Source organism: Centrocercus urophasianus, unplaced genomic scaffold (assembly GCF_019232065.1).
Source record: "Centrocercus urophasianus isolate 14NV4802_14NV808 unplaced genomic scaffold, USGS_Curo_1.0 seq_24, whole genome shotgun sequence".
NCBI classification, from domain to species: domain Eukaryota; kingdom Metazoa; phylum Chordata; class Aves; order Galliformes; family Phasianidae; genus Centrocercus; species Centrocercus urophasianus.
In genome coordinates, this window is record NW_024884800.1 from 2,958,887 (window position 1) to 3,029,526 (window position 70,640).

General features: G+C 44.7%; 2 protein-coding genes across 3 annotated transcripts; both read left to right on the forward strand.

Moving 5' to 3' along the window:
* Nucleotides 1–20,164: 20,164 nt before the first annotated feature.
* SLC6A14 (solute carrier family 6 member 14) lies at nt 20,165–34,854 on the forward strand. Its single transcript, XM_042825117.1, has 14 exons — nt 20,165–20,240; nt 20,863–21,031; nt 22,674–22,805; nt 24,323–24,484; nt 25,345–25,480; nt 26,160–26,292; nt 28,043–28,183; nt 29,193–29,421; nt 29,503–29,628; nt 29,723–29,841; nt 31,048–31,147; nt 31,391–31,500; nt 32,677–32,844; nt 33,468–34,854. Exons 1-14 carry the CDS (start codon nt 20,193–20,195, stop codon nt 33,615–33,617), a joined length of 1,923 nt encoding a protein of 640 aa, XP_042681051.1. The 5' UTR covers nt 20,165–20,192; the 3' UTR covers nt 33,618–34,854.
* An 11,569-nt stretch (nt 34,855–46,423) lies between these two features.
* LOC122163798 (protein FAM162B-like) lies at nt 46,424–51,543 on the forward strand. 2 transcript variants are annotated; one of them, XM_042825294.1, is made up of 6 exons: nt 46,425–46,661; nt 47,172–47,243; nt 48,643–48,739; nt 49,646–49,754; nt 50,434–50,551; nt 51,431–51,543. In XM_042825294.1, the coding sequence occupies exons 1-5, from the start codon at nt 46,496–46,498 to the stop codon at nt 50,539–50,541; spliced, it is 552 nt and encodes a 183-aa protein (XP_042681228.1). In that variant the 5' UTR covers nt 46,425–46,495; the 3' UTR covers nt 50,542–50,551; nt 51,431–51,543. The 2 variants fall into 2 exon arrangements, with proteins under 2 accessions (XP_042681229.1, XP_042681228.1); XM_042825295.1 differs by lacking the exon at nt 51,431–51,543 and having other exon boundaries at nt 46,424–46,661; nt 50,434–50,762.
* Nucleotides 51,544–70,640: the final 19,097 nt, after the last annotated feature.

Consider the following 70,640-nt stretch of genomic DNA (forward strand, 5'->3'; position numbering starts at 1 on the left):
GGAGGGAGGGAAAGGGACTGCTCAGTATTTGTTTTTGATCTGGCAGCTAACAGGTTTCTGGTATGATTCCAGATCTTTGGAAGTGTTGTCTCATGCAGTTGGACTCTCCCTGTTGGGCAACAGTTTTGTTGCTCCTCGGGAGCTTAACTGTCTTGGAATGGTGCAGCTGAAGCACAGAGTAACAACAGGGCAGGGGACTACAGAGCTGGCTCCTGTCTTGGGCCATTGAGTGGCAAGGTCTAATTGGAGCAGCTGGGAAGGGTTGGCACTGAGCTGGCCGTGCCTTGCTGCTGCAGCGTGCTAAGAGGTCTCCAGCTAACCAGAGCTGTGCTCAGCAGCTTCAGTGCTGTGAAAGCCTGTTCTGCTCTGCCTGGGCGTGACAGCTGGACCAGAGCCAGCTGAGTGGGAATGTTCTCCCCAACTACAGAGATGTGCAAGTCAACTAAAGGTCCCAGCAGTGCTTATCAGCTGAGGAGTGTGAGGGGCAGAAGCCTTTTAGGAGAGGTCTTTCCTATGCAGGAGGAAAGTTGTCCATGTTCTCTTTGCTGTTGCACTGTGGTGGGTAGGTTGCTGTGCCAGTCTCAGTGCACACGGTGCCCAAGTTTCCCACAGTCAGACACAGTGATGCCAGATGCAGAGCACGTGGGTTCCTGCTGGTGGAGGCAGACTGTGGGCATTGAGCGTTCCTGAAGTGCAGTCCCAAGAGAGGATGGATGTGGTAGTGACAGGGAACTGGGAGGAAGGAGGAGATCTCAGTGACACCTTTACTTTCTGCTTCAGCAGAAACGCCTTTATCTTGAAGTGAAATCCTCCTTCCTCCACCCTTCCAGTGAGGTCATTCAGTGAGGAATGTGCTTATGAGTTTTGGGAGAGAGAAAAACACCCCCTCCCACAACTTCAGAGCCTACGCTGCCCTAAGACTTAATAGCATGTTACCTGCTGGTATCATGGTAATTTCATGAGAGGTTAAACAGTATCATCTGTTACCAGCTGCCCTCCCCACACCAGTCTGGGTCTGCTATCAGCTCCTGAGAAGACCAGCTTCAGGGTCTGGAAGGACTGCAGAGATGGACATTCCCCTTGTACATGGTCCTGCCCATTCAACCTCTGGTACAATCCTTGAGCAAGTATTGGGGAGCAAGCTGGCATACAATCAAGCTTTGCCTTCTGATAACATTTTGCTAAAACGTCCCACATCTGATCAGGTCTAGAACTCCCAGTCTGAGGCTGGAAATACCAATTTTCAGGCAGATTTGCTGGTGGGTGAGGAGAAGAAGGAGGCTGAGACATGCATTTTGGTTGAACAGCGGAGAAGCATCTGCTTCTTCACCCCACTGAATTCAGATGGAGCACGGGCTCTGGGCTCTGCTTGCATTTAGGCTCACCAGTTACTGGGACTGAAGACTACATATACTTGTATATGCAGCTTTTTGGAATAATCACACGTAACTTTTAACACTGTACCTGTCCTACTGAAGAATCAGACAGGTGCAAGGTCTGGAGTTGTTCTGCACTGCAGAATGCTATGCAGTGATAACCTTAAGTGAGATACGTAACACATATTGTCCTCCCTGTTTTATATAAGAGGAAACAGAAAGATGAAATTGCCCTCTCAAGCTGAGTGTCTACATTCCTGGTATGTCCCAGCCTCCTACGTCCTCACTGGCAGCTGTGGGTGCAGAATGAAGGCAGAAATTGGGCAGCAGTGTCAGACTCAAATGGATGTTCTTAGTCTCAAGCTTGTCGCTTTGTCAAGCAAGCCATATGTTTTCAGTTTAAAAATTTGTAAGAACTGTATAAGCCATGAGAAATATGAAACCATGCCAGTAATTCCATTTATCTCACCTGATTTTGCAGTAACAGTAACAATAAAATTGTCTGTTTAGAAATTTTGAGATGTTGTGAGTTCTTTTCTTTGGAATCACGAAGAGCTGAAAGTTTCTTTCAGAAACAACTTCCTGGTAGGCTTCACTTCTAAACATCAGAACAACCTTATCATTATTATTATTTACTGGATCAAGCATTTCCTGGCTTTTTAAATGTAATTTTTATAGGAACGTAGAACTTGGGACACGTTTTAAAGAGCAGAGTCACTGCTTTTCTTAGCAATGTGGTGGATAGGAAGATAAAATTACAAAGCAAGTAAGACATCTCGTTCAGATGAATTTCATTTGGCAACTACCAAATGAGTTTATTGTTTGAGTTTCTGAACTCAGCCTTGAAACTGCTGTGGGTAGAGCACTGCGAAGATGCCTGCACCCCTCACCATCAGGGTGGGTGATGGATCCAGTTCACTCTCTACAGCATTTGTCTTTGTCAATTGCCTTGGATTCAGCCATATGCCTCGAGGGCAAGAGCAACTGTTCCAGTATTCCCTGTGGGAATGCTCAGTCTTTTCTGGAGTGATGAAATCCTGATCCTGCAGTGCCAGTTCTGTTGGCAATGCCTTGATGTATACTTTGTTTGCTGTTCCCTGGCCCTTAAGTGATTTCCGCTCATTCAGGTCAGACTGTTGCTACACTGGGGGATTCCAGTTTGCAACAGAATGAATAGCTTTGACCTGACTATTTTTATTCTGGTCTTTTCCCCATTTCTTTCCTGGAAATGGTCACCTTGCTCTCTCCCTGCGTTTGGTAATCGTTCTGTAATCATACATGACCTTTAGAAGTGTTTCCTTGCCAAAAGCCTAATCAGAAATCTCCATACTGTAACAATTTATTTTGTCATTGCAGTATTTTAGACAGCCTGTGATGACTGCCTGCTGTTTGGTTTTAACACATCAGTGTGCATTGCTTCATGCAAAATTAGTAATTACAAATTACTAATCAAATGTGATTCTTTACCAGAAGGAGTATCGATCACTACAGATGGAAGAAAAGCTAAGATTATGATTATGATCAATCACAGAATGGCTTGGGTTGGAAGGGACCTCAAAGGCCATCCAGTTCCAACCTCATGCCATGGGTAGGTTTCAACCACTACATTAGGGCTCAGGCTGCCCAGGGTCCCATCCAACCTGGCCTTGGGCACCTGCAGGGACAGAACATCCACAGTTCCTCTGGCTAACCTCTTCCAGGGCCTCACCACCCTCTAAGTAAAGAATTTCCTCCTTACCTCCAATCTAAACCTCCCCTCTTTCAGCTTTAAGCAGTTCCCTCTTGTTCTACATTATCAGACCATGTAAAAGTTGGTCTCCTTCCCATTTATAAGCCCCCTTTAAGTACTGGAACGCTGCAATGAGGTCTCCCTGGAGCCTTCTCTTCTCCAAGCTGGACACCCCATCTCCCCCAGCCTTTCTTGAGCATAATGACTAACTAAACTTGACAGCAATGAAAGCTTCCTGATGAAGAATACTGTAGCAGCTGTCTAAGACACTTCTTTTTGTTTACACAGTCTGATCTCAACAATGTGTGTGATATCATATCATTTTTATGGTACAACAGATAAACTCTCTGATTACGCTGCATTGGCTTACGCTCACTTAAGGTTCATTTCATGTTTTCACTGCTATGTACCTACAGAAGAAAATCAACATCAGAAACAGAAACATAACTAAAAGAGCAAATAATTAAAGTGTAATTGATGGTGATACATTTAAGAAGACAAGATTGAAACTCATGCCAACCTTGACCTGGATGCCACAGTGATGTGATGAAATAGAGCACAAGAATGGGCACCACTCCCACGTAGGCTGACACCAAACACTGCTAGGTGTTCCTACAGCCTCTTTATATGTCTGTGCTGAATTTACTCCTGCTGTCCACATTTTTTTTGGAGCACAAACATGAAAAGATATTTTTTTTTCCTTACAAGAATGCATTCTGTTTCACAAACTGGAGCGGTGTCAGACAAGGGAGGCATCTTTAAAATGTTACACAGTGAGCATCCCTTAAAATGTATGCCCAAGTCTTCATATCTTTAGATTATTACTGGGTTGTAATTCTTGTGAAACCAAGATTTCTTCTGAGAAGTCCAGGGTACCATTCTTGTTGGAATGGAAAGTACAACTTTCCCCCATCCTTGGGCACCAGGACTGTGTCTACACATCTGATGTACAATGCCAATCAAATAACAATAAAAAAAAAGATTGTGAAACCTTAAAAAAACCCAGCAGGCATAAAACTGAGGATGGTCTGGAGATACCTGAGGTGTTTGTGGAATTAGAGATGTTTGGCTTGCAGAGAGAGGTTTGGGATGTACAAAACACACGGCTTCACAGCTGGAGTTACCTACATAGATGTAAGTCTTGTAATAAACCACAGAAATTAGAGGCAAGCACAGGGTCAGGGAATAGCACATGATCAGGATGGGGGAAGATGATGGCCCAGGGAAGAGGGTATTGCAAAGGAGGGTTCAGTGTATACTATTCCCCAGGTATTGCATGTTTGATGCATCTGAAAGTGTAATAAATGAGCCTTCCAAGCAAGGGGAGTGCAGCTTGGATCTCTCTTCTCAGCACAGAAATCTGACACCTAACTTTACTCTGATTTGGATAGTTTGAGAGATGATGATTCAGAGGTTCTTGTTCCTGGGTTAAGCATCAACCTGCCAACTCTTTTCCTTCCAAGGATCTTAGTCATGGCTGTGTGCTCTGCCTGGTGGAGCAGTGACTCAACGCTCCTTCACTCCAGTTGTGACCGTGCTGTTGTTGGGCTTTTTAAGCCAGCGTGCTGAGTGCTTTCCATATACATGTTTCTGTTATCAATGCTAATAAGGTGTCTGCGGGGATCAGTGGTGACTGCTCCATAGCCAAGATACGAAGAATGTCATGCTGAACATTACATTTCCTCTATCAGGTGCCAACTTCTCAGTGCTCTGGAAGCAGCTGCTGTCCAGTTCAGCTCCTCAACACTTGCTGCCAAGCAGCAAAGTCCTGGGAGATTGTAAATGAGAAATGACAGCTTTGGTTATATCTGTATTCCAGTCTCACAGTGTGCCTCCCAGGGTCCCTTGTGCTCTGTGGTGTTTGGCCCTTGACCCTTTGATACACAGCAATAGTTAAGCTAAATTGTAGGTCAACGACTTATAGAAAGAAACAAATTTTAATTATGTTAAATATTGGGAACAAACCAGGCCACAGCAAGGACAGTGAGAGAAGGAGAAGAAAATGACAATGAGAAATGGTCGAACCCTTCAAGGAAGAACACTGCAGGTTTGAAGGCACTGCTGGGCAGGATGAGGGACAGAAGGAGAGAGTGCAAGAAATTGTTTATTTGCAGCTCTGGGACAGATTTCTTGTGTAAATCAACACATTATCTTCCTCTCATCTGGAGAGAAGGAGGCTGCAAGGAGGAAGGACCTAAACAATAGGTGAAGTCACCTGAATATCAAACTATGGGTGTGTGGTTTCCATAATCCTTTTATAATCTGGGGGAAAGTGAAGGAATTGGATAATTAATCAAATGATATCTTGAATCTTCATAAAGTACCATCTGGAATAAAAAACAACTGCTGTTTCTCCTGGATCTTGTCAGCATGTGTCAGTTGTCTCTGGAGGTATTTTACTTCAGGCAATTGGGAGTTATTACAGGGATATACTGCAGTGGGAAGTTGGAAGGGGGGAGCTGTGAGAAGATAATCTGGTTGTTAAAAGTACCTATAATGTTGTTGAATTTTTATTTCTATTACTGCAATAACTTCCAGATTCTCCTGAGGAGCATCTAAACAGAAAAATGATTGGATTTGAGTTACACTTCCAGACCAGGAACGCTGGTACGTATTTCCTGTTACACAGTGTTGAATCTAATTCCCGGCACTGTAGTCTCTATTTGATCCAATTTTAGCTTTTGTTTTATTTTATTTTTTTTTATTTTGCCTTTCTTTGAAGAAAAAATGCAGCAAACACTGAATATAACTGAACTGTAGAGAATTAGGCTGTAGACATGAGTTCTAGTGATAAATAGACACAGAAAATTCTGTAAGTGTTGGACACGTCCACCTTTGTCACTAGAGCTGTGGCCCAGCCCTGGTGGAGGCAGACAGGGGCTAGCAGTGATAAATCCAAAGTCACTGTGAAAGAGTGGGCATTTAGGGTTTATCTTATAGCTGGGGCTGGAGAATCCCTTGGAGGATTCTTCTATGAAGACGGACACATTCCTAGCCTGGCTTTGACTCCTTCTGTGTGCAGAATGGGGAGAAATCCAACATTTTAAGTGTTTTGGAGGGGACTGTCAGGCAAGCTGACATTTGTCCCCATGTAGGTACAGCTCTGGAGCTGCCATTCGTGCCCAAAACTGGGATGGAGCCAGTCCTGCTGTGGTTTTACTGGAACATGTTGGCCCCCAGGAGCGGAGTCATGCACTAAGAACTCACAACCAGCAGCAGCACACTTCTCATGGCACAGTGTGGGGATTTCCTCTCATTGCAGTGTCAAACTCAATCCTATTCTCATTTGCTTCAAAGGCTGTGTCAGTTCTCGTGCTGAGTGGGTGTTTTACAAGGCTCTGTTGACATGATAGCCAGAACAGCTGTGGTGTGATTATTTACTGACTTTTTTGAGCTTTTCATGAGTTGGCCTTTACTTTGTGACCTCTGCAGGTGGAACTACATGCTAATCCACTTACATGGTCTTCTTGCTCTCAAGTGTGTGGGAAGAGAGGCTCTGATAAGTTCTTGAATAAACTCTCTTTGGTTAAAACAGAGAAGGAAGGGTTATCTTGGGTTATATTTGTGTCTCAACTCAAGCCTCTTGTATGTAAATAAATCGACTTCAGTGGAAGTAACTTGAAGGAAAGTTTTTCGTTTTCTTTTAAACTCTTACACCTTTGAAAGAAATCAACCAGGAAACAAAAACATGGCCCAACAATGGGGAGTATCTGGGAGTTGCCTCTTTACACAGCTCAATGTCAGCTTCAGATCCTCCCACATTTCCACCTATCTTGGCCCCATGGCTGGCCTGAGAGCAGGGAAAAACAACGTGGGGATGCAGTGGGAAGATGCTGGCAGTGCAGTTTGACAAAGATTTAAAAGGAGCAATATTTCTCGTTTCCTCTAAGCCACAGAAAGCATACAGGTACAAAAATGTTAAAGTTCTAGAGCTTTTTAAAAGGAAAAGCAAAGAAATAGGACTGACAGAGGTGCCAAAATGGCAGAAAATAAAATGCTAAGAATAGGAAATCTGTGGTGTTTTCTCATTTTGAACAAAGACAAGAACTAAGCCAACATATTGTCTGACAAAATCTGAGTATGTCTTAGCTTAGGTCAGAACTGCTATCTGGCTTCTGTCTTCCTTCACAAAAGTGAGAGGGAAAATAATTATTTTCAAAAAAGATTTCCTTTGTTGAATGAGAATTAATCCCTGGTTTTATCCAAGTGTTTTGTCATAGAAAGAACCAAAAGGGTACAGGAATAACAAAAGATAGAGAAAGAAGCATTTTGCTGTGGTTTGCTCCCAATGATTTTTAGGCTGTAATGGCATTTTATCCAGACACTGATTTTCATTTGCAGACACATTTGAATGTATACATGAGACTTCTAATATCAGAGGGCTGCTGTTTAATAACCAGCCTACTTCTCAAAGAAAGAAGAGCAAACAGCCACCAGTTCCAGCAGTCTCCATGCACCCATGTGTTGTCCCTCCCCGGGGAGGGCACTCTTGGACCCCCTTGGGGATGCCCAGTAAAGAGAGCTCCAGTCATCACTGAAGTCTGAAAACTTGGCTTGGGAGGAAGGCCCCAATGCCAGGACAACCGGCCCTATTTCAGTGCTGTTCAAGCAGCTTCATTTCTTCAGCAACTGCAAAGACAAGTAATTCCTCTACAGAAAATAAATCTCAGAGGGCAGGCAGTGGCAGGGCACCAAGGAGGTCACCCTGCAGCTCCTGGCAGCCATAGCACACCCTGAGAACATTTCTCTCACCCAACCACAGGCATCCAGCTGCTCCTCTTGCCTGGGGGTGACCAGAGCAGCACACGCAGATGTAAGGCTTGTGCCAGCCCTGGCTGGGAGGGACTGATCCAGAATCAGAGGCTATCATTGTGTAAGCACTGAGTTTCCTTGGGTGCAGGCTGGCAGAACATCTGCCCTGATGCATTGTGAGGAGGGAGCCTGCTAAATCTGGAGAGAGGAGAGGAGAGGAGAGGAGAGGAGAGGAGAGGAGAGGAGAGGGTACATCTACAAATGCTTTGGAGGTCATCTGAGCATGACCTGTGTGACTGACATAGGTTCCAAGGCTCGTGCTCATCTCAGCTTCGCATGTACACAAGCTAAGCTTGGCATCTCATTAGAGGGGTGGGGAATTGAGGTAGTGTTTGTCAGACAATTACACTTGTTATCTTTCTTCCACAAGTAAGCTTGAACTTTGGCTCCTTCTCACCATCCTGCTCTGAAACTGGAATTTCTGTTGTGATTGTCTATGGTTTAGATGTTGTGTGTATTGATTAAATGGTGTCTGGGTACATATCAGTCAATCCAAACTGGAAGAAGCAGGAATAGATAGATGCACAAGGAATGGGCTGAAGGGAGAAAAGGAAATAGCTAAGATAAACACAAACACATCTTATCTACCACATCTGTAAATTCTTCCTCACTCAGAATAAGTGTGGTCAACAAACTTAGAGGCTGGAAGATTCCAACAACAATGAGAAATTTCATCCTGCAATCTCACAGGAGAGCTTTTCAATGATTTTAAATCCAGTGAGGATACAGGGGACTGGCTTATAGACACTTGCAGAGGGACAGCTGCAGGGTTGGATGATCACAGAGCTTTATTGTTTCATTATTGCAGGGTTTCATATCATCGCGACCAGACTGTGGTTTCTTGGGCAGACCTGCCATATTGCCCTGCCATGGGATACAGGCAGACGTGGACCTGGAGGTGGTTATTAGTTGCTGTGATTATTTATTTTTCATGGTTCTGTTAAGTCTTCTTTCCAATGTCATCTCAAAAGCAGTCTCAATGTAAGAAATGAGAAAAAATATTATATTTTTATATTAAAAAAATCTTACATTGTCTTGGCATTAGTCTGACAAGAATTAGTGTTTCACAGGCAGGAAGAGATGAGCTATATGCTGCTTTCCACCAGCAGGGAATTTGAAGTGCCATATTCAAGCTTCATCTCAGGCTTCAGAAATATTAACACCTTTTATCTGCCTCTTCCAGGATAATTGCTTCTCTGCAGATGTCAAACCCTCGCTTTATTATTTTTTCTGTAGCCTTAAATGTTTTCCAGGTTTTAGAACCTCTGTATTTTATATTACACTACTGCTGGCTTTTCTCATCTCCAACAGTATTTCGATTTGGTGTTTCTTTTTTTTCTTAAAGCATGGATCAATTTTCTGAATCTCTCTTTTTAGGAACCTTACTCGTATTACCACTGATATTCATTAAATTTGATCTCAGGACTTCCAATAGAAATACTTAGTGCAACAGTGTTAAAAAAGGACAAGTCTGACTGCCTTGGTTCAGTTGGAGACCAAGATGAGTTATTTCTCTTGGCTAGCTCTCAAAGGAAAAATCAGTTTCAGGAAAGTGGGTAGATACAGCAAGACCCAAGCCCTTATTTCAGCCTGGATCTTTGTTCTCTCCAATGGCACAGTGATATTGCAGATGTTCACATACTTCACCCACAGTCGACCACTTTTCCTTTGGATCAGTCTATGTGATCCTACAGTTAGAGAATTTGAAACAACAGGAATTCTGGCAAAACCTAGAGATGTTTTTCAGGTTGTGAATGGGGTCATCTGGAAAAGAGACCCATGCTTGCTTCCTAGAAATGGAAAGATCTAATAGCTGTATCTGATAAACATTAGGTATAGTTTTACAGCAGATGAGACTGTTATTGGTGAGGAAGGGTCGATGGGATGACCAGCACTCGCCAAAAATGATTGCCCTTTTTCTGTAACCAACTTGCTATCTCCAGTGTCCAGCTTCATAAAGCTGAAATCTGACTGGATTTCTCCTTCACATCCCATCTTAAAAATGCTGAAAGCCAAGAATTTAAATAACATCTTGTGCAAAATTATCTCAATATTATTTTATCCTATTTTGTTTCCTGTGGGAGGAAAAAATGGCCATTCTTCCCATAGGCAGGAGACTGGATTAGAGGTACCTTCCAGACTAAGTCACACAGAAATCCTCAACAGTGCATTTCTCAGTTCTGTAATATAAATACAACAGAAAAATATCAATTGTTCCAAAAAGGTTTATATGTTCCAGCGTATTTCTTTTCTTTCTTTTCTTTTTGTAATGTTCAAGACTGAGGCTTCCTTTATATAAGAAAAGACATTTTTCTTACTATAGAACTGACTAATATGACCTAATCTCCTGCAAATATAGTTTAGATTGTTTGGTCTCCTCTGGGAAACTGCCTTCAAATGTTAACCAAAGAATCGCCTTAATCAGTAAGTGTATCAAGGTGGTAAAAACTTTAGACTTTCTGGCTCTGCTTTATCACCATGCTGAGATCAACAGCTTTTCAAATGGCTAGAGGATGTGCTCACCTGTTTGGGCTCTCATGTAAACACAGTGTTTAGATTGTCTTCAAAGGCTGCATCCTTATCCTCTCCTCTCTCTGCCTGGATTTACCCATGTTCAAAGGAGCCAAATTCAGGCTGGAAGAGGTGCAGAGAAGGAATATCAGAATGACCAGAGGCACCGAGATGTGACCTGAAGCATTTTCTTTATTTACCTTAGGAATACCAAAGACTGGGAGGAGATAATATAGACCTCAACAGATAGAGGGCAAAAGGAAAGATGGAAGGAAAAATACGAGGTGGGGGTAGCAAAGAAGGAAAAGGAAGCTAATTAAGTTCAAGAAGGGTTGTTAAAAAAGTACCTTTGATCCTCAGAAACGTCAGATTGCAGAATGCTGCTCTGCCTGGAGAAGAAGGGAAAATACCTTAATGAGCACTGATCATTTTAAGAGGGGAATAGAATGGCACTTCTGTACACCTAGATCTGTCCTCTCCAAGAATCCTGCTTTGGGTCTTCTGGCTCTACAGTAACCCTTTTTGCTAAGGAAGCTGATTAGGATAAACTCTTTCAGATCATCCATTCTAAAAAGCCTACTCTTCTTTCTTTCTTTTTCCTTCCAAGGCCATCATAATAATGCTTGATGCTGTCTTTTGCTCAGGGAGAATTATTCAAGTGCCGAGCAGGTAAATATCCACAAGTCCAGGAGCAAAGGTACTGAGTGAGCTATTTGCAGTCCATTTTTATCATCTGTGACCTCAGTGTGCCTGGGAAACCCCTGACCTTGCTCAGAGTGCCACGTGGTCATAGCATTTTTGAGTTTGCAATCTTTATCTTTCTAAGTGAAAGGACTAAAGCGGGTGTCCATGTCCTTAAACATTTTGCTTGAAATATTCAAACTCTTGGACACGTTATCTGGCCTTGGTTTAAGCAGATAAGGAAGGACTGGATCTAAGTATTCATATACACACCTATTTCTATGGCAGTAAATCTGTATGCCAGTGTTGCAGATCAAACTCTCCTGTAAGGTTTAGTTCCCTCTCAGCAATCCAGATCCATTCTGTCAGCCAATGCATGCTTGTGGTGGAAGTGCATTCTTAGCTAAGTGAGCCAACAATGCTTAAAAAGCCTTATTTATTAGGAAACATAGATGATTAGGAAACAAGATAGACGTATCAGAATTTCTAATTGAACGTGCATCGTCAATAGCCTTTTAGTCTTCAGTGAAAAAATGTTTCATAACACCACCAACTTCCCTGTAATGTTCCTGAGGTTAATAAATGCAAATAACTCATCTCATGGCCCAGCCAGTTACTGACTCACGACAGGACTAAGCCCTGAGTGTATGTCATTGAATGTAAACGAAAACACGACAGTCTTCCCATCAGTTAAGCATGTGGGTGAATGCAACTCCCACTGTCTCACACTATTTTCTACCAATGGTTTTTCCTCTTCTCTCCTGCCCTCCCCATTCTTCAACATTCACTTAGCAAGGAAGAATACTAGTTAAACAAGTTTGGACACAAAAGTGTTATTTGGACACAAAAGTGTTATTTGGACTGTGAAGAAATATTATATATGAGCAAAGAGCCAAGAAACAAGAAGCACTGACACTCATGAAAGAGAAAGGCAGCCAGTATTAATCCCCTTGTTAGAAGGATTCATGTGTTGACTCTTCTGATACAGCTGTCTTCTTTAGTATGAGTTTCATTTTAAGATGTGCACATTCCTTGGTGCTCTGGTAAGCACCACTGTTTCTTACCCTAGGAAGATCCAGGCACTGTCTTGCTCTAGCTCCATGCATCAGACTATAAGTGACCAAGTTATATACAGAACAATTCATTCCAACATCCAGGTTCATTTTCCAGAAAAACAGCACCAGAAAGAAAGAAACACACAAAGAGAAAAAGAAAACCAAAACAGACAAAAAATAACAAAGAAACCCAACCTCATCCCAAAGCAGAAAGCAAATTTTCATATAACCTACAATGTTACATGAAATATGGGTGTTTCATATGTCAAAACATATCAACTATGATGGTCCCATATGCCTTATGGGACTGTCTCCTCTGCACAAAATAATCATATTGGTTCAAAGCTGGATGTTTGCTGACAGCAGAACAAGCATATCTGGGAAGGGTGCAGGTAATGTTATGGTTTGGGTGATATCTAGACCCAGATGTTAAGTCCTAGAATGTCTTAAAATGCTGTTTTGAAACATCTGTAGAACAGAGTGGCGTGGAATTAGCTAGCTTAATTCTTTAAGCTACAACATCTAAACATAAAATCATTCTGGACATGAATCACAAATTTTTAATTGAAAATTGACACTCAAGCATTACTGTTTTGAATGAATCTAATTTCTCCACTCTGCAGCAGTTCCTTTGTGAGGCGCTTCTGCCCAGCTGGCTTTTCAGATGGGTGTGTTGTTACATAATCATCCTCTGCTGAAAGACAACAGGATTCCAGGTATTATGTCTCAGGACATTGGAAATCCCATGCATGATTGCAATATCCTTTCTTGATGGGCACAAAAAGTACTCAGCACAGTTCTGCTTTCTTTCAGCTCACAGATGCTCATAAGCTATTTAAAAAATGCTGCTGCTGCTCAATTTTTGGAGTATTAGATAAATCTGCTTGGAAGCAGATGGAATAAAGGAAAGAAATTGCCTTGGATATTTCCCTGTCCTCTTGGCACTGTACTGAGCTATTGGGAAAATGATCCTGATTGTCAATAAGAGAAACTTGGATAAAAATTAAGGCATGTAGCAATCAGATTCCTCTATCCTCTCCTGTTCATAGCTTAAAAACACGGCGTATTTTAACTATTCCATACCTCAGGCTGATACAGTGTGAAAAATACACCTACTTATGCTGGTGTGAGAGGCCAGTGTGCAAAGTTTATATCAGAATATGAGAACAGATGCATCTCTGTATCCATTTCTTGTTTTTGAAGTAGATATTTCATACACTTTGGGGCTTGATACTGCTTTTAACTTCTTACTGCCTACCAGGACTCAGCAACAAATCTGTACAACCTATTTACAAGGTCCTAAAAGCAGTTTAATTTGCTCAGAGCTGCATGGAGCAGTCCTGGAGGTTTCCTCATCGCAAACCTGATTCTGGCATTCAATTTGTACAACTGTTTGTTTTAAAAAAGTGCAGAGACAAGAGAAATGCAAGTAAGTTCCTGGATGAGTGCCATTAGGAGATGTGACCCTGAGGGATGTGGTGATGGGCATGGTGGGGATGGGTTGACGATGGGACTTGGTGATCTTAGCGGTCTTTTCCCACCTTGATGATTCTGTGACTGTATTCAAACTTCTTAAAGTCTGAAAGCTGTAGTGCTTCCTGAAAATAAATTACTGGCCCAGAAGAGCGATGAGGTGGAATTGCAATCCAAAATTGTAATCTGAAAGCCTTGCGCTTGCTTGATTGTTGCCTAACCCCATCGTGTTTAATCACTGCAGGCTTTCATTTAGATAGGAGAAATCAGGAACCTGGGAGACTCCAACGATCCTCAGTGTTGGCTGATCAGAGTGGTTTGATTAAAATCAGTTTGTCATTAGAAAACAGCATCCCCCTGGCTGTGGGAGTGCCTGCTCAGGGAGCATATTGAAGGAATGCAGGTGTTTCTGCTGCTGCTGTGCTAATGGCATGGCTTTGTGGAGTAGGGAGTTGCCTTCATGCCCATTTCACTCAGCTGGGGTTCTTGGTCCTCCCACTGGGCTACTGGGGCTGGATGTTCCTGGAGGGAGAGCTGTTGGACTGAGAGGATGGGTTGGAGATGCTCAGAAAAACCTGAGCCAGAGGGAAAGAGCCTCTGGGCTGGAAAGGTTTGATTGTGGAAGGGAAGAAAGCCAAGGGAGTGGCGAGGTTTGTGGCAACTGTGGGTATTAATATGGCTGATGGAATTCCTGGTTAAAGGACTTTCTAACCAATTATAGATTATTCGGGGTAGGGGAGGTGCCTGCTTTCTTCTCTGCTTAAGGGGAATCTGAAGGCACTTACTGGCTTTATAAAGAAGGAGATGTTGTGGAGATAAAAGAAATAATGGGGTTGGGGATTCGTGGAGTTCAACTACAGTTCACATCTTTTCTATTCAACAAGCAAGCACTAAAATACTTGATCAACCTCTTTATAAAAGCAGGGTAAAATCACTCATTTCTACTCTAAGGAATTTCAATCTAGTGATGAGAAGAGCTATAGAAGGCCTGTTGGTTTGTAATAATGGTGTCTATGTAATCCATATCCTTTTGAATGGCTTTTTTTTTTTTTTTTTTTTTCCCTTTTACAATCTGAATGTACTTGGCTACATTATTATTGGTTTAGTGTCTCTATGTTTGTTTGGTGACACAGAGAAGTACTACTACACACTGTATATTGCACTGGATCTTTAATGTATGGGTTTTTTTTTCCTTTTTTAATTGTGTCATTTAACAAGTGATTTTATGGTGTTATTACTTAATGTGAGGTTGCTTTTGCCCATGTGAGGAGTCTCACTGGCTTGAATAAGCCATTTCTGAGAGTATCTGTAACCTACAGGAATAGATACTATAAAAAGGAAAGCATTGATGGAGGCATTTGCCTTCCTAATTTATTAGGCATGGCGAACAGCCTGGCTTTTGTCCTGTTGTGAAGGAAGATAAACCCAAGGATAATTCCATTAAAGATCACATAACAGCAAGGTATGTTAGCATGCAAAGTTACCTGAGTGAAAGTTAGACTGAGCTGACAGCTTTCCTTTCTGCTTTATGGTAGTCAAAGCCTGTATTTCAAAAGCTGCTGATGAGAGTGAGGGACTCAGTTCAGCATATTTGAAAATAGTATTGTACTCATCTGTAGGCTTTGTCTTACTCAATTAAAAATGACTCCTTAGTGCCTTTGGAATGTTTCCCAAGAGGAAAGTCATTATATTCTGACACCTCCCAGATTTTAGTTATTTCATCCCTTTCCTGAGTTGTATCTGTTGTTATGACTTTAGGATGCTCACCTAAGGTTTTGCATTTACACACTGTTTCTGTTGCTTGAAGACAAGCTGAAGGTATTTGGTCAGGGAGGAGGCAGCTGGGGGTGAGGCTGGCCTGATGTCTCACAGCCTTGGGTGCTAATTTGGCAGCAGGCTCATCTGTCCATGGAAAGCTGAATTGCTCTGGGCCATATTTAGCAGCAGAACTGCAGGAATTAAGTTTTCTGGGGCTGCTAATGCAGTTGTTCACCTCATTGTAGTGATTCCAAAGCAAGTCAGTATTTCAGCTGAGAGTTTTCACGGGTTGACATGTCTGATAGAGACATCTAGCCTCTATTTGATCTGACTTTGGATTCCTTAATCTTTTTTTTTTCTTTGTTTTGATCTTTACTCTAGATGGAGCTCTATGTTTGAGAAGCATCATATTCACATGTGGCAAACCAACAGATTCTCAGCGACTGGAACTTGCAGTGTGTAGATCGATTACAGTAGATAAAAAGCTGACAGTCTTGCAAATAGTCTTGAAAACACCTTTATTAATTTGATGGATGGGGACTTGTGCATTTTGCATTTATGTTGCTTTTCCAGCTGCTTGGTTTGGAGGAGATCAGTGAGTTAATTAGCAGCCTCCTACTTTGGGGTATGATAGCCTAGAGGCAAACAGCTCAGCAGAAGTGATGTTGCTGCACTTATCACCTCAGACAACCACACAGCTGAACTCAGAAATGCTAAGGTTGAGAAGAAAATGGGATCAGGTACCATTACTTGCAGTTGGGTTAATACGGACATTTAATGTGATGACATAATGCATAAGGAGTTCCTTTAAAAATATGGTGGAGCATTTCCTTCAGAGAATGCCACCCCTGCAAAATAAAAACATTTTATGGGAATATTTTTGGTAAAAACCTTGATGGAATATTTCTCAAACGATTCAAAATGAAGATAGACTAATTTGTTTCCACTTTCCATTTTATTTCCTCTTGCTTTAAATTCTCTTTTGTACCAACAGTTAATATTCGAATAGTGAGCAAAGCTCTTCAAGTATTAGAGAAATTAAAGAATACACTTATTCTGATACTACTTTTCTAAGGTAATTAATCCAAAATTCTTAGAACTCCCAATCCATGAACTCTTTTTTTTTTTTAAAAAAAATGTGCTCTTGGCTCTGAGATCCCAACTCAGCAGATGTGAGTTTCTTCATGGCCTCCTGAATGGCAGCAACAAACCTCCCAGCTATGTAGAAAAGGCACAGAACTGATAAAGAACAACAACACAACCAGGAATAAGGATGTATAAAAGATTATCTCCTCTTCCCATAGGCTAAATCTCACCCTTGCCCTGAAGGGATCAGTAGGGTTGGAAGCAGAGTACGCTTCTTGTCTCTGTTGGCTGATTCACACCAACTGTTGGATGGAAGCCATTAGGATGAGGCAAGGGAGACAATTGGTTTCGTCTCTGCAATTTGCATAGCTTGTGCCTTCATTAACACTATCACTGTTTTCTGAGCAGCTCTGGATATCCCTCCCTTTTAGATGTTCTCCCACCTTGCACACAGAGCAATAGTACATTTCTCACAGGTGGAGAATCCTGTCTTGTTTTCATGGACTGCTTGACCAATCAGTGGTTTAAGTTAATGGTAAAGGTTGTTCGAGATCACCTGCAGGTCAGTTAACCACAAAGGAAACAGTCTTACTCATTATCACTTTGTCCTTTAATCAAGGCTGAAACTTTGCTAAGCCCTACCATTTATATTTAAATTAATGCTTTGTGTTTAATTTTGTTGTTCACCTGTGCAGGAGAAGGTAATTCCACCTCCTGCAGGAGCCAGCTGTCTGCTTTGCCTTGCTTGGTCTGTTGGCTTGTAACAGTCATAGGATCAGAATAGGATCAGTCATGGAATGGACTGGTTTGAGAAGGACCACAATGATCATCTAGTTTTAAACCCCCCTTCTACATGCAGGGTCACCAACCACAAGACATCCCTTCTGCCTTTCTGATTCTGCTCACCAAGAAGAGTACGATGTGGCCATGGAGCTACATGGGTCACAGTAATTATGTGTTGTTGGTGGATGGTTGGGTGCTTGAGGTCATCTTCTTCAGACCCTGAAGACCAACTTTTTTCCTTTTTTCTCTGGTTGCATGCGTTGCTGCTACCTTAGCTGGTGTTTGTCTGCTGCTGAGATGATGCTGGGATAGAGGAAGAGAGACAAGACTTTCTGCTAGTCAGCAGCTACAAATATGTAGTCCCTCACTGCATTTTGTGGGAATGCACCAACAATCCTTATGACCACGCAGTGCCTGTTGGCACACCCCTTGCCCATTCCTAGGTGTGGAGCAGGTTCATGACACTTGCCTCATGGTACCCAGTGTGGCGTCACCTCCTTATTCTATAGCTGTCACTCCTCTTCTTGGAGTGGGTTTTCTGGTCTTTACCCTCTGCTTGTTGGCAGTGGGAATGGTAAATGAATGATTGTTTTGTCTACTGATTCAGTTTTGAATGTGTGTGCCCGGTGCCAATATTAGTTAGCACTGCTATCACAGAAGATACAGACTAAGAAATAGTTTACTCATCTTGTTCTTAAATAAGCGCACCAAACACCTCTACTTCATTGCCATAGCTGTGTTTGTGTTTGCTGAGAGCCATATCCAATGTGTGATAAAACCACTTCTGTAACTAGATGGAAAACACAGATATCTTTAGCAAGTTTCAGGGTTGTTTACTGTGTTGTCAGTGCATTGAAGCCATCCTAATTCTTATTAGTGTTATTAATTGGGTTGACAGAATGCTCAGTACGTGGAGTTTGTAATAGTTTGAGGTGATTTTCCAAACTAAAAAGTGACTTAGATAGCTGCTATGGTGTTGGTAGCTCTGCTGGCTTTGGGGAAGTAGCCTCTGGGGCTTGAGTTTGATCTTTAGCCTCCAGAAATTGCAGATCAAACTGTTGTGCTATTCAGCTGCATATCTACCAAGCAGGCAAAATGAAGGCCTGCCTCAGGCAAAGTTCTCTCCTTTAACTGAATTCATCTCTTCACTGATCACCTCCTGAATGCTGACTGTCCTCAAATACAGAAAATGCATTATGAAGAACATTCCCGTGGTCAGAAACTGGGTGCATCCCAGGAGCGATACCTCCAGTATAGTTTTACTTTTAGTCATCTCGAGTTACACAGAGAATGCCACAGCTGGTGACTCCACAGCATTACAACATGCACTTAATCCTAATAAGGAGGGAGAGGCTGTGGCTAACAGGTTGTTTTTCATCTCGTTTTGTTTCTAAACAAGCTGATAACCAGTTCTGAATCATGAGTTTGGAAGAGATTTAGATGCTTTTGTCGGTTGCTGCTTGCAGGAAGGTGTTCTTTTCTACCTGGGGAGCCAGTGGTCCCCAGATCCCAGGGTTATCCATAACCCAAACCAAAATCATGCTGTCTCATGTTAAAAATTCCATATTCACAACTCACTCTGGGATTATCAGGTTAATTTAGCTTACATTAAATCCAAACAGGCTTCAGAAGAATCTCAGCTCACCCTCAGTGTATGCGAGCTGTGTGCTGTGCCATGTAGAACTGAAGGCTGGCATTCTGTGTTCTCATGCTTGGCTGTTACAGCCCGAAGTTTGCAGGCAGCCCATCAAGGAATGTTTTCTTAATTTGTTTACCTTTAATTTGCAGAGCCTTCATTGTGCCAAGACAATACGCTTGTGCTTACTTTTGTTTCCAAAGACGCAGTATTCAGGCATCCTTCCAGGGGCTAAAATAGAAATCTCCAAGAGAAGCTGCTGCATTAAAAAGATAAATAAATCTGATTTTGACCTGTGTTTCAGGTGCTTTCCCATACACTTTTCACTCCTGATACAACACATGGAGACTCAGGCTGGGTAGTGCCTTACTGAACAAGGAGCCTCACTAATTGAGAACAGTGTATGCAGGTGAGAGAAAAGAGTGGGTGCAATGGAGAGCAGCGAGGCAGCTGGCTGACCATCATGAACCACGGGGTGCTTTAGCTGCTGTGCTCCTGAGTGCCCATAGGGTATACATGGGGAAGGCTGCTCAACTTGGTGAAGCACAGGAGATCCTCAGTTAAGTCGTCGTTGTCATTAAGACATTGCTTGTTAAATTCCTCCTCTGGGGGTGGCTTTGCTTTTATGACCTGTCTTGTCTTTGTGTGTCCTGTGCGTGGAAGGTGTTTAGAAACCGAAGTTTAACCCCTGTTGTGCCCTTGGCTTTCATGCGTCTCCTGAGCTGAGACTCTGGCATGAAGAAGGGAGAGAAGGAACAGAAGGAAGGGATGGGTGTTGGATGTGATAGGAGACCGGTGTGCTGGGAACTGCTCGTGCGGCAGGAACGGAGGTGAGGCGGGCAGGCAGTGGTTCTGCGGGGAGAGGCATGGGGTGATGTGGGGTCAGATGTTCTGGCAGGTATGTGAGAAGCTGGAAGGCTGAAGTTGGATAGGTAGGAGCAGAATGTGTGTGAGAGGGGAAGCGGGTCCGGGCGTGGAGAGGGCAGGGGGTACTTAGGAGGGGAAGTGGGCAGGGGACCGGGACAGCTCGGGCGGGTGTTCCCGAGGAAGTGGGCGAGGGGTTGGGCGTGCGGAGGGGAAGCGGGCACGGGCTGGGGCGAGCGGCCACGGGGCGCCCGAGCTGCTCCAGGGGGCGGGAGGGACCGCATCGCCCGCAGCCCCGCCCGGAGCGTGGGGCAGCCCCGGGGCCGCGGTTCCTGGCAGGGGGGCGGGCGGCGGGAGGGAGGCGGCTCCGATAAAGGGCCCGCAGCGGGCGGCGCGGGCAGAGCGGAGCGGCTCCGGCAGCGGCGGCGATGGGGATGCTCAGCCTGCCGGGCTTCCTATCCTGCGGGAAGAAGAAGGTGGGGATGGGGCATAGGGCAGGTGGGCTGTGTGGGTACTCGGGTAGGTGTAAGGACACTTGGACGGGTGTGTGTTGGGAGGGGAAATAGGCGGGTTACAAATGCACCTGAGCAGGTAGGGTATGGAAGTGCTTCAGGTGGGCATAGGGGCATTTGAGTAAATAGGGTATGGCTACCTGGAAGCGCTGGGCAGGTGATATGGTGTACCTAGGCAGACATTAAAGCATCTATCCAGATGGGATGCAAGTAAATACAGGAATACAGGGGGACCTAAATAGGTGGGCAGAAGGGGATGAGCTCAGTACTTAGACAAGTATGGATATATCTGGGCATGTACAGAGGCAGAGCAGGGGGTTCCTGGAGATTCTGTCCTCAGGAGCTGGTAGGAGGAGCAGGATACAATTGGCTCTGAAGAATCTTTGGGCTCCCGGGAGGACCCTAACAGGTTCGTGCTGTCTGGTCAAAGACCAGTTGGACTGGTCACCCCACCTGGCTCTGCCCACCCTATCTGACTGCCCTGCCCAGAGATGTTCAGGTGATGCTGTGGACAGATAAATGAGGATACGACTGTCCTGCTTACCGCTGGGGTGATCCTGAGCCTTCCCTCTTCTTCTCTTCCAAGGACTTCAGTCTGTCAAATGAAAAAGATGCTCACGCCAGTGACAATGATGAGAACTCAGATCGTGGCAACTGGTCGAACAAAGCTGACTACCTTCTCTCCATGGTGGGCTACGCTGTGGGCCTGGGCAACGTCTGGCGTTTTCCATATCTCACCTACCAGAACGGCGGAGGTACCTGTATTGAATGGCAGTTCTGGGTGGGCACACCTTGCTATCTCCAAGAGCCATGAAGGCCAGCCCTGAGGCTGGATGTGTTTTGTCAAAGCTGGATGTGAGCATCTTGCTGAGAACTGGGATGATGCCCGCTGATAGGAATGGGAAGAGCAGGAAGAAGCATCTCTGTGCTTTTTGAGTACTGGCTGAGGAGAGGGATATGACTTAGTTTTAGCTGCAGTCTTCCGTCTGAGTGTTGCAGAACTCTTCTGACTTCCTCATCACTCACTTGCACCTCTTTATTAATGTGCCAATATCCATTGATAACAGCTTAAATAGCTGTTCTGTTTCCTCAGTGTTTACTGCTTTGATATGTTTATAGATTGCAATTGAGTCCTCTCTCAGTCTTTGTTTTGCCTGGACAAATGAGCTAAGCTGAAATAATTATCCAACCTCAGTAATAATCCCCATCAGATTCTACAGAAGTATGGGGCAGAAAGTCTCTACCTGCTTACATAATGAATAACTGGCGAAGCCAAATGGAGGCTCTAGATTCCCTGACTGCTCTTCCAGAGCTCTGTCTACCCACCAAGCAACCACTGGTAATTAGGAAGAGTGCAAATGTCTAGTATCTGCAGTGTGCTTACTTCTGTGTACTTATTTACTCTGCCCAACAATCATTTTGAGTCAAATTTTGAACTCTTATATGCAATGCAGTTCATCCAACTGCGTGTGGAACACAAGATGGCATTCATAGTACAGAAGTTTTATTGGCCAGGTTGCCTTCCTTATGGCTCTTGAACAAAACTGTGAAAACAAAATAAGTCAGGACATCAGCCTACCTGTTAGGTGGTTTGTATCTGCTGCAGCAGATCTAGCATTTAAAGGACCATTGTGTTGCTTCTTGTGTCCTTCTTTGCCCCAACTAATTGAAGGGGGCTGTTCGCCTCCTTGAATTACAGCAGGTATTTGCAGTTCCTTGTAGAACTGGGTCCTCAGTGGCTTTTAAGTCAGGCAGCACGGAGGATGGATTTCTGCCTGGTTACACATGTGGATGTCGGGTCGTGTTCAGGAAAGCTGTGTTCTCTCTTTCCTTGTTCTTCATGTGTGCACAAAAGAAGTGCCGATCCCTTCCACAGGACAGGGTTCTCATTGATGTCAGGTTAATGTGAGCTCTAAAATGGGCTTACACAAGAGCCATGCTGGGATCCTGTTTAACATAGGAGTCAGCCAACCATATAACATAATTTTCATGCTTTGACATCCTGTAGCTTCTCTGACGGTGCAGCTGCAACTTGTGGCTAAGGATGTGAAGAAATACTTTTGTCCATGCTTAAATTAAAAGAAATAGAAAGCAGACCAAGCCTACAGCTGAGCAGCGTTCCTGGTTCTCTGAGAACGATATCTTCAGTAGTCTTTGCAAAATCCCTTTAGCTCAGTAAGAGGAATAATCCCATGTAAATCAATTCTGGTAACCCATGTCTCTTCTTCATAGGTACTATTAGTCTTACAGAAAACAACTTTTACATATAAATGCCTATGTTCTGCAGAAAGCAAATAAGCCACAGCAGGTATTTGAGACGGGGCAAAGTGGTCTTATAAAATGCAGTGAATACTGAAAGATTCATTGTTTTCTGCTTTTTTCTTGTTCTCTGCTCAGGTGCTTTCCTAATCCCATACACACTGATGTTGGCATTAGCTGGCTTGCCTTTATTTTTCATGGAATGCTCCCTTGGGCAGTTTGCCAGCCTAGGCCCCATTTCCATCTGGAGAATATTACCATTGTTTCAAGGTTGGTACTGTTAAATTTCCTCATTTTATTAATGAACAGATGCAGATTGACAATTTCCTCACAGAATTATTAACTAAGAAGCTTTTTCTGTTTGATGTGTGGACAATGCTCCTACTGGAACTGGATTAGTATTCCCAGATAAATGTCTTCCTTATTAACAAACAGATAAACAGTTGTGGGTAATGATTTTCCATGAAGTTTCTAACTGTGTGAGGTTTTATCAGTAATTCATGCTAACTGCAGCTATCTGGAGAGAAGAAAATTACCACACTTGCTTCGTGATGGGAAAACTCCACTTGCATACCTGCCAGTCTACCTAAGAGATTGTGAACCAAACTTTGCCTTATCGCTTTCTTTACACTACATATCCCAAACAACTCGCAGGACAGTTCCATGTTGATGTGCTCATTCTGCATTTGGCCAACCAGAGTTAGTGCAGGCATATAGAGTTGGTTGAGGTGTGCAGTCAACCAGGTATCACTGCACTTCCAATAGGTAGGAAACTGATCCAATGGATCCAATAGTTTAGGCTTCAGCTTCATAAGGTGAAGTGCCTCCCATGGTAAGAGGGATTGTTGTATTCTGTAGTGGTAGTTTGCCTTCCTATGTGGGGGTTTGGATTTTACACGAAGACTTATTTGTTTGAAAACAACCAATCACTTGCTTTACTCACTTATATCCACTCAGATTATGTGCATGTCGGTGTAAATGGCTACGTAATTGGTCTTGTTTGTCCTCTATCTACCTGAGAAATTAATACAGGAACAAAGAAGGGTTTTCTTTTCTTTTTTTTTTTTTTTTTTTTTTCTTTTATGATTACAGTAAGTACTTCAATCACCACCTTCTACAAAACAAAGGAGATTACAGACTGGCTGGTTGACTTGCACTTTTGCCAGTCTCTGCTCAGCAGCACAACCAACCTTTCAAGAGAAGAATAGTGTGTTTATCTTCAAAGAAAAAGTCTATAGACACAGCAAACTCTTTGTGTGTCTGTGAAGATATAAATTTAAATATACTCCCTGAATGATTAGGAGCTGTTTGGCAGATTTCTTCCAACTCAGAACAAAGTTCATTTTAACAAAGGAGAATAACAGTATTAATGGCAGACTTCTGTCATTTTCTGCTATTTCTCATTTATTGGCAAAACTAGTAATTACAAAGGTATCTTTAAAATGATCTGTGCTAGGTCTTGTGTAGTTTCCTCTATTTTACTAAGAAATCAAAGCTTTCCACTGAGCTAGGAGAGGAAAAAATTATTGAGTTTCTTCCTTAGGCTTGATAACTAGTCCAATTATTTCTATGGGTCTAAGTTGAACCTTGTTTCAAAAGCACGTCTGGGTTGGTCAGTTTGGATCATACCCTTCATTTCATGGATGTACCCCTTCTGTCTGGTGGCTGTTTGCAGTTATTAAAAGCAGTCTTTGTGCTGAGAAGCCTTTCAAAAGTGAACTGAAGGCTCTTCAGTTTTTCAACCTGAGTTTGGAGTAATTAAGGCTCTGCATCTTTCTGTTTCATAGGAGTGGGTGTCACGATGGTCATCATCTCAACGTTTGTGGCAATCTATTACAACGTCATCATTGCCTATGCACTCTACTACTTGTTTGCCTCATTTCAAAAAGTGCTTCCATGGTCAGATTGCTTTTCCTGGGCAGATGAGTTCTGCAGCAAAACACGCCTAGGTACTGTGCTCAACACCTATGGCTCAATATTACTCTTGATAAAGTGTGCTTTGGGCTGTTTTGTGGGAGAGATTACAGGAGCAAGATGGCAGCCATGGCTTGAGGAAACGATTCCTGGATTTTGATTCTAAACTCATGAGCATAATGCTTACCATCTTCTCTTTCACCAGCTTTAGGTTCTTGGGAAATCTACAGAGACCCGAGGTGAACTTCATTTTTTTTTTTCCCCCCTTGCCTTTAAACTCTAATGTTCCTGGGAATTGCACGTACCAGAAGAAATACTGCATTCCTATTTCACCAGGCCTAATGGCAAAGCAAATGCCCCTCTCAAGGGAAGCAAAAGTATTCCTATAGCTTTTATCAGGGCTGCTTTCATTATCCTTTGCCTCTTCTGTAGCTACAGCAGTGCTGAGCACCAATAAGGCACTGATTTCATACTTTATTAACTGTTTAGAACATATCTCAGTGCTATTATTCTTGATGTTTGGCAGCGCATGTACTGCCAAACACTTATCTCCCCAGCTTTCTTATCAGGGTAGTTTAAGGCAAAAGGTGAAGCTGATGTGATAATTATTAGTTATTAGCCCAGTTGGAAACAAGTTGCCATATAACCTCTGACACTATTAAAACAGGGACAGCGCTACAAAATTCAGCTGAAGATACTGTCTTGAGTAACCTTCCACCAGATTTTATGGTAAATGCTGATACAGAGCTTTTGAATGCTGAGAGTAGGTTATATTTGCTGTGTATAGCTGAAGCTGTAACTGTTTAGAAAACATATTTACCATTGTAGGCTGACTTACTTTTTTCAATCGCTGCTTGTTGATTGTCTCTTTTCTTCCCTGCTGTTTTTCTTTCAGTAAAGGACTGCAGTGCAATGTTAGGTGGAGAAATCATTCATGCAAACTACTCGTTCATCACAAGCAACAACCTCACGTGTATCAATGGCACCATCAACTATAAACCAGTGCAGTTTCCTAGTGAACAGTACTGGAAGTAAGTAAGAAACAATCTTGTAAATGGGAATAAGCATGGAAATCTGTGCAGGAGGAACTTAAGTTCTCGTTGATGAGTGTGGGCCCTTAAAAATTATATGGAAGCAAATGAGCAAACACGTAGCAAGCTGAAAAATAATCCTGCTGAAGAAGCCTTCTCTTGAGTTCTGCTGGGACTACATGGTGTTGTATATGGTATCTACTTTTTTGGGGGGGATTTATGCAGTAAAATATACTTCATATTCATAATCAGAACCTATTTTGAAATCTCAATTTCTTCAGCCGTGTGATTTCTATCTGCCTGAGAACTGATTCTTGTCATGGGCTCTTCTGCTGTTAGAATCTCATGGTTAACTTGGAGGCATGATGGGACCTGTGGAGTCGGTCATGGAGCTGAGGGCCGGTGGATGCTGAAGAATGCAAAACACGCAGCTGCATTTTAGGTTTTTTAGCTCCAATCATGCAGTTATAGCTGCTGCCTGCGGGATCTTGTAAATATACCAGTGAATCATTACAGTTGGAAAAGATTTTAGATCATCTAGTCCAACCATCAACCCATCCCCCCCCAACCACTAACAGTGTCCCTCAGTGCCAGTATCTATAGGACTGCCTTCAGGAAGAGACTGTAGAGGAGCAGGTGCTTCTGTCACTGTTTTCACTGTGCTGTTTCGTGCTTCCAGTAAAGTGGCTCTTCAGCGCTCCACTGGGCTGGACGAGACTGGCAACATCGTGTGGTACCTGGCCCTCTGCCTGCTCCTGTCCTGGATGATCGTTGGAGCTGCCTTGTTTAAAGGAATAAAATCTTCTGGAAAGGTAAGTGAGGAAGAGCAGAAGGCAGATTCTGGCCTGATCCTACCCAGCAGCAATCCCAGTGTCACCTGGACTGGAGGGAGGCCAGCGCAAGGCAGGATGCGATGCTGACCCACTGTTAGGCTCTGCTGCTGCACCTTGGCTTCAGAACTGTTATATAAAATATGAGTAAGGTGCTGATTGCTCAGCAGTTACTTAAGGCACTGCTCTGCTGGCTCCACCAGGGCTGCCCTGTGTTTGGAGACCATGCTGTCACTCAGGTGATGCAGGCTGGGTGCTGGCAGCCAGCTGGCTGGCGGTGATGAAGGTGTGCATGTGACAGCACATGCACATACGCCGTGGTAACACCCAGTAATTATTTGCACCTACAGACCAGTTGAGATGTTTGGACAATAAAGGTCAAGTCCTGCCAACAGTTGTACATGTACCTACCAGGTTGTGAAATCTTGTTTGTACCCAAGATTTCTGAGCTGCCTGCAGGGACCAGGTCCATAGGTGCTTATTTTCAGACTCTGGCTGTGCTGAACTATCAGGCCTGCCTGTGTTCTGCTGGATAGGGAGGATCCTCTTCAGAACTCAAGCTGTATTTCATTCCTTCTGCCCGAGACCCTTCTCTCAGTTTAGTTGATCCCCTTCCCATATCTCTTTCTTATTCCCTGTGTTGCATCTCTGTTACTTGTTCCTTTAATCTGTTGTAAGGAACTTTGTCAGCCTTTCTGCACTCATTTTCTTTTTCCTCCTTAATTCCTCTCACTGTGCCTTTCCAAAGTTCTGTATTGCCTGCCTTGCTTTGCTCAGTCTAATATCTCCTCCTATTCTCCTCTTTATTTGAAGCATTCTGCTTTTTGTCTCAGAACTTTGTAGTGGAGTATCTGAGCTTTCCCAGTATCGTTTATAATGCCACACTGTTCTTCTATAACTTGCGTTATTTGGCTTCCTCGCAAATGGCTCTTCTGTCACTTCTCTTCTGTATGAAGATAAGACTACTTGAGGAGAAAGTTAAGAATCAGAACTATCTAGCTGGGCAGGAATAAGGAAGAGATGAAGAGTTGAGAGAGTTGACTACTGCAGGCAAATATGAGAGGTCTTCAAAAACAGACTCTCCATCTGGTGCAGGGCTATGGCTTGGTGAAACCAGCACCGTTCTTTCAATTATCTGCCTGCGTAACACCGAAACCAAGATTTGGGAAACAATGGTATTGTTAAACACAGCCTGCATGATAAACTCGCTGCTGCTGGCCTGGTTCCCACCATGCTAGAAGTTGTATGGACAAACAAGCCAGATTTGTGTCTGAGAGAGCTGAAAAGTCCTTGTTCCCAGTAAAGAGAAAAGTTTCCAGTGTGGGCTGTTTTGTTTTATTTTTTGGTCTCAATAGGAAATATTTCCATCCTGATTACCCAATTTTGCTAGCTTCAGGTCTTGTTTGCTAGAAGCATTGCATAGTAAGATGCATCTGAGGTAGTTGAGTCCAGGCCTTGCCATAGCAATAAATTATATCAGAAAAGGTTTCTGAAACTGATCGAGAGCTATCTGAAAAGTGGATATGTGGCTTGAGCCTCCTGCTGGAATGAAGCTCCAGAACTGGCTAAGCCAGATGATTGGTGCTTGACGTGTGCTCACCTCCAGTCCCACTTCCCGGATTGTCGGCTCTTTGTACCAGCAGCTCTCATCCTAGACCCTTGGCCTTCCTCATGCATGAAAGGCTGTGCATCTCATCACTGCTAACATGTGTCCCTGCTCTTCTTTCTGCAGGTTGTCTATTTTACTGCACTCTTCCCATATGTCATCCTACTCATCTTGTTGGTGCGAGGAGCCACCCTGGAAGGTGCTTTGGATGGCATTGAATATTACATTGGGAAACAGTCCAACATCACCAAGTTGATGGAGGCAGAGGTGAGAAGTGTCAGGTGTCAGGAAGCATTTCTGTGGTTATGTGGGCTTGGCATTTACAGAACAATTTATTTTTTTATCCAGTCAAAAGTTCTTCACTTCCTGCCCTGAGTTCTGTATAGACAGCTGGTTTCTGGCTTTCCAGTAACCCCAGCTCTATGAGAGGTTCAAGCCCCTGTTCTAGCTACTCTCAATCTGCTCCCTCCTTTCCACACTGGACAGCAGCAAATTCTATCACGTTGCCTTTGAGCAGTTCTCCAGAGGCAAAGTTTCACCATAGCAAAACCTGCTGAGATGGTCCTTGGTGTGGGATCAAGCATTGCTCTTGCACGATGCCCTCTTGCTTTGGTTGTAAGAATTTCAAGGAGAAATTCAGGCTGTGCATCGCCCAGCAGATTGCCTCAGGAAATTGGATGGGTAGGGAAGGGTGCTTTGTGCAGAGGAAGCCTGGATGATTTTTCCTTATAGTTCAGTACATTAGTTCTGCTTGAACAAAAGCAAATATTCAGTATGGTTCATTTGTGGTGTCGTAGGTGAGCTTTGGGCATTAACTGAGGGGATGCAGCAGGGGCACAGTTTCCCACATAAATCATTTGATTTGGTTGGGTCATGGTGTGAAGAACAAAAGTTAGTGAGCAAATGGAAGCTCATTTCTGAGGCCTCTCTTGGTTTTTCTTATTCATTGGCACTGTGACAAGACTCACATCTTGACAACCTATGTATGTAAGTGAATTGAATCTCTTCTTCGAAGTTGGCCCAGTAAAGCCTAAATATTTGGCAACATACTTGGGATGTTGCCTTTATGATTTCACAGAGGACCTTGTTTGTGCTGGAGACTGCAGCATCACCAGCATGCTATATCCTACCTATTCTGAAGTTCATATGAAATAAAATCAGATATTTAGTCTGGATGTAGAAAAATCTTGGAGCTTCCATGGACAGTACATGTGAATAGCTATGGTGCATTTAATAATAACTTTAATCATAACTCACATGTGCTTGGTTCTGGTAGGTTTGGAAGGACGCAGCCACTCAGATATTCTACTCCCTCTCTGTGGCATGGGGTGGACTCGTTGCTTTGTCTTCATACAACAAGTTCCACAACAACTGCTACTCGGATGCCATTTTTGTTTGTGTAACAAACTGCCTCACCAGCGTATTCGCCGGGTTTGCAATTTTCTCTGTCCTGGGACATATGGCATTCGTGTTGAAGAGACCTGTCTCAGAGGTCGTGGACTCAGGTAGGCTGATCATTGCACCATTGGTATGACTGAGCTTGAACAAAACATAGCAGTAACCTCCATCATTCTGCTTCTTTCCAGGATTTGATCTGGCGTTTGTAGCCTACCCTGAGGCTCTCTCCAAGTTACCAGTTTCCCCTCTTTGGTCCTTCTTATTTTTCTTCATGCTTCTGCTTTTGGGCCTTGACTCCCAGTTTGCCACTATAGGTGAGTGGGGTTTTAAGTAACTGATTGCTTCCCAAATGAACAGTACCTTTCTAAATTGTGCTCTTCAAAACTCACACTTATCTTTCCCTTGCAGAAACACTTACAACCACCATACAAGATATATATCCCAAAATGATGAAAAAGTTGAGAATCCCTATAACCTTGGGCGTGTGTGTATTGCTCTTCTTTCTTGGTCTTATCTGTGTTACTCAGGTAAGGTGCCATACTTGTTTTGGCAGTGGCTTTAGTTATTCTGCAAGTGGGTCAGAACATCCCTTTGCAATGTGAAAAGAGCTTCCCCAAAAGCTTCTATTTGCATGAGTCTGAGAGAATCACTGATGCTGTCCGTGTGCTTGGATGTGCAAATAGGAAATTCCCATGGGGAAGTGCTGGAGTACTTCAGGGTGTTGTGTGGTTACTCAACTGAGATGTGTTTTTAAATAAAAGGCCTATAAATAGCCTGTGAGCCATCAACCTGACTATTTGCTACTGGGTTTAGAAGACTGTCTGTGTAATTTCAAGCACATATACACAGTGTGTCTGCAGCCTTGTGGGAACTGCTGCTAGACGTGGATAGAACCTTTGTGTTCAGAACCAACTACCAAACACAGCAGCATTTGAGAAATTCTCTGTTCAAGCCATAAAAAACCTATTAACACATCATTACTCCTCCAGAAATACATGGGATTTCCAGTACACTGTGTGCTTTTTCTTGAGGCAATTGCTTGTACAGTTCTAAAGGTTAATTGCCAGGACTACATCCAGAAACACAGATTCCTATGTGTAATTGGACTGAGAATATAAAGATCACTGTGGTGAATAGGCAGCAGTGTACGGTCAAGGAAAGCGTATAGGTTATGAAACATGATGGGGGGATTTGCAAAGGACGTGGTATGAAAGAATGTGAAATATAAAGCTGTCCCCTGCTCTGTGATCCTGCTGTTGCATACAAGTATTCACAGCCTTGTTCAACCAATGTGGGAAACTTGTGTAAGAGCACAAGCCTAACAGAGCTGCTAACTGGCACAGCCATTCCTGTAGCTCAGCATTAAAGATGGTGAAGCAGTCTTATTTCTTTCTCGTGTTACTGATGCTAGTATATACTATAGCTATGCTACAACTATGAATACTATAAGTGCCAAACTTGAATCTTGCTATCAGCTGTCTATATACACTTTGCATATACGTGGATCTCGTTAACGTGACAAAACACCGTAGATCTGCAGACCTGCCTTCTAATTTTTCATAGAGATGTGTAAATGAAATAATGTTTGCAAATGTGTGCTTAACCTGGAGAAATGGGAATTTGAAAAGCTCAGACTGGTGGTCAGTTAAACTGGCTTGAACAAGAGAATTTTATTTGCATAAAGATATTATGGCACTGGGTACATTTTTACCTCTTTCTTGTTTGTCCTGCAGGCAGGAATTTACTGGGTGAACTTAATAGATCACTTCTGTGCTGGATGGGGAATTCTTTTTGCTGCAGTCCTGGAGATAATAGGCATTGTCTACATTTATGGTAAATTACTGACATTGAAAAACCACACTTTGACTATAGATTTGATTATACAGAAAGAGCATACATTAAACATTTGTTTCTGCAGTAAAAGATTTATGACTTCTTAATGGTGAAAGCCTTTTGTTTAATTATCATAGAACTGGAGTTATTGACCTTGACCACCTCCTTCCTTCTGCCATTTTGATAGGCACATGCAAGGTCCTTATGTGCTTTACGACGCACCGTGTGATTGTTTTTCCACAGGAGGAAACAGATTTATTGAAGACATAGAGATGATGATTGGGAAGAAGAGCTGTTTCTTCTGGATGTGGTGGAGGATGTGCTGGTTTTTCATTACTCCTGTGCTGTTAGTGGTGAGTACAGTTGACTGGATTATATTAATGTGACAGAATTTATTGATTTGGTGACAGATAGGTTTCCACGTAAATATGCAGGGATGAATGCCCATGCTCTGTAGGCAAAGATAAGCTATAGCTGAGACAGTGGAGCATCCTATGCATTATCTATACTGTTCAATACATGCCACTTATAGGATTGTTATGGTTGGAAAAGACCACAAAGATCACCAAGTCCAACCATCAACCCACTTCCATCCCCACTGACCATAGCCCTCTGTGCTATATCTCTGTGTTTCATGAAAACCTCCAGGGATGGTGACTCCAGCATCCTCTCCAGGACAAGCTACACCTTCAGATCCAGCAAACTGGATCTACGCTCCAAGGAGTAACACAGAGCCAAGTAGATTGTCTATTTTAGCAGTTGGCTTCTCATCATTGCAAGCTAAGAGAATATATATTAAAACCTAGCCTCTTGTTTGATAGAAATCCCATTTTCTGGACAGATCTCTTGCACAGGTCTATTCTTCAGATGTCCAGATGTTCACCTGTCTGAGATTTCTCTTTCGTTCTGTAAAAATACATAAAACTTCTCAGGTTTGCATTACTCCTCTGTTCCTCGCTGTGACTGTAGATGGTTGGATTTTGTTGTATGACTGAACTTAATATCCTAAATCCATGAGCAGTGACAGGTCTCTTTGGCCAGAAGGCATTGTCTTTATTCTCTTCAGATTATAATTAAGAAAATGTTCCTTATAAACAACTTCCTTCTGCCACCATTTAATCTTAATTATTTTTCATTCCTGTAAGTACAGGAACATTAGAGCACATAAAACATTACAGGAAAAGATGCTAAGCTTACTCAGTAACATGTGTCCTCCAGTGCTGGGCTCAACAGGACCCAGAAATCTAGTTCTGTTTAAATGTAGGTATGTTTAAAATGTTGGCTTTCATGTCAACATTCTCTTTGAGTTCTGCCTGCCAGTCTTACTGCTTGACCATAGCTCAGCACTGAATCCTGTACAACAAATCTCATGTTCAGAAAGCATGAAGAAACTGCAGAATGTGTAGATAGGTTGGGTTGTTCATTTGTTTGGTTTTTTTTAAACTAAGTTGGAAATATGGTCCAAGTTGACTTCAACTGGAAATCTGCTTTTCTCTCCTATCTATTTCTTTATATATACTTTTAAACAGGCAATTTTAGTCTGGTCGTTAGTGACGTTTTCAGCTCCCACTTATGGCTCAGTGCCATATCCAACATGGGGAACTGCTGTTGGCTGGTGTATGATCATCTTCTGTGTCATCTGGATTCCCATTGTGGCTGTTGTAAAAATATTTAAAGCAGAAGGAAACCTTTTTCAGGTAAGGATACAATGCAGTGGTCATTGTCCCCAGTTTTGCTTTTCATGGCATTGTCAGGAATGTCTGTGCCTTTTTCTCAAAAAGCATGTTGAATATCTCAAGGTTTCATCACCTGGATTTATACACCAAACCACATCTTTGGTAGTTATATCAGAGCCAAATGTACCCTATTGTGGTCTGGTATGAAGATAAAGTCTGTTTCTCTGGGAGTGTGCCCACACATTCAACAGTGATTTTTTGTTGTTGTTTTTTTTTTTTTGTTGTTATTCCACTTAGTTAGAACACTATATATATGTGTGTGTGTGTGTGTGCATTTTCTTCCAGAAAATTTGTGTCTTTATTTTTCTGGAATTTTGCCTCCTATTCCTCACTGAAATGAGCAAGTACAAGATCTGGTGTTTGCTCTTCTTGCCAGGCTTTGCAAGAAGAGTCCTGCTGGTCACAGGCTTTCTCAGTCTGTTTGACTTCAATAGCTGAATCTGTCCAGAATGTTTTATAAAACATAGATGGTATGTTTGCTGTTTCTTGAGTTAGGGACATGTTTAGAGTTACAGCTTTATTCTGGGCTATTTTTAAAGCTCCATAAGGTGAGATATGAACTGCCTCTTGTTGTTGCTTTTCAGCGCATCGCAAGCTGCTGCAGGCCCACAGCAAACTGGGGTCCCTACCTGGAATGTCACCGGGGAGAAAGATACAGCCACGTTGTAACTCCCAAAAAGGAAAAGGAGCATGAGATTCCTACTGTGTCCGGCTTTATGTACTTCCGAGAATGAGATGGCTCTTTGGATGATCAACTTTTAACATAGATGTGTGTTTTCTTTAACTGTTAGAAAGTGACAATGCAAAACAACGATCAACGTTCTGCCCTTCCAAGTTCAGCCTTCAGATGCAAGCAAGCCCCTTTATTTATTTGTAGTGTTGTATTCTTGGGGAAGAACAGATCTTCCCAGGTAACCAGGTCTGAGAGGGCAGGAGGAGGCTTTGCAGCCTCCCCAGGCTGATGGACTGGGCATGCTTGGTCCCATCCCACCAGTATCCAGCTGGACTGTGCCTACTGGTGTGGAGAAGAATAAAAACACACCCTGGTGCTTCCCAGCTACATGAAATTGAAGCCAAAAGTTGCTGTACTTGCATGCACATCTGTGCTGTGGGCAGCATGCAGCTCTTCCTTCTGCTGTGCCCTCTGCAGTGCTGTGTGGGGCTGTGCTGTTGCCTGGCCCTGCAGCTCAGGGAACATGAAGACTTTTTCTTAAAACCTTGCTCAATGCTGTGAGGCTGCTCAGGATCTGATGTTCACTACACAGTGCGTTCATTTTGTCTATGCACCTAAATATTGAGTGGCAAGAAGTTGCCATCACTGGAAATAAGGTGGTGAGAAGCGGCCTGCTCTATCATTATTTCTCTTGGAGCCCACCAAGTCACCTTTTGTTGTGTCATGCTCTGTGCCCAACATTCAGCCATTTATAATTCAAACATCCCGTATCTCCAATAATCTGTCCTTGGGCTCTGTAGCCCCCAGTGGCAACCTTTGATTTCTGCTCTCCATGCAGCCAGCAAGGCTTGCTCTCCTGGGATTTTCCTTGCAAGGGAAAGCAGAGTGCTTTCTAAGGGTTCAAACAGTGTCATCAGTCTTTGGATAGAGCTAAAAGAAGCAGAACCGCCAGGTGAAGGTTAGAAATGACTTTGTAATACCAGTAGTCCAACATTTGCTGATGTGTGAGAATATTGAAAAGTGAGGAAGTCTGTGATGTATTTGGAAAAGCAGACTTTTGCTTTTACCTTGGAACTAATGGGATAGCTGGAGAGCTGACCTCACTCACAATAGGACTGAATTCCCCTATTAAAAAAAAAAAAACAAAGCAAGGCTTTATGGAATGAAAGCATCCATTTTCTGCGCTGGGGCATGTCTCTCTCACTGTGATAACGGTTCCTCAGGAACAGTGCAGCAGGGTTTCTCATCCCTTCCTCTCAGGGCTTTGTCACTGTTTCTGAACATTGAAGGACTGTGGATCGTGGCTCGTTGCCCAAGACGCACACCTCGCTGTATGTTTTGTACTGATTTTTTTGTGACAAATCAACACTTGATTGCAAATAAAATGTAATTTTCTGTTTTTAATGGCTCTTTGGAGCTGGAAAATGAGATTTCAGCCTTTTGTATGGAGGTAGGGGGCAGCAGTTGGTGGGGTGGGAAGTACCACCACCTATTCAATGTTTGGTGCTATTGAACTGGAAAGGTTCAACCTGGACAAAGACTTTTCTTATAATAGGTAGGACTGAATGCAGTAGCCCTGTTTCAAAGCTTAGTCTGAACATACAGAAGGTAACCAAGAAGTGGTATGGAAGCAGGTTGGCCAAACCAACTCCAAAAGAGTTCCAGGAGAGCTTTGACAAGAGATGCTGAAGGCCAACACCTGGCTCCCATCTATTGCCCTTCAGGGAGCCCCTGCTGGGACTCTTCTGAAGCTTCTTCTGCTCATAGGTGCTTCTAAGAATCAGTTTCATGATGTTTACCAGTGGAACCTCCCATAAGAGTGACATTAGGCAACTTGTCAAGGGCTGGAGATCCAGATTTGGGTGATTGCATACCCCATCTTTCCAGTGTGTGCAGTCTTTTTGGGGTGAGCTGATTTTCTCCTCTCTATGCTGAGTGCTGCCATCTGCCAAGGAGTTTTAAAGAGTATTTAGGTGTTGGCATTCATATTCTTCACCAACCCAGCTCTGGCCCATCCCTTGGGGTTGTCGGATGGCCCCTGAGGGTTACATGAAGAGTTACTGTCCCTCTGTGCAGAGGCAGCAGATCCAAGCGCTTTCCTCTCCGATGAGGGCTGGTGCCAAACATTGCAGTGCTTGTTTGTGTTGCAAGGTCTGGGATGGGAGGGTGTTCTGTGCTGGGCAAGGGATCTAAATGGCTGTTTGTTTGTGTGCTTCTTTAAGGAAAAATGTTAGAAGAGAACGATTCTGCTTTGGATCAAACTAAAAAGAGAGGAAAACTCTTGGAAAGAGAAAAGTAGAACAGGGAAAGAAGTCGATTTTGGACTGCCTCAAAACACAAGTATGTTTTCAGACAGAAAGAGAACACAGACGTGTGAGCAGTTCCAAAAAGCCTGAAAAGCCACATCTACAGCATGGAAACATTTAAAAAGAAGTATTCCAAGTGGCGTTTGTAGATGTAGGCAATTAGTTAGGGGCCCAGCACAGGAGAGCAAGTATAAATCCCCTCAGTTATTTCCATTGGGAAGGCGGTCTACGGGCTTGAATTCAAGTTACCAAAATCTGAGAGCTGCCGGTGATGCTCTGACCAGCAGGGAGCAGCGTGGCTTCGTGCTGCGGGCGCAGCGCTGCTCCTAAAGCTGAGTCATTTGGCACTCGTTCCTGCCCTGCTGGTGGCTGCTGGGCGGTGGCTGAGCTTTGAATCCGGCCAGTAGTATCAAAAGGTCTTTCTTCTCTTCTCTTCTTTCCCTTTCCCTCTTTTTCCTAGTTTTATTTGTGTTATTACCTTTTATGTTTCAGCTAGGTGGAAAAAAAGATGCTCGGTGCTCTGAGATCTTCATGGTCTCAGTGAAGTGTTTATGCTGGTAAGGCAGCTGCAGTATGACAGAAGTTGACCACGGTCACCCCAGCAGACAGGTTGTCCCCATAAATGGACCTTCTCCATCCCACAGTGGAGCTTTGTGCCCCCTGCTCCCAAATGTGCAAGGGGTAAGTCAGCATTTTACCCTTTGCACTTTGGGCTGCAAGTTGGATTCTCTTTGGAGAAGGCTGAGGGGAAAGCTGAGAGCAGCCTTTCAGTATCTAGAGGGGCTGTGAGAAAGAAGAGAACAAACTCAGTAGCAGGGTATGTTGTGACAAGATGAGAGGAAATGGTTTCAAAGTAAAAGAGGGAAGATTTAGGCTGGATCTAAGGAAGTTTTTTCCAAGAATGGTGAACACGCAGGTTGCCCAGAGAGGTGTTTGTCTCCGTTGCTGCAGACACTCAAGGTCAGGCTGGATGGGCTCTGAGCACTGATGGAGCTGTGGGTGTCCCTGCTCAGTGCAGGGAGTTGGACCAGATGGCCTTTAAGGGTCCCTTCCACCTCCAACAGTTCTATGATTCTGTGCAGTCCCTAGGGTTGCCCTGTTCTCATTCCATACTTTCCATGGATGAAAATAAACAGAGAGGAAAACTCTTGGAAAGAGAAAAGGAAAAGAAGTTGATTTTGGACTGGCTTGGGATTATTCAGTAGATCCTCAGAAGGCTAGAGCTATAGAAATGAGATGAATCAAAGGCAGCAGCCTCTGGCCAAGCCACAGGACATGATGTTAGGCTGAGAAGCTGTGGTGAAAGGGGCAGCAACGTGTAAATTGGAACACCTGCTGAAAGAATTGTTGTGGGGAATGGCAGCCTCACCTGAGCTCCATTAAGGTCAGCACAGCTGATAGCATGGTCACAGTTATTGAAGGCAGACTTTCTTCCCCAGTTAAACCCATGTGAGACAGCTTTCCTAAACTGCTTTGTTGGTGCGTGAAAACGCAGCCAATTATGTAGGTAAAACTGCACCTCAGTGAGGTATGGAGTCAGTATGGAGGTGAAGTCTGTGTAGGCAGCTTGTCAGCCCAACAGTTGGGAATGCAGAAGAGTTTGCAAGGAGCTCCGTGGTTGGTGCAAGCAACTTTCTGTGTCAGGCCTGGTAGAGAGAGCAGACAGGGAAACAAGCAAACAGAAGATGGATTGCATTCACTTGATATTGTTGTTGCCAGAATCTAGATGGCAGCAGAAAGATTAAAACAGAGCTGGGTACAAATAGTGCTACTGCTGGGAAGCTTGTGCAGAAGGACGGAGTTGTGTTCCTGTTTGTGGGAGCCTGGGATAGAGTGAAAGCATGGGCTGTCCCCTCACCTGCAAGCGTGCACAGGTAGAGATGCATCCCAGTGTGCTCACCTGGTACAGCTTTGCAGGCAATGAGTATGAAGGGGCTGAGCACACAGCTGTGTGTTGCAATGGTGTTGCACAAGGTAGGGTGCAGACCTTCAGGCAGGGAAATAGGGGCAGAAGTTTGCTGAGCAGGATGCTCAACTGACTGTCTCAGGTCAGATCCCAGTGGAGAGTTTTATTAAGGAACTATTGGAGCAGCAGTGCAGCTCCTCGACTGGCAACACTTCTGTGGAGCTGAGAGGTGATCAAGTGCCAACAGAGTTCTGCAGGCCTGCCTGCAATGGCTGGAGGGCTGCAGTGCTGGTGGAAGCTGGGTGCAGTTGTATCAATGGTGTGCAGTGAATGTCTGCCTATTTCAGTGCTCGGAAAAGGTACGGCCCCTCTTGGAGCCACAGAGAGAAAGCTTGTGAGGCAGCTTGTAACCATGCACTTGTGTTTTACTTTCAATACTTTTCAAGTGCTTTGAAAGCAAAGAGAGAAAAGAATAAGCAAACACTGACAAGGAGCCAAAAAGGCCAAACACTGGTCGTATTTACAGGACATACTGCAGACAGCACTGTGGGAGGTAGAAATATAGTGGTGTACTTGATACAGCTGCTGATCAGAGAATGATGAATGCCCAGGGGAAAATCTAGAAATATGTAGAGTACTCTGATTTCATATTGGTTTGACAAAGACTAAAATAATGAGAGGAATCTGCCGTGTTCCACCTGTTCAGAGGGAGGTGCAGGGCTGTGAAATGACAGATCAAATTAATGCGCCGGGCAGAAAGGCTGTAATGAGAGACTGTGATTGCTGAGGTGTCGGCCAAGCCCTGGAGCACAGAGCTGGGAGAGGTGAGGAAGAGCTGATGGCTGGATGGACCTCTGCTCCTGCTGAGCCTGCTGCTGCCTCTCAGTGCTCTTGCTCCCAGGCACTGGGGCTATGTGGTTTTATCTTTATAAATGAACCTAGAAGCCCTTTTCTTCTTTTGGCCAAGTCACCGTTTTCTCATATGGACAATCGAGATGTTTCTGTGTTCAGACCCCACTGCACCAATGCAGTTGTATTGTCTCCAATTCCCAACAACAGCATTGTTCATGGCCCTGGTGCAAGCCCAGGTCCAGGCACGGGCTTGGGAGTTGGTTGCAAGAACAGAGTGACCTTTTCTTTCTGGAAGTGATGGATGGCTTGTGCATGGTAGGCAGGAAAATAAAACTTGTCACTGGAAGATAGACGAGGGCAACATTTCCCTGTAGTATTAAGATATGTGTGTTCCTCTCTGAATAGGTTTTCATCTTATGTTGGTAGTGCATGTGGTCCTTCCAGGGGAGCCTTGCCAAATGTTTTGGTGCTTTATGTGAAATTTGGGAGCTATGCTGCTTGTGAGCTACGCAAAAGGAGTAGAAAAAAATAGAGCTAGTCTTTGCAAACTATTGGTGATCGGTGGCTGTTTGGATTGGGTGATCCTATGGGTCTTTTCCAACCTTGATGCTATGATTCTGAACCCCTCTCTGTCTTACTGCAGTGCTGTAAGGGGTCTGCTGGTATTTTGCACTTTAGGTTTTTGGATTCTCAGGTCCTGCTCAGCATGCGGCAGCGCTGAGCCAGCATTCCTCCCCCTCGTCCACAGCACTCAAATTCATTAACCTGCATTTATCGGCTCTTGCCAGGGAAATGGTGAATAATGAGGCCTGGTTCAGGTAATGAAATGATCTCCCTCTCACATCTGATTACATTGTTTCTTATTATTTCCTCAGTGTGTAATTTTGCTTCCCTGGAAGCTTGTTTTGTAAACACTAATGACTGTGCAGTTACAGCCCAAAGTTAAGCTTCCTGGCAGTGCTGCAGAAGCCTGGTGAGCCATGTGGCCGGGCTGTCTGCGTTACCATGCGTGCTTCATTAGCTAACACAGGGATGGAAACACTCCCTTTCTTTGCTGCATGGTACAAGGAGCAGCAGCAGGGATGGGCAGCCCTTGGCATCTACCAGGGATGATGCATATCTTCTGTTTAGGTATCAGTGCTGTGATTTGGCCCACCTATCTGTTCTTCTCTAGTGCTTTCTTGAGCAGTGAACACTATCAGAGATATCTCACATAAGGATTCTATGTGTCCTCTCTCTGCTGGAGAGACTTTTCCTCATACATCTTAAAATTTTATCTACATTTTCAGCAGCATCCACTGGGAAGTCCAGGGCCATCTGAGTTAAACCCTTATATCCAGAAATCCTCATTCCTTGCCCCAGAGAGATGACCTTCTGTGCTCTTTGCCCTATTTCCACAGCAAAATCCCTTGAGGTCATCTCAACTCGCATTGAATTTTCCTATATTATTTCCTTCTCATTGACCTTTGTGTGTACTTGGCAACACCATCCTCACTTCAGCTACTTTCTTCTCCAACTGGGCAGTTTTATATGTCTCACCAACTATAGTATTTGTAGCTGTGGGGGGTGCTTTACTGAAGATTAAGCAAATGAGGATTCCCCACCTAATGTGGCTTAGGCAGCCTGGTCTGATGGTTGACAACCCTGCCCACAGCAGGAGGGTTGAAGCTAGATGATCTGTGAGGTCCTTTTCAACCCAGGCCATTCTATGATTCTATGACTGCACACTGGAAACACACTGGAAGCACACTGGATGAAAGGTCATGGCCTTAAGTTGATCCATGGGACATGGTAGGTGGGCATGCTGGGGATGGGTTGATGGTTGGACTGGGTGATCTTAGTGATCTTTTCTAAATGTAGTGATTCTATGATTCTGGTTTGTATGTATTTCCATGATATACCTGTCCAGATAATGCAGGAGAACTTTGTGTTATTGCTGGAGAAGTAAAATCTTATTTATGAAGCGTGTAGCCAGCTCCTGGCTTGCCAGTAGTCATCATACGTCTTCTCATGATGAGTGTTTCATTTCCCTCCTCATTATCTCTTTACTACGTTATGTAGGAGCTTCAGTAACAGCCTGGAACTCCTGCAAGGTACTGTCCAAGCAAGGAGTGGAGGAGCCACCAGATGGAGTCCAGGCATGGCTGAGCCGTTGGGCACGCATGAGCTGTTCCATAACAGAGTGAAGGTGGTTGGAGTCAGCAGTTTGAACAAGGTACCAAGGCAGCATTGGTGCACGGACCATATGTCACAGACCTTCCCTTAGAGCTGCACTCGAGGGACTGTGCTTCTCTCAGGAGATGCTTTTTCCTCATGGTCCCTTTGGCCGTGTAAAAGCTGCTGGGAAGCTGAATCTAATCATATAGGTCAGCTGTATCTCACGTAGGAGTTTTTGGAAGAGTTTTGTGTTCTCTTCAGAGGGCTTGTCAAGGCACAGTTCATAAATTTGAGGAGGCAGCTGGCCCTGTTATGGATTCCCATGGTGTGCATTGCTGAGACAAGCCTGTCCCTGCAGCAGTGCCTCCTCCTGTACAGTCATGGGTACATCCCTCATACATTGATTGCATACATGCTCAACCAGTCACTAAAAAGTAAAATTTGACCCCATCAAGCAGAGGCTCATAATGATCTCAGCTGGTTTATTGGCCTGATCGATAGCACATGGCTCCTCTGCAGGAGCTGAAAACGTCTAAGTCATCCTCACATTAAAACAAGTGTGGGGGAAAGGCATTTCCACAGTGAATTGTTCAATCTGTTTAAATTAGTTTTTTTCTCCCCTCCCCCCCCCCCCCAAACTATCGACTAATGGGCTGAAACATTTCTAAATGTGTCTGTTTTTGAAGACAATGCCATTTTTCTCGGGAAAGAAAATCGTTAAGTGACAAGTGAGCAACGAGCCTGTCCTTGTCAGTGTGCTTCTCAGCTGGGAAAACAGGTGTGGAAAAGGTTTAAATTAAGTGCTTCTCTGCACTGTGAGTCAAAATGTAAATGGTTCGCCTTCAGATGGTTTTGTTTTCCTCTTAGGGTTTTGCTCATTTTTGCTATCAAGTCCAGTCGTGCAGTATATAAGTGCAAAGTTCATAATGCATCGATTTCCTTGGTTGTAAAGCCTGTAATTTCATCACCATTTCCTGTACATCTCAGGATTTCCAATGGCTCCTATGATGAAGCCAGCCCTAGGCAGCCACCCCTCATTTCAACTCATTGGCCCATGTGCAGAGTCCCTCTGTGCTGAAAGCCATGTGCCATTTCATTGCCTCTGTATCATCATCCCAAACCCTGGGGAAAGGTTGTGCTGGGGCTTTGTCAGCACAGCAATTCACTGTTGTTGCTATTAGCTTTGTCCTTCCAGCCCCAGGTGGCTGTAAACCCTGCACTGTGTACAAAGGACATGCCACACCCCTCCCATCTCCTGTTTTTATACTCATTTTCAGATGTTATTAGGACAAGTTTCTTCTGAAAAAGAGCAGTGATGCACTGGCACAGCTGCCCAGCAAGTGGTGGGGTCACCAACCCTGGAGGTGCTCCAGATCAATGGGAATGTGGCACTGAGGGATGTTGGAGATGGGCATGGTGGAGAGGGTTGGGGTTGGACTTGGGGATCTTAGTGGTCTTTTCCAACCTGATTCATTCTATGATTCTGATTACATAAAGCGCTTAAATACACCAGCTCAGGGAGAAAGCCAAATCCTGCTCTGTCTTGTGTTGAAGGCAAAGGTAGAGACCAGCCCAAATCTTTCTCACCTAGGGAAAATGACTGTTCTTGTCATGGAAAATACCAAGCAGGTCATATCTATCACCTTCCTGTATTAAGAAACCAATGGCAATCCAATGTAAATCAGGCAATATTTACCAGGGTAAGTGGAGTACTTAGTGGTGTTTGATGCTCTCTATAACTTCCTGAAGGGAGCTTGTAGTGAGCTGGGGGTCGGCCTCTTCTCTCGTGTCATTAGTGATAGGACCAGAGGGAATGGTTTCAAGCTATGGCAGAGGAGATTCAGGCTGGACATTAGGAAGTATTACTTTTCAGAAAGGGTGGTCAGGCACTGGAATGGATGCCCAGGGAGGTGGTGGAGTCACCGAGCCTGCGGTTGTTCAAGGAAAGGCTGGATGTTGTGTTGAGGGACATGGTTTAGTGGGAGCTGTTGGTAATAGGTGAACGGTTGGACTGGATGAGCTTTTAGGTCTTTTCCAACCTTGGTGATTCTATGATGATTCTATGATTCTATGATTCATATTTATTGGTGCTGGGTGATTCATTTTTTCCCAGATTTGCGGTGATATTATCACACTTGGAAGAATAGGAACAATAAAGGGGAGTTGGACTGATTGACCTTTAAAAGCCCCTTCCAACTCTAAGGATTCTATGATTCTGATACTGGAAAGCGCAAAATTTTCAACAATTGTGGAACTGGTGGGGAGATGAATCTAGTTTTTATTTTTAAAAGCACAACTGAAGTTTAAAGCAGAAAGGGAGGGGTATCCTTCACTGCCCATGCTCCCTTTTAGCAGGTGCCTTGTTGTATTGATAACACTCAAGATGGGCATCAAGTTGTACCAGGGTAAGTTTAGGTTGGATATCAGGAAAAACTTCTCTACAGAAATGGTTGTTCAGCACTGGAATAGGCTCTCCAAGGAGGTGGGCGAGTCACCATCCGTGATTGTGTTTAAAAACCATCTGGATGTGGTGCTCAGGGACATGATTTAGCAGAGGGTTGTTCAAGTTGGGGTAGTAGGGTAAGGTTGCAGTTGGACTTGATGATCTTTAGGGCCTTTTCCTAAATTCTATGATTATCAAAAAACAAGTTTCTGAAGTGATGAAAAGCTGGTGCTGATGCTTGGCTGTGGTCCTACATATCCTCTGAGCCCAGGTTTGCTGTTGTTCTGCTCCTCATCATGTCTTTCACATGTAAAGCTTCCTGTGGCACACAGGGCTGAGGGATGCTGAGCCTTTTGGCTTTGAGGACATTGCATATGAAAACAAAGCAGTAATATGTTTTTTGGTTGAATGATCCTCTGAGTTCTTTTCTATATGTGTGACTAAAAAGTGTTGTGCAATCTTATAAAAACGAACCAGGAGATGGGAGGAGGCATTCTGGTCCCACCTAAGCTTTTTGGAGGGGTAAACTTTCATTCCTGTGATTGTTGAAAGCAGATAAAGCAGAACAGGTGCGGAGAACCTGACTCCAAATTACTCGTTGTGCAATGGTTTGGCTGCGATCTGAAGGAAGGCGCTGGGAATTACAGCATAAAGGCAGTCAGAAAGCAAAGAGCAATGGATTTTATATTGTAGCCTTTCAATTCCCTTTTCACAAAGTCTTTTGTGTACATTTAGGGAGGGGAGGAGAACTGGCTGCTGGTCCTGCCCATGGGAGCAGAGAAGGGTGCGAGGGTGACGCAGAACGCTCTGCATCTCTCCTCTGCTCAGGAAGGGATTCAAGATGCTCTAAGCCGGAGAAAGATCCACAGTGCACACAGGGGAAAGCTTGATTTCCTAACACAGCGGTGTGTTTTGCTTTTTATTAGCTATCTTGCACTGCAGCAAAACTCATCCCGGTCATAATCGTTCCCAGTGCCAAAGAAAGAAGTAAAATGCAGGAGCAAATAACTGCCTTTGTGGGTTCATGAAGACCCAGGCGTCTTTCACTTCTGAGTTCTGGCATAATAAATCCTGAAGTGCTTTTCTTCTCACAGCAGACATAGTTAATACAGCTGTTTGCTGGTGTGTCCTTAAGAGCAGACAAATGGCAACTTCTCAGTGGGCAAGCAGCAGAAGCCTGAAAACCCTGTGATTTTCCCCTCATTTGAGAAGCTAAGAAATAAAATGATATATATATCTACAGATTTTCTTCTTTTATTCTCTTTCTCTGTTTTCTTCCGGGACAAAATGCAATCAGCATTTCAGAACATGTCTCTTCAGATGGAAATGACAGCAGCTCACTCACACCACCTGCCCTGACACCAGAGAGGGGCAAGTGGGCAAGATGCATTTCCTACCCAGCAGCTCTTCTGCAGAGGGAGAAGGGGCCTATGGGGATGCTCAGGTGTTCTGGGCCCTGTAAACTTGATGCTGTATAAATGCAGCCTTCCTCTCCTCATATTCTGCACCCCCCAGGACAATCCTTAGCAGGACACAGTGAGCATAGCAGGTTTCCCTTCTGTTTCTTCCAGTGCAATCACAGCTGCTGACTTTTGCTTGTCTGCAGATCCAGCTGGAAGCTCAAATCTCCTTTTATTTTCTGTATGGGTTCCTAATCTGGAAATGGATCTCATTTGCTTTACTGAATTACAAGCAAATTAAGCTGAACACATTGTGTAATGCCCGGATGTGTTGCAGGGTTCTAGTGAAAGAGAAAAAAGAGTGTAATTGCTTCAAGTTTCTCCTTTCCTCAATATCAGTAACTTTGTGTTCTCAAAAATATAAAATGTCTCTATTAACAGCGGAGGTTTTGCTCGGGGCCAGGAGCTGGAGCTGCATCTGTCTCACATCTTTCATCCTCTCAGCCATAAAAGAACATCTCTGCCAACATCCCGAGCTCTGTTCCCTTGCAGTTCCTCCCTTCACAGTCAGGCACACTTTGGTTATCTGCAGTATTGCTCTTGATGGTATTATTAAATAGTTCTGATCATTTTCCTGTTGGCAATGGCTTTTTCCTCTCAGATGGATTTTTTTTTTTTCCCTTGGTTGTAAATCAGCTTTAGAGCCTCGTATGTTTAAGGAGAGTAAATACCTCAGTGCTCCAAATGAGACAAGTATTTTGCATTTTCATTTCCTGACCCATCAGGGAGAGTTTCATGCAAAATGCAAGAGAAACATCAAAATGATGAAACAGCAGTGTTTATGGTTTGATCTCTGGTTAGCACAGCTGATGTCAGACAAACTACCAGTGCTCCTCAGACTTTGCAAAGAGTGAACTCCAAGAGGGCAGACCCTTTATAGGTCATTTCTCAATGGCCAGTTGAGCTTGCTGACAAACACTCATCACCTGAGGTTTTGTGCGTTTTTTTAGTTTACTGATTTGATGAGATCTGAAAACCAAGGGATGAATCTTGCCTGAGGAGGATAGGCTGAGAAGAGAAGGCTCTGGGAAGGGCTGTGAGTAACCTGTCAGTACCTACAGGCCGTAAGGAAAGAGGGGACAGACTCTGTAGCAGGGTCTGTAGTGACTGGACAAGGGAAAATAGTTTCAAAGTAAAAGAGGGGAGATTTAGGCTGGATATAAGGAAGAAGTTTTTTTCCAATAAGGGTGGTGAGGCAGTGGCACAGGTTGCTCAAAGAGACAGTGGGTGCCCCATCCCTGCAGACACCCAAGGTCAGGCTGGATGGACTCTGAGCACTGATGGAGCTGTGGGTGTCCCTGCTCAGTGCAGGGAGTTGGACCAGATGGCCTTTCAGGGTCCCTTTCAACTCCAACAATTCTATGCAACATCAAGTTTGGTTTCCTTTCACCACACCACGTTTATTCTGATAGCAAGGAAACCTTTCCTCTTCCCAAAGGTTGTTTAACAGGACTGATTTGCAAGGTTATTTTTTAAGCTGAGAACAATTATAAACTCTGACTGTGATAATTAACAGTCACAAAGCTTATCTTTGGGGAAAGCATAGCACGCAGTCCTATTTTAGTCCTATTATAACGTGGAGGGAGAAAAATAATGTCAACCTCCACCAGTACTCAGAGCAGGAGCCTTGCGGAGTGCCTGCGTAGGGCGTGAGCTGCCATGCAGCACGGGAGGTGTGTCATTTTGGCAAACAGAGAATGTTGTGACGCAGAATCAAACTGTCAGCAGCCAATGTGTGAAAGGGTGTTCCTCCCTTCTCACAGGAAGTGATAGTTTTGTAAGCCCAGGGTCAGCCTTCTGAGACGGTCCACCAGGATGCTGGGGAGGATTTTGGGCCGTGGTCCAGTGGGGTGGTGCAGGTGGGGGGCTCACCTGCACCCCTGGGACCTCCATGCTGTTCCACCACTGCTGTGCTGTGCCAGAGGTGTCGGGAACAGAGCCAGGGTTGCGCAGGGTGCAGTGCTGCAGACAGCTGCTCCAGGTGGGTGGAAGTTCTTTGGTCGCTGTTTTGTGCTGCAGAATGGGGGGAGAAGGGTTTGTGCAGGGAACAGCTGGGAAATGATCCCCGTTCTGTGCTGTTGCATTGCTGTGTTGGTGCTATGGATGCTTTTGGGGATATGGAGACAATTGAGAGTTCCAAGTAGGGGGAGAAAGTTTTTTTTTCTGTGTATTAAATAGTTCTGCTTCTGTGGTGGCAAACACAAAGTGATGCCTTATGTCCGAGAATCTGTTAGCTAAAAAAGAAAGTGAAAGTTCCTCCTTGCAGCTTGCTGCCAGCTTTCTGTAGGTGGGTGGTGCAATCCCCACTCCCACAGGTACAGTGCTGCCACATCCCATCCATCCCCACCCAGAGCACTTTGGAAACCAGCGATGTGCCAGTTCAGAAGGGGACGCTGCAATGCCTCAGTGCAGCGACTTCCAGGCAGTAGATTTGTTTGTTGCTCCTTCCAATGATAATGATGTTCCTAACTGTGGTTGCACATCCTTCCAGGCTGGTCTTCCCACCAGGGAGCTGCTTGGTGCCCACTGCAGATGAGGTTTCTGCACCAAATTCCTCGCCCTGGTGAGTACAGACTGTGGGGCTGCCAGTGCTGCCACTGGTCTGCTGCATGGGACTTTACCCGTATCTCCTTGGGATTGAAACCTGTCCTTTTAGCAATCTGCCCATCTGCTGATCAAATTCAGACTCATTGATATTTCAGATTCACCTCTGGTCTCCCTGGCACTGTTGAAAAACAAAACAAAACAAAACAAAACAAAACAAAAAAAAAGTAGGAGAAGAAATAGATTAAATTTACCTGCACTGTAAGGATGCCAAGATTTATACCTGGAATTGTTCAGCCTTTTATCACCCCTGGTGTGCATGAGCAGGTGTGGAACAAAGGCAATCAGTGTGATTTCACCATCTCAGTGCAGGCAGGGAGAGATGCTCTGTGCCCTCAGCAGCAGCCAGACAGTATGGGATACTCAGACCATGCATCTTTGTATCCATCCCTTCCTGCATGGCTTGGTCACCCATAGCATGCTTCTAAACACCAGTCCCACATCACAGGGCACCATCACCCAGCATCTTGTTTGCACCCTGCCTGGGTGTGCAAGCAGTGGTTGCCTATACAGGTGCACAAGGCAAAAGCCAGCATTTGGGCTGGCTTCCCCTATTTCCAAAGGGGACTGTGGCCTCACTGTGGCCTGTCATTGCTCTTGTTTCCATCAAGAGGCGCTGGAGTCCCTTTCTCATTATGCTCACAGTGACAGCATGCTAATGACATCGCTGCAGCACTCTTCTGGTGTGTCATGTATCATCATTAGAGTACAGCAACCTGGTACCCAGCTTGCATGAGAACTACAGCCTCCCACCAGGCTGTACTTTCACAGACCTCATCTCTCCATCAGTCCTTTCTGAAAGAGATGCTGTGGAGGAGTTACTGGTGCTGCTGGCAGTTTGCTGAGCTCCCTGTTGGAAAGCAGGATGCAAGCAGGGTGACAGCATGCTGTGGGGTGGGTGATTGCAGCCCCACATCTCTTCCCTTCAGAATAGGGAAGACTGGGGAGATTTTTAGTTTAAAACCTACCTAAAATAAAGAAAATAATTTTTAAAACTGAGTAAGTTCTAAATATAACAAAGCATCTCATCCCAGCTGCTGGTTCTTATTGACATTAGAAAGCATGTTTGGCTCTCAAAGAATAGAAAAGTGCTGTTCTAAATTTTAAGACCCCTTCCCCCTTAACTGTATTGGTGTTGGCACAGCTGCGCAGGGACTGGTGGGGTCACCATCCCTGGAGGAGTCCAAGAACCGTGGGGAGGTGGCACTGTGGGATGTGTGGGCATGGTGGGGTGGGGTGGGATTGGACTGGGTGATCTTAGAAGTCATTTCAGCCTTGTTGATTCAATGGCTTCTTTTTTTTTTTTTTTTTAATTCTTAAGCTTTGCTCACTCTTTTCTTTTGCAAAATCTCTTCAAGCATTCAAAAATGAAAGAAGGCCTACAAATTTTGACAAAAAGGTGTTGGTGTGGGCAGGACGCTTTAAAAAGGAGGAGGACATTCCCAAGTACATAACGTAAGTAGACCTTTTTTTCTTTTGATATTCATTTAATTTTGCTGAGCGGTACTGTTGGAGGTGAGCATGCAGATGGAGACCCCAGCCTTCTTAGTCAGAAGGCTGCTCGCATGGTTGGTATTTGTGGACTGCCATGCCAATGATGCTTACAGCTTCTGGTGTCCAAAAAGAATCCCAACTGTTGGGAGCATGAACTTCTTGTTTTGCCTCTGATGTAAATCGGGTTCGCTTCTTTTTGTTGTCATCCATTTCAGACTCATCAGAAGTGTTTTTTGCAAGGAAGTGGCTCTGTAGTTCAGGAGTCACCATGGTAAAACGTCATCCACATTGGGTTTTTACAGGTTTTGCTAGCTTTTATTAAAGGAACGTTAGTGTTATTCACAGATCTGGTGGAAAACGTCTGCAAAGAGTTCCTGGTTTCTGGTCTGTGGTTTTACCCACAGATGATCTTGCTGGTTGTTTCCAACCTTGCGATTCTATGATTCTAAATGACCCCTTTGTCAAGGTATTTTGTTACAGGGTTGTGTTTCATTTCAGAGTCCCAGTGCCCCCTGCGTTGTGGGGTCCTTAGAGGTTGGCCTTTCCCTTGCAGACATAATGGAATCCACAGCTGGATATGATTTCATGAATGACTCAGGCCTTGCAGTCTCTTGCAAGCATGAGTGGTCAGATAAATGCTGTGAGTCACTTGTGGAAGGCGATGGAGATTTCTCAGCAGTGGCTGTGAGAAGCTGCTTGGGACGATGACTCTGGGTGGATGATGGTCATCTGCTCCTGCTCAGCCTTCCACTTCATGGTGCACAGACAGGCAGCTGTTGGAAGATTTGGGGGTTTGTCACCCAGCTCCTCACAATCTCATTTCCCACATGCTGCTGCAGGATGGGAACTCTGCTCTGTCCTCTGCAGGTCTGAGGTTTTGGATGCAGCAAGGAACGCTGTGAGGATAAAGGTTTGCTACATCATGATTGCACTGACCTTGCTGGGTTGCTTGGCTATGGTCATCACAGGCAAAGAGGTGAGTAATGTTTTTTGGGTAACACACTTATCAGGTGGTCTACGTGGGCTTTCTTTTTAAATAAGCACCCAGTTGACAGGCTTTGAGATTAAGTCCATATTAGCAATATTAGCATGGGATTTCTCTTGCCCCATTCTCCAGGGGAGAGGTTGGCATGGGGAAGCACAATTTGCTTGTTAGAATGTTCCTTCTGGCACACTTCACCATAAACTCATGTGCTCAGTGCCTCCATATCACGGTGTTTCAGCAAGTCCAAAGGTTGTGGAGTAGCTCAGATAGTGTTGGCAGAGCCTGCTTCTGCCCTGTGGCCATGGGTAATGGGTTCCTGTGGTTCTGCCCAGCATGCCACCATGGCCACATGGCTGTGATGCTTCTCTTCTCCTGTGCCACATGTATGGAAGGAGGATCTGCAGCCCAACTGGCACATCCTAGTTGCAAGTGCACTGTCCTACCTTCTTCCTACCTGCTCATGCACGTCTAAACATCATGCAATGTAATTTTTCTGCTACTTAGAAGCTTAGAATGGTGAGAAATTGGTAAAATAAAGAAGCACATTCATGTCTTTCATCATGAAATATCAGAGAGGAGAGTGGGGTGTCAAAGCAAGTGGTACAAACGAAGGGAATTTTGGTGGTAGGAAATGTATGCATGCAATGTTTTTCACCATTTCTTTCCAAAGGCTGCTAAAAAGGATCACACACTGCTGAGGATGAATGAAGAGAAGAAGGCTAAATGGAGGGCTGAAGCAGAGAAAGATCACGAGGCAGCTGCTGTGAAGGCACAATGATCAGGAACAGGTTTGCTTTAACAGCAGGAGAGAAGTGATTTGCACACATGCCATATGTACCTGTCTTCCTTTTACTCCTTGGATCTTTCTGCCTGCAACTCTCTCAGAGTAAAGGCTGCTCCATGTGAGCTGTGAAGTTCTGGTGGAAACCCCAGCAGCTTCCTTCTGTGGCCTCTGGTCTTTGGTACTGGGTTCAGCTAAAATAAAGACACCTCCTATGAGCTGGGAAGTGTGAGGGCGATGGGTGGAAGATTGCACAGCTCAGGATCCATTCCTCATGGTGCTGCTGCTGCTCAGCGTGGTCTTTGCAGGCAGGAAGGATGCAACCCTATGTCAGAGAGCATCCCAGGCTGTGCAATTCCTCTAATGCACACAGGCTTGGCCAAAGGGATCTGGGGCAGAGGGAGAACAGGTCTGAAATATGTCCTCAAACCAAGAAGAGGTCTCTTCCTCTGACTCTGCTGTCATTGCTGTCCCACCCCTCTCCTTAGCCCCTCACAGGGACACATGAGCAGGTGGAGGGTATGAGCAGCCCTGGTGACTGAATCGGGCCAAAAAGCCTTTGGGTCAGAGGAGCTGCTGTGAATGTGGGGTGGCAACATGGGCTCACGGCGTGGTTTGGTGATGGTGGACAGCTGCCCTCCCAGGAGCAGGGATCCTGGTGAGGTGCACTTCCTATCCTGTTGCACTTCTTTGCTTTGCTTTTTCATCTTCTGCTTCCAGTCGTTGGCATGGAAGCTCCCTAGCACTTGCTTAGTTGTGATTTTAGTTAGGATTAATTGCTAATAGATGGTTTGCTAAAACTGAATTCTTTCTAATCACCATAGTTCATTAACTCATAATAAAACAGCTGTCCAATTACATCTAAAACAAACACTTCTCTTCACAGCTTCATTTAAAGTGTCACCAAACTCTGAGATGATGCTTAATGGGAGAGATCCTCGAAATATTGAAAGTTCCATTTTCATAAAGTCATTAAACTTTAAGACAGACCTCAGCTTACCCCTGTGGTCCGAGTCTCCGTGCATCATTCATATCATAGAATCATTAATGTTAGAAAAGACCACTAAGTTCATCAGGTTCAACTGTGAACCCATCACCATCAGGCCTGCTAAAACAGGTAAACCCTTAAGACCCATAAGTTGAGCCCACAGAGCTGGATATGCTGCATGGGGTACCAAGGGATGTGGAGCAACAAAACCCACCATCTCATCCCAACCACCAAAGGAGGTGGCAAACGCTGTAACCGTCTCAGCCTTTCTGCTACACATAATCACACCAAGGCTTGGCTCTGCTGCTGCAAGGTTTGTTACCTGGACCATGTATATTTGGTTCCAGCAGTCTGGAAGATTCCATGGAGGTGTTTGGGTTTATTGTGCCAAAAATGATGGTCCACTCATCACTGGTGTGTCACTCCATGAAGAAGCTGCTGGCAAGGGTGAGCTCTTCCCCAGGGCTTGGGGTCAGTGCTCAGCAGATGTTGGGCTCTGGGGCTCCTGGATCTGTGGTCTTCGGGTGTTTGGTAGTGGAGGTTTCTTCCTTCTGCACACCTGTGGAGGATGAGGAGCTGTGTGAGGGGACGTTACATCTGTCACATCTTGGTGTTTGCAGCCCTTGTTTCTGACTCACAGACCCATGCAGTACAAATTGTAAAAAGTGATGTCTGCTCCCTGCAGTATTCCTCACAGTGCATCTCAGAAAAGTGAAAATAATGGTCTAGGACAAGTGCAGAGTGAGCAAGTCTCTGATGAGAAGACAGTTCTGCTGGCACAGGTAATCCGTGCTTGTTGGGTGGATGTGACCTGGTTTCCTTGGTTAGTGCACTAACCTGGAAGAATTTCCTCAGAGTTAATGTTCACATGAGGATAAACTAAAACACTCAGTCCCCTGGATAAGTTCTGAATTATTAAATGGCTTTCTTGGGCCCTTGCTAAGAGGACACATGTAACATTTAAAGGAGCCCATTCTGATGCTCATAAACAAAATCACTTCCACATTCTGGACTTCCCTGACTAAAGCAGAAAAGAAGATGGCGACAACAGTGATCAAAGAACAAACACATTAACAGTGACTTGTTCTGTTCTGCACTTTCCTGTGCCTGGGAGAAAACAAATAAGCAGCCAACCCATTTCAGATATGGGCTATTTTCAAATCCTCTCGAACAACCTTGGTCTCTGTTGTGTAGTGCATAAAGCTGCTGCACTACACGTTGTCAGTAAGAAGAAGGAAAAATCAATTCTTCCTCCCTGATCCAGTGACGATGGGCCATCTTGGTTTGATCAGATGACCCAGCTGCTTTTGGGCTCTCACAAAGAGCAGTGAACATTATGTAAGGGATAATCCTTTTCCAGTGCTGGCTACAAGATAATTCATTTTAATATAGCAGTATTCACCCTCCAAAATCAGTCAGATGAATCACTGGCTTGCACTCTGCTGGTGTAGCACAGCCTCATCTGGAGCCATTCCCTGTAGTAATGGGAGATGCCAGCAGAGGACATTGTGCTGATGCCTCTCCAGCAGTGGGACTTAGCACTGCTCACTAAAATCAGGATCTGTTTGCAGAGTCCTTTGACTCTCCTTTGGAAAAGCTTCTAATTAACACAGCTTCCAAATCCTCACCACCTTGGGCTAGTGGCGTTTTTTATTTCTCCTCCATCTATATTGCTTCAGAGTCACGCCTGATCCAAGTCATTTAAAAAGGAGGCAGAAGTTGTTGTTAGGAAGAAGTGATTCTTCCACTTTTCAAAAACATGCCCTGTATTTCCCCAGCCTGGCCATAAGGCAGGGATGGAGCTGGGAGCACTGCTTTGCCACTAGGCTCAGGCATTGGAGGTGAGTCTTTTCAGCTCTCACCTCCTTGTTTATCCCTCTGCATCAGAAGGAAAGAAGTCTTCCACCCTTGTAGGGCTTTTGCCATTTTAATAAACTCCTACGTAGAAATGGCTAACAATGGGCTGTAGGCTGGTGCCAGAGAGCTTTGTTTCATAGTGATCGCTGGGGAATATTTTGCTTAGTAGCTGGAGTTTACCTAATTCTGCTTCCATTAAAATCAATGTTGTGATTCCTCCTGGCTGTGGATTAGAGATATTATCCACTGCTTTTGGAAATCCATCTGTTTTACAGAAAATTGCCTTCCCCAGGATAGCTGTGGGGCAGCAATGGATGCACCCGAGTTTTCTTCTGCTGCAGTGATGAGGTCTCTGATGACCTCCCAGTGCATCAGACAGAATGTGAGATGGAAAATTTGAGCTCCAGAGATCCTCGACCCTTCCTTGCTCATTTTGCCTCTCTTTTTGACTCATTCGGGAGTTTATAGTGACACTTGGTTTCCTCCCACCCGTCTGCTACGAACTGCTCCTTTCTGGTATGCATTAGATCCCATGCTGTCCTGCACTTGCAGGATCCCTGATTTCCCTAGATGCAAACAACATCTTGCCATTCAGATCTCATTTTAAAGCCTTTCCTGTTTAAAGTCTTCAGCATTTTTTCTCCCACCAAGCTGGAAACTGCTGCTCATTTAAAGGCAGATTGCACCCACACTCAGCTTCCAGGCTTTGGACGTTGTCTTCACTATGGAGTAGAAAACATGCCATCTCAGCTCTTTCCTGTGTGCAGCCGGTTGTCCCTCCTTTGGAGCTGGATTCCTGCTATTTTCAGAACACCTGTTGTTTCTGACTGTTGCTTGGTCGGTGTCACTGGCTTACTGGCCCATGGGGTGAGGCCCACTGGGTTTGCTCCTGTATCAAGAGATTTGCTAAGGTTAGAATCCTCTTCATAAACAATCAAAACGAATGTTATTAGCACTGAATCAATAACCTGGTCTAGTACTTTCGTGAGAAGATCTAAGAGCTGTTCAGACTTTTACCAGCTACCCTGGGGAATCCCAGTGCACAGTGGTGTTGCTGCAGAGGCTGTGTTGCTCTGTGCCTGAGGCTCCAATGCCTGCAGGAGCAGCATGACTGCAAGGCTGGGGGAAAGCTTTTGTTCCTTGGATCTGTTCAAAGGAGATTCAAGGTTGAAGGCCTCCTCTTTCCAGCCTCATGCTCCCTCACTGCAGCAAATAAGCTGTGGCTGCTGCTGGCCCAAAGGAGAGCTGTGCAGCTCACACCCATAGTGACTGCAGAGAGAGTTTAAATGCAGCTCTCCTGTTTGAATTTGGCACGAAGTCATTCTAGCCTAGCAGGGAAGCAAGACCAATGCTCAATAATTTGAATTAATTAAAGGATCATTCATTAATGCGCCGAGGTAGCGTTAAAGCAATTTTCCATGGTTAAGTGGTTTGACAGTCATTAGGGCTGTATGATTTATTGCAAAACCATTGTGACTGTCAGATGAGGAGTAGGTAAGTCCTGAAAGGCTCAGCACTCCAAATGGAGCATTGCACCTCTCTGCTCTGCCCAGCCATGCTGGTCCCACACCTGGGCTCTGCACAGAGGCAGCTGCTACACAGAAACCTGGAGCTTGGATCTGATTCTTCCTCTGGAACATTGCATCTCCCCAGTGAAGAGATCCAGGCCTTCTGCTGTTTGGTCGTGGGCTGTTATTTGCTGGGTGTGTGAGGGCTCAGGAGAGGAGGAGGGCAGACTGAAACAGGATTTAGCTGAGCTCACTCGTGGCTTATGCATGCTCTGCAATGTGAGCTGTTCATAGCAACTGCCAGGGAGGCTAGACCAGAAAATCAAGGGATCTGCATGCCAGTTTGTAATATGCAGATGAGAGATGGTCAGGAGACTTTTTGTAGATGAAATAGAAACCAAAATAGCCCAACGAATTAGTCATATGCTAATTACAATCATTGGTTGGTGTTTCTGCAGGCTGTATTAATGCACTGCAAATCACACACAGCTCTGTTAGCTGTTTTCTCGTGATCCTGGCATCATCCTGCAACAGATTTCTAACATCAGAGCTAAAGGGCATCCTCTAGGGATGCAAAAGTGCCATTAAAGCAATGCTACTCCAGTCTCCATAACAGTTTCACACCATACCAAGGGGCCAAAATCAGACTTGAAAGGTGGGAAGTTAAGCACCCAAGCATTTTCCTTGACAAACCTCAGTGTGAAGTAAAAGCACGACCATTGCCCATTGTGTTCTCCCACTCATTTCCATTTTTCTCCTCCCAGACCTGCTGTGTGGGCTGTGCAGGGGATGCTGTGAGCTGAGGACCCACTGCTGCACACGTGAGCTGGGGAGGCTGCGGGGCTGCACGCCCTGTGCTCTGACACTGCAGAAATGGGCAAAGAGCTGCCTGTGCAGCTGCAGCATTCCATGTGCCACCTCCCACAGCCTCTCCATAGCTGTCAATATGTACTGACTGAGGAATTTTGATCTCCTTACTGCTTTTGCTGAATGCACTGCGAGGCATTTTGAGCTCATTGCCGTTGAAGTCCAGGTGCCTGCGGACTTCCACCTGGCTGTGGAGCACACAGGTGTCCTGCTGAGATGCTATCTGGGAAGGAAACTGCACAGGGTGAGGAGCAGAGAGCTCCTGGATGTCACCTGGTGTCCTTCAGCCCAGGCCAAGCTCTTAGCTGGCACCTGGGTGCTGTGCAGCAGATGGTGTCATGCTCCAAAGCCTGGCTGTGAGAGCCCAGCTGCTATGTGCAACCCAGGGCAGCATCAGCTCTGCAGCTCACGCATGAGCTGCAGTGCCACGACCCACCTGCCCTGGGGGTGACAGGGCTGGGGACACGATGCCCAGCTGCAGGGACCCTCCTGCTCTCATGTCCTTATTCTGCTCACCCTGACAGCTGCTGGGGTTCATACAGGCTTCCCACAGCTCATAGGCTGCGATGTTCGTAGGGTGAGACATTGGCCTTTCATTGAGAAGCTCAGGATGTACAGTGACTGCTTTATGGCTGTTCAGCCTTCTCTTCAGGAAGAAGTAGGACACAGAGCTCTGCAGAGCAGCCTGAGCTCTGGTATTTTATTTGGGTTTGATTAGAAATGATAATAATAAAAAGTCCCAGCAAAAGTGTGTCTGAATATGAGCTTGAGTCACCCACCTCCACAGTCACTTTCTGTGCACACAGCAATGCACCAGCCTGGGAAATGATTTGCAATATACCTCAGGTTTGTTTCTTTTTTTTTTTTTTTTTTTTTTTTTTTCCCCTTTTACACATATATTTACACAAAGGAAAATAAAATCTCTGCAGCCAGCCTATCTTTATCTCAAAAGCAGGTTTCCCATGAGACAGAATGAAATAGTGTGGATGTCTCATCTGATGGATGAATGATGAGAATTTCACTTTCAGCCCTGTGGAAAGAAGGTGGAAGTTTTGAGCTGGCAGCTGAGGTGCTGCTTTTCTACCACCTCTGCAAAGTGGAGGATCTAACCCTGCCTGCCTCAATGGCTCCCAGAGGATGCTGATGCTATTTCACCCATTTCAGAGGTAAGGAGGTGAGGGATGTGGATGGCTCGAGGTCTCCCAGCAGCAGTTCCTTATGTCCCATGGCGGTGCTCAGACAACTCCAAACCTGTTGGAGAGAAGTGCATTCAGTTTTACACATTCTGTTTGCCCCATGTGCTGCACTTGTGGCATGTGCTGGACTCAGTAGGCACATGTGTGGGTTCTGCCAGGGCCCTCACATCCCCAACCTTTAGCAAGGAAGGAGCAAGAGCTGCTTTCCCTGCTGTGCCAGATGTGGGGAATGCATCACATGCAAGACAGCTGAGTATCGGGGCTGTGCAATTCAACATGGATGCTGTGAGAGGGGACAAGTGCAAATGTGGGCTGTCATGGGCTGCATCCATTTTTTTTTTTTCTTTTAGAGCAGAGGCCTCCAGAAGGGCTCTGGTTCCAAGCTTGTGGCTGGCTGTGAGCCTCCTTCTGCCTCCCTGCTCCCTGTTAATGTTTCCATCAGCAAGAGAAAGTGGTTGGAACTGTTTTTACAGGGATCGTGACCTGGAAATTAAGGCAGCCTTCTGCATGTGCTCACCCAATCCAAAAGCCTTGGCCAGGTTGGGATGCTCACACAGCCATCGATGCTAGCTCAGTGCTTCCCAGGCAGCAGTCCCTCCTGCTGCTCTGTATGCAGGAGTACTCCTATAAACAGCCATAAAACCATGTACTTAACCAATAAAACGGGCATAGGAGCTCTGATATCCACACACCAGAGCCAAGATAATGGCTCTCTTGGAAACTAGCCCTCTACGTGGGCTGAAAGAATGTGATTTCTAACTGCACAGCCATTAACCCCCATTACCCCCCTGTTGTCCCTCTGTGCTCTGCATCCTGAACCAGCCCTCAGCCCACCCTTAGAGTACCCAAGTCCCTGCACTGATCCTGCTGAGCGTCTGCAGCTGGGACCCTCTCGTGCAAGAACAAAGCAGCAGTGCTCTGCCTGTTGGAAAAACCAGCCCAAATTACCGAGGTGCAGGAAATGCGGCTCTCCTGCTTCTCCCATACCCCATACCCCTGGGGCACTCAGGTGCTTGCCAGCTCGGCTGTTCGCTCGGCTGGGCACAACGGGAGATGTGTTTGTTGCTTGAGCTTTTCTAGCAATTTTCCTTGGACTGCATGGGATCAGCAAGGAGCTGCAAACTGGGATTTTCAGCCTGGCTTTGAGGGGCGGTCAGGGCTGAACTGCAACCCTCAGGCTCCAGTACCGACACCGATGTCCTTCCAGCGACCTTCCATCTCTGGCAGAGGGGAGCCGGGCTCCTCCCATCATTTTAGAATGCAAACCCACCGCTTGACATCTGTAGGAAGTTAACCTCGGTGCAAGAACCACTTTAGCGACTCCTATTTTAATTGCCTGGAGAATAGATGTTAACCTAGCTTGAAAGTCGAGGCAGATTTGCATAACAACGGATCTAAAAGCTGCGCTCGCTCCCACAGCCCGCACAGGGAAACGTGTTTCTGGTAGGTTTTATGTTTTAAGTGCTTCTAACAATGGAGCAATTCAGTGTTTAAGTACAATTTTCAGGTCCTCCAACAAGAGCCTGCTGTTGGGGAAAACGCCCTCCTGGCACTTCCCCATTTCCAAAATGTTTCTTTCTGAAGTTGTCCTCTGAAGCCCGGACACGTTTTAGAAAAACTTTCTTCTCCCTTTGGTTTATCACCGTGTGACTTTAAGATTTAAGCCATTCCAGAATACTGTTTTAATTCTTTTCTTTTCTTACTTTCTTGTAGCGGAAAAATCCATTAAGCTCAGATTCAGCCTCACCAACGCGAGCAAAACAGCTTTTATTAACGCCTTAGCTGCGATGGGGGAGAACTCCAGGCTGTCAGCTGTGACTGCAGGAAGGCTCTGGGTGCTGTGCTCAGGATGCATAATAAAAAAGGATGAGGAATTGCACGTCAACATGTCAGAGGAAAGTGAGGACACGAAATACTGTTTACCAACGTTGTGCTTCAGTCAGGATGGGAAAGCTGTCAAATGGGAAGGACAGAACAGAGCTTGAGTTTCTCTCTGGTTGGGCTTTCCTGTCCCTCTTTGACTTCTTTTTTTCCCCTTCTTTCATGCTGGGCAGCACTGGGTTGCTCTGGTTGTGTTTGGCAGAGGCTATAGGAGTCCCATGATGACCCCTAGTTCTGTGCCACCTCCTGTGCCTGCTGTGCTGTGACCTTGCTGTGACCATGCCATGCCATGCACATCCCTTCTGCCACACAGCCACCAGGCAGGGTTGGTGTCAGCTCTGTTCTGCTCAGCTCAAATGTGTGCAGACATTTCCTCTCCTGCTTCATTTTACAGTGCTCTTCGTGATGAATTTCCATTATGTGTTTGGGCAGATGCTGAGCATAGCCCCAGTTTAATCAGGGATGCAGGAAGACAGCATGTTCACACCTTGCAGAAGCCGCGATCTCCTGATCTTCTCTGCCAGAAATGCAGCATTTTCATATATTATTTTATAATATATTAAAATATTTTAATTATTTTTAAAGCCATTCTCTGGTTACCATGGTTTCAGGGAAACAGAGGGCTGGCAGTGCTGGGAGATTTCCCTGGCCATGCCATGGAGCTGTTTGACTGAGGGTTCCTGTGCCAGCGTTGTCACCTGCACTACCTCCAGGACACAGCGAGCAGCATCCTCTGCATGCACCTCAAGGGATTCCTTGGCTGCAGAGTGGTTGCAGAGAGGACACCTGCCCTGCAGATTTACAATGCACGTGTACAAGCCAGGCACCTTACACCTTCAGAAAAATGTAGCGATGTGTTTGCAAAAAGCCCTGCTGGTCTGCACTCCTGGTATTAGAAATGCTGTCACCTCCGGGGCAATCTGAGAGGATTGCAGCTCTCAGGTGCCTTTCAGAAGGACTCTGACAGCTTAAGAAATGCCCTCGGAACAGTTCCTGCATTCCGTGCTGGCCAGTATCATGCTGCTTAATCACTTTTAAAGTTCAGAGAATCCATAATCTGGCTGGAAAATGTGGAGAAAGCAAAATTTGCTCTGCAAGAGTTGGAAGAGAGGGCAGAGAGTGAGCTCTGAGGGTAGGACTGCTGCCTTTTAAATAGGCATTTGTTAGTGCAAAGTGGAGTTTGTGTAGGAGCTGTAAGTATATACATGTTTCCTTGGCCTTGCTTTCCTTTTGAATGAAGATGATTCATTTGATTTTTTCACTGCTTTTTCCTTCCACAATCATTTTTGAGATCAGGGATGGTGCCTTATGGAAGCAACATGGGGGCAGTGAAGGCAGAGGATCTGAGGAGAGCAGGAGGACCTTGCTCCTCCTCCTCAGCCACCCACTCTTTCCAATGCCAATAGCACCATATTGCAAGGGAGAAAACCCATCCCACAGCTGGCACAATTCTGTGAATGCATAAGTGACATGAACCAGGGCTAGTTATGATGAGCAGCAGAAATAAAAAGGAAGAATTTGATCCTTTGCACTTTCCTCGCTGAGTTAATGGCAACACTTCAAACCTAGCACCATTAAAGCATTCAGGAAAATAGCAGCTCATATAAATGCAGGGCAATTCCTGCTTCTGTGTGGACCAGAGCCACCAAAATGATTCTTCCCATGGCACCGGCTCCTCAATCACCATCAGAGTGAGTCTAAGAGGTGAAAATAGAGAGGAAGGAAGAAATGTATCCACCTCCATTTCTTTTTTTCTTTTTTTTTTTTTTCCTAACCAAATTGAATAACCTCCACCAGGGAGCTCCTTCCACTTCTAAATGGTTGAATGAAGGTCCAATTTATTTCCTGTCACACTCTCCCATGCTCCGATGTGATGCGATCTGCCCTGTGAGCACTGAGCGGGTTCTCCTTGAGCCATCTGCATCCCCTGTGCACGCTGCCAGCTCCTTTTTATCATTTTGATTGGTTGGTTTGGTTTTGGAAATAAATCCTGTATTTCCATAATCACCTGGGGTCATCACCTGCTCCAGCCAAGGAAATGCAGTATGAACTGTTACTGTAGATCCTTTTCTCAGACATCCATTGCAGTTCTGTCGCTGGTGCAAGGACACTGTCTTGCTCTTGTCACAGGTGTATGGACAGGAAGGCAAGGAGAGGGTGAGGAAAGGGGTGGAGGGAGTTCACTCATTTGATGTGAGCAGATGAGACTAAGCCAGGAAGGAAAGAGCAAAATGTGGAAAGCAGTCTCATGCTGGGCTCCAGGGCCACTGAAGCTGCTGCAAACCAATGGAGCAATGCAGAGTGCAGTGCAGAGAGACAGTGCTGGGTGCAGCAGCAGCTTAAGTTAGATGTTAGGGAGATATTCTTCACTCAGACGGTGGTGAGACCTTGGCAGAGGGTGCCAAGAGATCAGTGGGTGTCCCATTTCTGGAGGTGCCCAAGAGCAGGTTGAATGGGGCAGCCTGAGCTGGGGGGGAGCAGCCAGCCCACAGCATGGGTTGGAGGTTGATGAGCTTCGAGGTTCCTTGCAACCTCAACCATTGTGTGCTTCTGTGATCCTTGTCTCCCCCCAGCTGTGCTATAGGTGTGCCATGTGTTCCGCACACAGATTGGCAGGGGAGGACATCTGAGCTGTGCTTTCATGTGTGCTATCACTCATGAAGTTGATGGACCTATGCTTGTTCTTGCAAAGAGAAACAAACAAAACGATCATTGCCATAGCTGTGAAAGAGCTCTCATGGAGTTATGACAAACACACTTATACTGTCCTCATTAATGATCTGCCCTGGAGAAAGAAATCCATTATGCATGAAGGCTGGGAAGACAAAGGGAGCATTGGTGTGTCGAATTGATTAGCCCAGGCTTTAATGTGCAAACGAGCTGGGGTTCTGCTGGCCTGGGACAAAGCACTGCACCACAGGCTATGGGCTGCACAGGGCTCCCTGTGCCCCGTGGTGTTCGTGTCTCATAGGTGTGCATGGGGAGGGGTCTTGTGCTCACTGCTGTGAGTGTGCAACTGGGGAATGGCATCTGTGCAAAGAGAGACCAGAGCCTGCCGTAACGCATGGCAGGAGCAAGAGGATGAGTCTGAATGTTTCCAGCTTTGCATGGAATCATAGAATTGGAGTTGGAAGGGACCCTTGAAGGCCAACGGGTCCAACTCCCTGCACTGAGCAGGGACACCCACAGCTCCATCAGTGCTCAGAGCCCATCCAGCCTGACCTTGGGTGTCTCCAAGGATGGAGCACCCCCACCTCTCCGGGAACCTGTGCCAGTGCTTTACTAACTGTGAAAAAACTATTCCCTTATATCCAGTCTATCCAAAATTTTGGATGCATTGCTCTCCAAAAAGCTCTATGGAAACTGAGGAGCACATGTGGGTAAAAACAGCATCATCCTCCAGCACTGCACATGGCCGCAGTGCTGAGAGCTGCACAGCATGCATAAAATTAGCAACATTGTGTTTTTGTTTCCTCCTTTGATTAGGAAAGCTCGTTGCAAGTGGTGTGTTTAAACAGATATTATGCAGGATAGCGATAACCAGTTTTAAGTCATTATACAAGCAGTTTAATTTGATGTTGCTCTATAAATAATCTAAGTCTATTTGCATGCATATTCTGTTGACAGGAAGATAAAAACCATAATTCCTACAAACAACATAACGATGTTATGTCAGTAGCAAAAAAAAAAAAAAAAGAAGAAAAGAAGAAAAATCCAGCACTCAATGGTTCAGTCTTTACAGAACTTCATCAAATGCAGTAAAATTAAAAAAAGAGTATCCTTCCAGCTGCAATCTCCATGGAAATAGAGAGAAGGCTCAAATACAGTAGAGGAGGTATGTATTCTGTCTGATTTCTGTGTTTCTTGGAACAGCTCGTTGCATTGTTACAGCAAGCACTGTGCTTTCATGAGCGAGTTTTGCAAACAAAATAAACTTTGTATTTCTTTGACGATGCTTTGTTAGGATGTCACACGCTTACAAAGGAAGAAAACAAAACAAAAAACCCAGCTTTGTAGTTTGGCCAAGAGAACCTCTTAGAATAGGTTTCTCTTTGCTGTGAGTCCAAATGCAAATCTGAACTCGGTGATGTGTCTTGTGGAGGAGTGGGCTGCCCCAGCACTGCTGCTGATAGGAAGCTCTGCCTCCAGAGCAGGATGGAAAAGGACAAAGCCTGTCTTGCTGCTGCAGGAGGGAGTGAAGCCCATGGGGATGGGCACGACAACTTCATTTGTACAGATGGCAAGGAAAAGTCTTTTTGTAGAAGTTTCCTGATGCGTGATTTGAAGCTGCTACATCATGCTGCCTCTGAACAGTTCATCCTTATTTCTGCTGTCCAGCCAGCAAAGCTTAGCAGATTTAAATTTGCACCAAATTGGATAAAATCAAGATGTACCGGAAGTCCCTTAAGTGTTAAGAGCTGACAAATGTGCAGATCTTTGATACTGTGCAAGAGGCATCTGGACCCAGAGATTCAAGCTTTCTGGACTGTAGAGTGCAAACCAATGCATCCATTTATTTCCATGCCAAATAAAAAAAATCACCTTTCCTTACTTTCTGTCACGGTGTTTTGTGACATTGGTTGATTTGGAGGTTTATTCATCCCTGTTTGCAGGATGAGCAGGGAGCACCTTCAGATCTCTCCCTTTGCACAGAAGGTGAATTCTTTGAGCTCATGCTGTTTGCTGCCTTGCAGTGAAGTTTTCTGGCCATCTTCCCTCACTGAAGTCTCCTGCTCAGTGGTGAGCACAGGAGCTTCACCCAGCACAGGGCATCCTGCCAATGAGGTCTAGGTTGATTCTCTTGCTAACTGCATTAGGGAGAAAGTCTCTACAGGTCTGGAAGGAAGCATGGAGGCAGGCTTAGCTGCACCCAGTCATGCTCACCTCAAGACCACTTCAGTTGGCCAACCCTATGGTACAAGACAACCAATTCATCCTGCAGAGCTGTCTGGCAGGTCCCAAAATCTTCGCTACGAAGACGTAACGATGGTGAAACAGAGATGGTGTCAGCAAACCCTTTCACTAACTTCTATATTTAATTTTTTAAGAGTTAAATGTTGTTTGAAAAGAAAGTTCACCTTTTTACTGCTTTTACTCACTGGGTTTCTTCAGAATGAGGCGCTGACGGATAGGAAGGGACTCTGCCTTTAGTGCTGGTCCATTAGGTCTGCTGTTTGTTCACTATTTATTAACCTCTCACTGCTTAAGACTTTGCTTTAATTTAACAAACAATTTCATCTGTCTGAAAGAGAAAAAAAAAAAAGAAAGAAAGAAAAAAAAAAAAAGATCATTTATTTTCCAAAGACCCATTTGCCAAGTCAGGGATGTATTGCCATTCTTTTGAGGCACAGCACTGGTGAAGAAAGTCATTGTGCTCTCTGGAGAATACACTTCATTCATTTCACAGTGGGTGGTTCTTGATTTTTCAAGTTGAGTTTCTTAATAAAAGATTCCTGTTGCTGGAAATAATAAGCTGGAGAATACTTCCATGCTGTAATTTAGCAAATAATCTTAGCACAGTAGTTAATAACCCAACCATTTTTGAGGCTGCACTTTTGAGATCCTGCATTTCAGTTTTGAGGTTATGAGAGAGAGCAATCTCTCATCAGTTCATAAAAGGCAAAGCTAAAAGAGGTGTTCTTGACTTGGAGCAGGTTGCCCAGTGAGATTGTGGATTCCACTCAAGGCCAGGAAGCACTCAAGGCCAGGCTGAATGAATGGGGCTGTGAGCAACCTGGGCTAGGGGGAGGTGTCCCTGACACAGTAGGGGTTGGAACTACGTGATCCTAAAGGTCCCTTCCAACCCAAACCATTCTATGATGCTATGACTTGGCCAAAGCATCTTTTTGTTGCCAACCTTAAAGTGTTTCCAGTGTCGTATTACTTCTTCTTGCTTTTTGTTGTCACTGAAAATATGAATAAAGCAATGTAGAATATGTTCCTAATAAGGAAGGGAAAAAAAAGGAATTAAGAATGGGCAGCACAGGATTCCAGGCCAGCTCCAAAAGTAAAGTTGAGAAGTGAAAAAAAAAAAAAAAAAGTCAGTAGAAACAGCTGGAGGTGAATTTTCAGCTTGTTCATAGCTTTTGCAAGGAATGAGCTTAGAAAGGTGAACTTACCTAGAGTTAATGCAGGTGAGAGCTTGTGTCCCAGTCAATTTATTGCTAGTCTTCCATAGGAAAAAATCCATATGCCTATTGTTTTGGTAGCCAGCACCTCTGTTTGTGTTGGGCTCAGGCTTGTAGTGAGATGTTTGTGCTGCCTTTATTAAAGTAGATTTTCCAAAGAGAGGCACACACGTAGCTGACAGCTGGTCTGGGTAGGATTTATGTCTTCTTGGATCTAGGACATTCTCTCAGATTGGTAAACAACGACACTTTCCCTGTGCTTCACTGAACACATCTGGATGTGGAGTTATTAAGCAAATGTCCTTTGATTCACAGTAGGGAATGGTAAGGAGCTCTCTGTGGATTTACTGAATGGCATGCTATGTAAGAAGGCTAATAATTTATCGACATACAGTATGCATTTACTGAGCATCTTCAACTAAATTAGTCCCAGATCTGAAATAAAATATGAAGAGCAAACAGATGAGAATGAAAGCTATTTTAGTATGAGGCTCCTGGTCCCAGTGGCACAAATACGGGAGGTGGGAAGAACCATTCACGGCTGCTCCCATCCACCCAGGGGTGCTTCACTGACCCAGAGAGACCAAGAGGTGCCTAATTGACTCTGCTTTTTTAGCAGATGGCTGATTGGTGGGTTATTCGTGAATGCCATTCTCATGGTTGGATGGATCCCCACTGAAATCTGTCTGATGGGTATGGCTGGAAGCAGTGCTGAGCTCTGGTCTATTTGCAGAGGGGCTGTGGTGGGTAGAGCAGAAAAGCATGTGGCTCCTGGGGATGGCTGGGTGGACACACTGGGGGGTGGGTTCTCAACCTTTGCCGTGGCAGGATCTCATTTTTTTCTTATTGTTTTTGTTTGTTTTTCTACCTTCGGCATGAAGGCACTTGAAAGGGTTGCTGTGAAATCCTGCAGTTCTCATGAATTGCATTAAGCCAGGAAAGACTAAGGAGCCTTTCCAAAGGAAGCAGAAATGCATATGTATACCCATATTTGGGCCTCCAGCAAGCTGGGCTGTGTAGAGTTGTCTTCCCCAGTAGCAGCAAAAGGCTCTATCAGAACTGCACTGGTTTCTTTGCCATGCTGGACTTGGTGACATTGCCAACTGATTTCTACGATTCATATAATTCATTTATATGAGTCAAGAGATTAGTATAAATAATATATGAATAGTATATCAAGAGATACATGAATAAGCAAATATTCTCATATAAATTAAGCAAAATCTGGGGAAGTGAAGAGATGTAGAGCATCCCCGCACAAGCACTGGATGGGAAGGATTTATCCCACCCTGAAAATGACAGTGAGATGCAGGGATGTTGCCTCTGTTCAGCGCTGCTCATCTGAACACCTGAAACCACATTCCCAGGAGTGAATGAATGGCTTTTATGTGCTTTACCTCTTCCCAGAATCTTCTGATGTTTCTCATAGTTGTTCCAGATGGTGACTTCCTCAAAACCACAAATTATCAGCGCAAATTAAGATGGCTTAAGCTCTGAATGTCAAATGTAGCTCTTATTTTTTGGCTGAAAGGTAGATTTCACATCAGAGGAAATTGTCTGGCACCCAGACAGACAAGTGTCTTTTCTGCAAAAGGACTAGATCCAGTGAAATCATATTCATCTCCTTCAGTTGTCATGCAGCTGGGTTAAGCCTTGCCTCATTATGTTGCCATTAGCTGCATTAATATCTTCTGACAAAAGTACATTAAAACTGCAGATTGATCTTGGGGCACTGTGGAGTCCATGCTGGCTTTCTGGAGTGCCTGGAAATGTTTTGTGTTTTGAAGTGAAAGAAGATAAAAAGCAGGAGAGTCTATTAGAGAGATATCCTGCGTGGTGCTGTGTCATTTGGAGCATCGCATTTTCAGAGGGGTTTGACATGGAGCACGGTGTGATGGAAGGAGTCCAGAACCCAAACAAGTCAGGATCCAGAAATAATACACCTGAAAAATTTAGGTGACCACAGATTTTTAATGGAAGCCCTTTGATTTGTAAAAAGTCCAATGTCCAGAAGCAAGGAATGTGGGTATTGTTAATTCCAGCAGTTATCTGTTCTGCTGCCTCCATCTGACAATAAGACTGAAAATCTTTCTGTGGCAACAACCGTGTGTAATAGCAATGTTCCCATACCATAGGTATTTATATTGGGATGTCATAACTGTCTGCATTTCAGCAAACAAACCATCAGCTTTTCCCAGGACAGGGCAATCTAGGTGCTGCGTGTGGGGAAGCTCATCCTGCAGACAGCTCAGCTCTGCCCGTAGTTATGGAGATAAGTCAAAAAAGCTGAAGTCACACGCAAGAAAGAAAAAAAGCTGTACATATTATTTTTAAATGTGTTGATTTGAAGGGCTGGAAAAAAAAAAAACAAACAAACCCTGTTCACATTTTTATACACTTTTCAGATAGAGATTAAACTGATTGCCACCGTGGGGGGATTTTGGACAGGCTCCTTGATTTCTTGACACTGAGATGCTTTGTTCTCGGCTCTGCGGCACAGCTCTGTACAAACAGCAGCGACTGAACTTTAAGAGTACTTACGAGTGGATTTTAGCTCTCTTGACTTAGCCAAGGGAAGCCAGTAAGAACTCAGCCTGCATTTTAATGACTGCAGCTTGAAAAGAGTGCAGCGGCGTTCAGGAAGTCTCATAGGAGCTGCCTGGTGAATGATAGGGCACCGTGGGGAGACTGTGACTTCTTGCTCACCATCACACCCAGAGCAGCTCCCCCAGCTTGTGCTGTGGACACCAGATGTACCCTCTCTTCCTCTCCGCTTTCACCCATAATCTGGAATGCGCTTTGTTAGGAGATGTAATTGAATGGGTCGGATATTAGGAACAATTTCTACTCTGAAAGAGGTGAGGCACCAGCACAGGCTGTCCAGGGAGTGGTGGGGTCACCATCCCGAGGTGCTCCAGATCCATGGGGATGTGGCACTGAGGGACGTGGCTATGGGCATGGTGGGTTGGAATTGGACTTGTGGATCTTAGAGATCTTTTCAGCCTTCATGATTCTAGAGACCTGGCCTCTCCTCTCTGTGGCAGTAACCTTTAAATTGTGAGTTCTCATTGCAAAAGCTCCTCAGTTGGGTGGAGTTTTGCCCTGTGCTCTGCACCAACTCAAAGCACTAGCTGAATTTCTTCCTATTCCTGCTGTGAATGTTAGGTCAGGTGCCTTTAGCATGCTGTTTACCTCGTCCCTGGGTGCTTCATTCACTCCTGTGAAAAATAAGTAAATCACTTCCACTCATAACAAAAAAAAAAATCTTTGCTCTTTTTATCTCTTTAAAATGTACCTGACTGGCTGAGATTATGCCTGGAATATTTTTCACCTCTCTTTCTCCTGTCGAGCAAAATCAAAGCTCCTGAGCTCCACAAGGCTGCTGCTGATCTAAGTACAATCTCTGCTAATCACTGCAGCCTGCGGGTGATTGACTTCAGGCACTTCCAGAGGCCGTGGTCAAAGCTGACTGCAGGGCATGGGGCTTGTGGAGACGAGCTCCAGCTGGGTTTGGCCCTCCAGCTCAGAGAGATCAGCTGGAAAATACAAGCTGTAGCCAATGGACTCAGGGAAGAGCTGGAAGGACTCAATAGAAGTGAGTGTGAGGCATAGAGAAAAAGGATGCTTGATGCTGCTGGGTAGGAGCTGAGGCAAGTAGGAGGGAACTGGAGGATACAAAGGTAAGTTAAAAACAGAGACCTGGTGTCTCTTTCATAACAGTGGTGTCTGTTCTCATAGTAGTGCAGATGCTGGGTGAAGAGGGTTGGGTGGCAGGGATGCTGCCTGGCTGGTGCTGCAGGGCAGGTTCCTTCAAAGGAGAATTAGCTCCTATCAGAACTGAGTGTCAGCTTAATTATTCTAGTTACACTGGGATAATTTCAATTAGCTTTTCACATCTGATGGTATCTCCCCTGTTTTGCTCAGGCAGACGTTTGCCCTCATTTTTTGCTCTTACCCAGGAGTTGGACATGATTAAAAGTCTCACCTATTTTCCAGGTGCTCTGTGTTTCTGCTTGGTCTTGTTGATAATCAGATTGTTCAGGATATTGAAACAACTTATTGGGAGCAGCTTCTTTTCGATTAAACCTCACCTACGGTGCAGAGGTTGGGCTCATTTCTTTGCCTCTCTTACTGCATCAGAATCAGACCTCAGTGTGTGCGTCCTCATGGATGATTGCAAACATTTCTATAATGTGTCCCTCACCCCCAAGGTAGTCGCTTAGCAACTGCTTCCCTGTCATGTCACACGTGTGATGGAGCTAACATGCAGTCAATCTTTCTCATTTGCTACAGAAAAAATGGTACTCTGAGGAAGAAGAGGGTTAAACAGAGAAAATGTGAGCTTTGATGGATGTGACTCTTTACCCTGGGGAATGGTGCATTTAAAAGCATCACCCCAAAATGTTTGCTGGGGTTCATGGATGCGCTGCGCAGGTGATGGGAGAAGCAACCTGCCCTTGGATAGGTCACCATCCCAGAGGTGCCCCGCTGCCCTTCACTGTGCAGGGATGGGACAGCTCACTATCTATGCCTCTGTTTGTCCTATGGATACTAAGGTTCAAAGAAAAAAATATAGATTAGATTTTCCTGCCCAGACCATCTACTTCTTTGAGGGGTCTTCATGGTGTTACACAGATGGCTTATGGCCTTGCTGGCCCACAGAAAGATACCGTATAGCAGCATCTGCTTTGATCTCTCAGCACAGAAGGGGCTCTGCCTGTGTCAGGCTGCAGACCTCTGCTTGCTCACAGCTATTTATCTAGTGTTTTTAGCTTAACCGATCTCCCAAGTGGTTGGAAATGTCAGAGAGATGAGGTAGTGTGATCTGAAGGACTGTCTCTGTTCAATATCAAAGTGAACTTGTGGTTGTCTTGTAATAATTAAAACTAGTTCTGCTAATCAATATGTCTCAGTTTAGCTAACTCTTGCTCAAGTTCAGACTTTCTTTTTAATTAAACTTGCTTCAGTGACCTTTTATTCCTTTGCTTGCATCAGCAGCGCCATCCGTTTGCATATATTAATGCAATAGGAGGGATGCAAATAAGCCAGCTGCATGGGGAAATCTTGATTAAGCAATTTTACAGGGAGGAGGATGATTTGTCAGGAAGGCTCTTCATGCATTTTCAAGAGAAAGATGGACTCAACTGGAAGAAATGAGTCCAGCTCCTTCACTGGATCTGGGGAGGTGTTGGCACTGAGTGTCCCTACTCATGGTGCAGTAGAATACTGCAAGTTTCCTCTGCTCATCTTCTGAGGGGTCTTGCTTTGCATGCTTTGCAGCTAGATGCTTCTTCATTATGGTTTCAGCAGGGATCCCCAGTTATTTTAAGTCTTGTAATGGCTATGGATAACTTAATATCTGGTATGGTTAAGTCCATGCATCTTCATCCCCAAAGGCATGGAGTGCTTTTAGTTCCACCCGGATGGTGATCTATCAGGCCACCTGTTTGAGTCACCTTTTCTTTTTCTACCCCTTCTGGGAACTGCCCAGGTTTGCAGACTGGGAATTCATCATTTGTTAACTCTCTGTCTTGTGTGAAAGTGGATCAATCAGGACATGCTTTGCTATGTGCGTTATATGTATCACATGTTAAATGCTTCCATGGTAAGAGTAATATGGAGGATGTTTTCTCTGGCTCTGGGTTGCAGACTCTGTAGGTGCTTCCCACAC

Coding starts and splice junctions, on each gene's coding strand:
- SLC6A14 (XM_042825117.1), top strand. CDS start 20,193: ATGGGGATGCTCAGCCTGCCGGGCTTCCTATCCTGCGGGAAGAAGAAG. Junction 26,293..28,042: donor GAATAAAATCTTCTGGAAAG/GTAAGTGAGGAA, acceptor TTCTTTCTGCAG/GTTGTCTATTTTACTGCACT. Junction 32,845..33,467: donor CAGAAGGAAACCTTTTTCAG/GTAAGGATACAA, acceptor GTTGCTTTTCAG/CGCATCGCAAGCTGCTGCAG.
- LOC122163798 (XM_042825295.1), top strand. CDS start 46,496: ATGCTGGGGAGGATTTTGGGCCGTGGTCCAGTGGGGTGGTGCAGGTGG. Junction 46,662..47,171: donor GCTGCAGACAGCTGCTCCAG/GTGGGTGGAAGT, acceptor ACATCCTTCCAG/GCTGGTCTTCCCACCAGGGA. Junction 49,755..50,433: donor TGGTCATCACAGGCAAAGAG/GTGAGTAATGTT, acceptor TTCTTTCCAAAG/GCTGCTAAAAAGGATCACAC.